The sequence below is a fragment of the Phalangium opilio genome, unplaced genomic scaffold (assembly GCF_054372755.1).
Source record: "Phalangium opilio isolate 3A_F unplaced genomic scaffold, DU_Popi_V2 ptg000039l_1, whole genome shotgun sequence".
In the NCBI taxonomy this organism is placed as follows: Eukaryota; Metazoa; Arthropoda; class Arachnida; order Opiliones; family Phalangiidae; genus Phalangium; species Phalangium opilio.
This window is the reverse complement of record NW_028324162.1, coordinates 2,975,428-3,047,516: the sequence shown is the minus strand read 5'-3', so window position 1 is coordinate 3,047,516 and position 72,089 is coordinate 2,975,428. Positions and strand designations below refer to the sequence as shown.

The window sequence follows — 72,089 nt, the reverse complement described above, 5'->3', positions numbered from 1 at the left end:
GGCTTCAATATTTTACTGTGAGGTTTACACAGCTCTTATTATAATATCCATTCATTTTCATAATTGTCCAACAACATGGTGAAATATACTGTACCTAGCATTCACGTCGGCCATTTTCCGATATGGCGACCAAATTATCGAACACAGAGCTGTAAATTTTTTCTACGATGCTCATGTGGTCCCAGTCATAATGTGTACCAATTTTCTTGATTTTTGAAGAAGAATGTGGAATGAATTGTCGCTGGCATTCCCGCCGGCCATTTTCCAAGATGGCGGCGAAAGCTCGCGCTCTACAGCAGGGGACTTTTAGTATATTTTTTGATGGGTCGAAAATAACACATGTACCAATTTTCATCTTTATGTTCAAATGTTCTAGGTCAAACCCTAAAAGTCCTGGGCTATAGCTCTTTTCCCCATTTTCACCACGTTTGTGGCCGCCATTTTTTAAGGGGAAAAAATTGAGAGTGGGTTCTTTTTCGTTGTCATTTTCATATGTTTTGAGGATTTGCTCATGGATGGATTTTAAATATATTATAAAGTAGGTTTCAAGCTTTAATATAAGCCTAATTTCATAATTTTCCTCCTTTTTATTGTCCCACAATCTATTTCTAAACTTGGCACTTTTTTTAAGGCGGTGAAATTGCGCTAAGCCTTGGATATTTTTTATTCGGATTTATCTAGCGATAGTCATCGCGAAGCGTCTCGCGAGTCGAGTTTTTATGAGTTTGAAAACTCGGGAGATAGCGACGGTAATAATGTAAGCCTTGGCGCGTCAGAGAGTGTGGTTCATGGGGTATTACCGTATCAATTTGAACCATTGGCATCATCCTCGGATGAAGATGTCAGTGGTGACTCAGGAGAACCCCCCACCCAAAATCCAAGATTAGGGAACACTGATTTGTAGCCTTTATTTCCTCTGATTTAGTCGTTTTTGCTTTCGCTGTCTATAGACTGCGGAAGCATTGCAATTACCCCTTGCGGCTGGGCGTCTTCTCCCCCCCCTTCTCCCCCAATTTTCCCCCCAATTTTTGGTGTAACCTGAGAGAATCCATCATAAATAAAGTTACTTTCAATTCAAATTTCCCGCTAGAAAATGAATTTCAGTGACATCTATACTCTATGCAACGTACTTTACTTTATTTATTTTGAAATTATTTTCCTCCTCGACCGGGTTTCGATCCCGCGCCAACGCACAGAGCTTTCACTCCACGGATTGACGCCTTTACGCTCTCGGCCGTCTAGTCTTATTACCAAACTCGAGTTATGTTGCTTAAACCTAGCATCTCTCTCACGTCGGCGGCCGGCGCGTTCCTCTCACGTCTTGCTTAGTTGGGGCAGGGAGGAGGGAAATTTGTTCAGTCTCGCGTTTCCATGGTAGCGCGCCTATACAACTATACATGCCGAGAATTGAAATCTCTTGGCGGGAAATTCGCGAATGGTAGATAGGCAGTTTAAAACGGGTAGCGCTACAATTATAAAATACGTCGCGTTTTTAGCAATAGAAGGTTTTCAAAATTATTTTAGGAATTGTACTCGTCAGAAAGTCTGAAATATAATAAAAACTAAACACATTTTTAAAGTAAGAGATATTTGATTTGTAAACCAAAAGAAATTAATACCGTAGTCTCTAGAGAGTGTATCAGGGTAACTTGTGTAACTAAGCAAGTTTATGATATTACCATCTATGTAAGTGTTTATATTTTAAGTTACTTAAATTAACTTGCAAGTGCTTCCAGATAGACACATTTTGGGGGTTGACTATACCGGTACATTTAATTTGGGAATTTGGGTGTTGGGATTAGATAAGCTAAAGCCTAAAACTTTCATTTTCTCTTTAAGCACGTTACAATTTTGGACAAACAAAAATGATAATTTGATGTTTAATTTGAAGTATGGGCATTCGCAATAAAATCTTTCTATTAAAGTTTGATTACTCAAATAATCCTAATAATAAATTTTACCAAGCACAAGCACTTTCTAAGGTTCTTTTCACATTTCAGTAACAAGTTCGGACAAAGAAAAATTGTCATTTCAAGTTTAAATTTGCCTATATACGTTAATGATATTTTATTTAATTAACTCTTAATTTTAATAAGTAATAAGAGTAATCAATTACTGATCATCACTAATCTTAAGAAAAAAGTTCAATATTATTTTTATAAATAATCCTATCTCAATATTATTTTTATAAATAATCCTATCTCAATATTATTTTTATAAATAATCCTATCTCAATAAAAATAAGCATTGGTAATATAATAATTACGCCGTTGCGTCATCTACGTACGTACACTACTATTTTAGCAATAATTTCGAAGCAATAATTATTAATTGTTAACTCTATATTAAATTATATAAAAAAGACTTGGTTTGCCCAAGCCTTAAAAACAAAACGATAAGAGTTTTTCCAGTTGTCTGAAGCGCAGATATTATTTTTTTCTATTGAATTTTAAAGACAATCCGTATTTTACTACTCTTTAGAATTTAATTCAATCACCTGATTTTACTGCTAATGGATTAGTTTCCTATAAATTAATTGAAATAAAAAATTACTTATCTCAGATTTTTCAGGAACGATTCCATTTTCGTGAAACATTTTATCGTGAATTTTTTTCTTTTCAAGGGAGAACGTACTTTAATTTTCAAATAATACTCTCATTAATAACGTATTATATGCGGTCTTTTCGAATACAAAGGGGGCTGTTATCACCTTTCTTATATTTGATGAAGGGGTTCGTTTCTTCTTTAGGCACAGTCACAATTATTGAACTGTGTATATCAGTACTTGTGGGGAAGATTTTAGAAGTTGAAAAATCTGAGATAAGTAATTTTTTATTTCAATTAATTTATAGGAAACTAATCCATTAGCAGTAAAATCAGGTGATGGAATTAAATTCTAAAGAGTAGTAAAATACGGATTGTCTTTAAAATTCAATAGAAAAAAATAATATCTGCGCTTCAGACAACTGGAAAAACTCTTATCGTTTTGTTTTTAAGGCTTGGGCAAACCAAGTCTTTTTTATATAATATCTGTTCCTTCAGCCTTAATTTGTATTAATATATTATAAAAATAATTATATGATTGTCAAACGTCACTAATTCGATGTTCCAGTAAGATGTTCATGAGCATATTGGCTCACTCCAAGTGCCTCTCATTATTTTATGGGAAAGATTAAAATTTTAAATCATTTGGCAGGGGAGTGGTAAATTAATTCACAATTGGTAGGCGGGTGGTAAATTAATTCACCATAGATAGGCGGGTGGTAACTTATTTCATATGAAAAGGCGGTTAGTGACTCAATTAAGTTTAGTTGACCTTTTTGTATAGATTTAAAAAAAAGTTATGTCTAAACCACGCGCCAGCACGCGCACATTTCATTGAAAATTTGTTACTTAAGAATTTTCCCTTATATATACTAAGATTCTTCATCAAAAATGGACAACGAGCTTTCCAAGACTCGAACCTGCAATGTTTTGCCTCGAATGCAAACGCGTTATCCATTACGCCACAAGCCCGTACTTCGTAACAAAAAATTATCTAAACATTGTATTTATAGGATTATTTCATTTAAGTTGAATAAAAGATCTGTAAAAATAAACAACGAGCTTGCCAGGACTCGAACCTGCAATCTTCTGCTTCATAGGCAGACGCGTTATCCTATGCGCCACAAACCCGATGGAGGCTGAATAAAATGCTATGCAAACAGTGTAATATATTTAACGGTTTTACCATGATTTATAAATTATTTAAAATAAAATACTTAGACTTAATTGTTCTTAATCAAACTTCAGAAGTTCAACATTTAATAGTTGCTTGATAATTCAAAAGTGTTCCGAACCTTAACTTCGCAGTAGTTTCTGAGTTATTCGATGGAGTGGACCACCAAAAATCCCATGCTTTTTCTATGGGACGCTAAGCCTAAAATCTGTGAATTATTTCTTTAACATTACGGGAGGGTGTGGGTTCTTATCTAGAAGGGCCTACCGGCCCTCTAGAATTTAGTTTTTTTAATTGTAAATTTTATGTATGAGCAAAAAGTTTATATTAACATTGCCATATGCATTGAAAATTAGGCCGAGATGATGGCGCTAAATATAGCCTAGTTCTGACGTAGACTACCCGCCTTTATTTCCGAGTATTCCACCCCCATTTTTGCTTATTACTATTCCTCCATCACCCATGTCGTTTTGAGCTCGCATACAATTGATAAACAACAAAATAAATACGCAAAAAAGAAATAAATAAGCCGGAGTCATACCAGTTCTATCCGCTGGAGGCCGCCACAAAATCATGGTTTGGCCGATAAAAATTGTTTTTATATAAAATTGACAACACCTCGGGTTTTCTTGCTAAGGCTAACGGAGATCGATCTCATTGTTAGTTACTTAAAATGTCCAAGACAAATATTTTTTGTGGAACAAAAATAATAATTTAAGCTTCAAATTTTTGTTTTTGCTTTTGCGCTTCGAGTTGCAAAAGCATTTGTCTGACCCTTGCTGGCTGGGTGCCTTTTCCCCTTTTTATTCGCGTGCGGAATCGCATTGAAATTTATAAATAGTACCTAGAACCATACCTAGGTGGCTTTGCAACCTCCACTGTATTTTAGTTATTTAAGAAACTATTAAGATTAGTGATGATTACTCTTATTATAAGTTAAAATTAAGAGGTAAACCTATTATTTTTATCGTTTTTGTCAAAAACTGTAACTGAAAATATAACCTTAAAAAGTGCTTGGTAAAATTTGTTATCATGGGTTATTTGAGTAATTAAACGAGAATAAGAAATATTTTACAACGTATACTTATAATTATCTTTTTGTTTATCCAAAATTGTAACTGAAAATAATCTTGAATAGTGTTTGGTCAAAATTATCAATACGTTTTTCAAACGGCAATAAAATATAATGCGAATATAAAAACAAATAACTGTAATTAATTAGTTTTCTTAAAACATTTGTTTTAAAAACAAAGTTATCATTAATGTTTATGTGAAAACCAAATCACACTAAATTAATTTCATTCATAATCGAAAGGATATTTAATAAATAAGAAAAGAATAACGCAAAATAAAATTTCCGGGGTCGTATCAGTATTAGCCGCTAAAGGGCGCAGTGAAAGCGTAATCTGGCCGGGGCCATCTTGTTAATTACTACTGAATTAGTTAAACATGTATGCATACAAGTTGGGAAAACCAAAATATTACCTCTCCGTGTCGAGAAGATTATATAACCTAAAGTATCCAATGAAAACGTCGACCTTTTTGCCCTCATCCTTTCCCGCGCTTTGCGCTTCCGCATTTCACCTTACTCTCAACATTATCTTCCTCCATTTTACATACAAAAATCAAATACTCACAAAAAGAAGCGGCAAAAACCTGCTGGCTCTTTACAACCACTTAATTTGACTTAATATCCAATTTCCAAAAACAATAATATACCGGTAGTTTAATTGACAACCTACTAGCATCGAAATTCTCATAAAGAATGGCTCCCGCGGATAAAAAAGGGCAATTTTCAACTAGGTGGGCGTTATCTCATTAGATTTGAAAAATATCATTTGTCTTTTTTACCAATGCCTAGCCGTTTGGATTTTTTTAAAGCAATCTTAGCACCAAAAAATATTTTTTGATACAAAATAAATGTTTTATATTCTTATTAAGAATAAAACGAGAGGATAAAAAAGGTCTGTCCTCTCGTAATTGTTTAAGCTTTTATCATGATTACTCTATACAACAGTAACAAGGAGTATAAACCCATTAGTGGAAGCAGTATTTTTTTTCCGAAACAATCTCGCTTATGTTTAACCTCTCTAGACTTCGCTAAAAACGTATTACTCCTACGTAAAATATTAATAGACAGGCAAGGATTCATAGCATTAAAGAAGGAGCGCAATATTATCCATATTTTCATTTCATATACAGAGAAATGAAATTATTATGATTCTGAGAGGAGCTTCCTATTTTTGTTGTTGTTTTGAAAAATATATCGCAATGCACGGGCCTTGATAGATATAGGAGGCAATGAAGGAAATATATCGCATGCACGGGTCTTGGTAGATATAGGAGGCAATGATAATCTCTCTCTTTGCACGAGAGGTTTATCTTTAATATTTAAATAAATACAATTATTTATAATTATTTTAATCTTCAATAATTAACATTAATAATAGTTAAATCGTTTGAAATAAAGTTATACCTATTTTCATCTCAAACTTTGCTAATATTGACGTTTAAAGTGAAGGGTACCCCTCTTGCCCGCTTTCTTCAAATTTTGGGGTATATATACGATTCGTTTCCATTATAATAGTAAGGAAAAAGCGCAATTGCGAAAACCTTTGGTGGCGATCCCACCTTAGGGAGGCTAGACGTTTCTCGTAACCCTAGCTGATCGCCGCGTATATCCTAAAACCAAACGATGATAATGGAGTAGAAGCCAATGGTACAGATTGGTGTCTATGTGGAATAGACGGAAGTAGAGTAGAGTGGATGGTGGTGTTAGAAGCCAGTGAAAGTGCAGACTGGTGTCAATGTGGGATTGACAAAGAACAGAAGATGGTGGTGATTAGAAGCCAGTATATACAGACTGGTGTCCAAGTCGAATGGACGAAGACCAGAACATGGTGGTGATTAGAAGCCAGTAAGAACAGACTGGTGTCCGTGTGGGATGGACAAAGACCAGAAGATGGCGGTGTGAGAACTCAAATAGAGGAGCCATTTCCGTGACTGTGAAAGCAGTTCGGAAATGGCGAACACGTTTGCTCCGATATGCAAACTGCGAACGCGGTCACGTGGGTGTAACAACAGACAGACAGACAGACACACAGACAGACAGACACGGCCGTTACAGAACCTCTCCTGGACTACGTCACACGGAGAGGTAATAAAAGTGTATCTGTGGATTTTGCACTGTAATGGGCACCGCTGAAGAAAGCGTTTGTTGCCAAGAGCAGGAAGCGTTAAAGGATTTTTTAATTAATGGACCATGTGTAACCCAGCATGAAGAATTTGATGAAACTTGTATAAGGCGTAACCAACTCAGATTAGCGTATCTTGAGTTTTTTAACCCTAACGGCAGTAATAGATATTAAGAGCCTCCCGAAGGCTTCATACACTAGTACGATTATGACGAAGTTGTCTTTTCTATCAAAATCTTTAGGATTTTTTTGTGTGTTAATGGTTCAGGGTTGCCATAAAATGTTCAGACTCAAATTCCCTGACTCCGTGATTTTGGGGTTTCTTCAAACATAACCTCGCTAAAACGCACACCCAGCTGTATAGTTGAATTAAATTCCCTGACTTCGTTAAAATTCTTAAATTTCCCTGACCTTTTCGATCCATTTTCAAATTCTTTAACTTTCCCAGGTTTTCCCTGACCCGTGGCAACCCTGCAGTTACCGAAGAATTCCGATCTAGGTAAACAGAAGAGCACTGAGAATTAATTTTACTTATTATTAGGACTTATAGATATGTTGCTTATCGGAGGTTTATGCGATGGCTTTACTTGTTTTTTGCCCAATACTCGCCTTCCTATACCAAGTTGTGTTATTAGCAAAATTCGAGAAGCTTACCCGTCAGATGAGTATTGTGGTTTTAAGCACATCAGTGTTAGAAATAGGAGAGGAAGACGTTATTAAATTAAAATATATTAAAGTGTGTGAGAATAAAATTCAAAATGTGTGACATGTTTAAAATATATTTATTTTTTAATAAGATAATTTTTTTTCAAATCGTTTTGTTTTCTCGTAAGAGGATACAGCATCAGCTTTTAAAGGATGCGCGTACTCTGAAGCCAAAGACTGAGGCGCTTCCCCTAATGCAATTAATGATGAATCATATTCTTTCTTAAAAGTTTTTGCACCCCTTTATATATATGAACCTAACGTTTTTTCTATGCGATATTTCTGAGCAAAATTTAACAGACTTATTAAGTGTTGCTAGGGCTACTTATTAGCGAAAATTACACGGTTCTAGCTCAAAGCACTGCCGAGTTATTAAGCATCTAAAATTAAAATTTTGTTTTCGGGGGGTCCCATTCATGGTGGTTTATAGTCATGTGGACAAGTGAAAAATTTATATATTTTAGTACCATTAGATATCTCTCAAAGAGATCTTTAAAATGAGCTCTTAAAAAAAATATGGCTTTTCTTAGTTTTGATTTGACAGAGAAAAAACTAATTTCTCGAAAATGACTCTTTTTTTAAATTTTATTTTATGAACATTGGCAAGTATTTTTATTTAAATGCTAGAGATTCGTAATATACCACGGTGAAGAGAGTTGGGATGTAAAAATGCTTCGTTGAGGGAAGAATAGCGCATTCAAAAGGCAGACTTATAATTATTGGTCGATCGTTTCCCGCTCAAAAAGGGAAAAACATATAAAGTCGCCGCTTTGTCAATAGAGGGCGTACAAAAACCACATAGTCCGTTGTTCGGCAATTTCAAAAAGTTCGGTATTATTTAAAGGTCGTCTTATTTTACGCGGAAACGTTTTACATTAGATTATCTTTATTTATTTGTCGATAATGGAATTTTCACAATGTTCAGTTGGTGAAATAGATGATGACTGTTGTCACAAACTAGTTTTTTCAAGAAAGGTTGGTTTAAATTTATATTCTGAAATTGAAAGCGAGGACCGTGTGCTTATATCTTTAAGGTCTGGAATCGATGCTGAACTTTTTAAAACTGTTTGTTTTCAACACTTTTCTGCCCTTGTGTCGAGATATTCTTCATTACAATTAAAATGCTGCAACCCATTTCAATTGCACCTGAAATGTTTACCTTCTGGTACCTCTTTGAAAAAACTTTTATCTTTAGAAGAATATGTGCTTCTTAATGAAAGAACTGGCAAAAATATTAAGCCAGGCCAGAAATTATGTTTACAATGTACTATCAAGTTAAATTCGATTCGAAATGCTGAACCAGATTAGTCACAAAGTCTATGTGAGAAAAGTGATAGTGCCCAAGAAGAAAGTCAACCTTTAACCCTAACTCAAGAGAACGAACGACAGTTAGAAACCTTTAACAGATCGTTAGTGGCTCTTGAAACATCACCAATTAAGCTACATGGTTTACACGAGTATCAACGCCCTGCTTATGCTAAACGAAAAGTTAGAGAAACCATGGAAGGAGTAAAATCTAAAGTAGTGAAACTTCTTAACATTGAAGAAAACGAATGCGACCTTAGCTCAACAAATGGCAATGATAATGTCTTCGACACCTTGATATCCCAATTAAAAGAAAAAGAGAGAAATTCTTCAAGACAAGATATATGCAAGCTTTTGATATCCTGGCCTATTTCGAAAATTTCTGAAGAGTTTCAAGTGACTCATTATTTGGCGAAAAAGGCTTGAAAATTAAAGAAAGAGTTCAGAATTTTACCAGATCTTCAACAGAGGACTGGTAATGCATTTAGACCTGAGATAGAAGCTCAAGCGCGACTGTTTTACGAAGACGATAAAGTTTCAAGGACGTGTCCGGGTAAAAAAGAATACGTTTCAATAAGAGAAAATGGTGTCAAAGTGCAAACACAAAAGAGGTTACTGCTCGCCAATCTTAGAGAGATTTATGTCCAATTCAAGACAATATTTCCACAGGCGAAGATCGGATTTTCAAACTTTTGCACACTTAGGCCAAAGTGGTGCGTAACGGTTTCTTCAAAAGGTGCCCATAGCGTGTGCGTCTGCGAAATTCACCAAAATTTAAAGTTGATGGCTCTGGCTTTGCCAACGAAGATCGACTATAAAATTATAATGCTGAAATCTGTGTGTGACGTGAATGATCGGCAATGCATGCTTCACGGCTGCGATAACTTTCCAGGTGATGAAAGTTTCGCAGCTTACCTTAAAACATTGTTTGAAGAAAGAGAATTCAATTCTGAAGATCACCTTTCGTACAAGCAGTGGGTGCATATTAATGGGCAAACAAACCTCATAGACGTTAGAGAGTCATTAAGTGATTTCATACCTAATTTTACCACATGCATGGCTCGTCTAGCGCCTCATCATTTCATAGCCAAGTCACAAGCAACTTGCCTAAGAAATTTAAAAGATAATCTGTGGGAAAATAATATAGTGACGTTGATGGACTTTGCTCAAAATTTTTCTCTCATTGTACAAGACGCTGTACAAGGGTTCCACTGGGAAAATAGCCAGGCAACACTGCATCCGTTTGTATCGTATTACAAATGCGAAAATGAATTGAAATGCCTGAGCTGCTGCATATTTTCTGACGAAATGGACCATGGTGCTTCGACATTACGTTAGTTGTTCAACATCTTCGAACTGTACTCCCAAACTTGAAACACATACACTACTTTAGCGACGGAGCCTCGTCCCAATATAAGAACTGTAAAAACTTTGTGAATCTTTGCCACCATGAAGACGACTTTGGCGTTACGGCTGAATGGAATTTCTTTGCCACCAGCCACGGCAAAAGCCCTTGCGATGGTATTGGAGGGACGGCTAAACGTCTAGTATCTCGAGCTTACCTTCAATCACCAACGAAAATCAAATACTAACTCCAGAAAAGCTCTTTGAGTGGGCAGATAAAAATATCCCTTCAATTAAGTTCTTTTATGCTCGAAAAGAAATGGTTCAATTGCATCGGAACAAAATTGAGTCAAGCCTTTCAAAAGCGACAACAATATTAGGTACTCGAAGCCACCACAAGTTTGTTCCAATCTCAAAAACCGAACTCTTTATGCACCGAATATCTGCGGACGATTAAGGTCAGAAAGTCAAAGTTGTGGTAGAAGAGTGCCACGAACATGACGAAGAACTTTCCTTTCGTGACGTGACAGCTGGTCAATATGTTGCAGCCATTTATGACCAAGACTGGTACATTGGTTTGGTATTGGAAACCTTTCCAGTAGAGAACGATTTCCTAATTTAATTCATGAAAAGAGACAAGGACTCTAATCGCCTTTCATGGCCAAAAGAGACGACAAATGCCATGTGCCTCTTAACTCCATTTTGCGTCTGATATCAGAGCCAACGGCCATTGCATCCAGAGCGAGATCATTTAATTTAAAAGATTATGATTTGGAAAACATTCGCACCCTATTTTCCATAAGAAGTTAAAATACTTGCCAATTTTCATAAAATAAAATTTGAAAAACCAGTCATTTTCGAGAAATTATTTTTTTTTCTGTCAAATCAAAACTAAGAAAAGCCATATTTCTTTTAAGAGCTCATTTTAAAGATCTCTTTGAGAGGTATCTAATGGTACTAAAATATATAAATTTTTCACTTGTCCACATGACCAAAAACCACCATGAATGGGACCCCCCGAAAACAAGATTTTAATTTTAGATGCTTAATAACTCGTCAGTGCTTTGAGCTAGAACCGTGACATTTTCAACATTAAGTAGCCCTAGCAACACTTAATAAGTATGTTAAATGTTGTTCAGAAATACCGCATAGAAAAAAAGTTAGGTTCATATATATAAAGGGGTGCTAAAATTAATTAAATCTTAATAAAAATGGAGGGTTCCGGGAATATTTAAATATTTTGAAAACTTTTCAATATTTTGAGCTAAAATCTTGCAAACCTTAGTTTCTTAATCGTATCTACTGGTGTACCAAATATGAAAAAAAATCGATTGACCCATGGTGACATCACTGGTCGAAATCGCATGGAATGCCCCAAGTTCTAAGGTAGGAGGTAGATATTTTGGTCAAATCCTTTTTCCTATTGATCCAAATGACTTGATATTTTAACGAGACGCGTATTTCGGCGTGTTCTATTATACTAAATAGGATTAAAGCTTCAAGAGTGGATAATGTTTTTATATAAAGAGTATTTTCCAAAGTCAAAATGACGGGTTCAGGCCCAAGACAGAGAATATCTTCGGATCCAATTTTCTAATTTCTTTAAACGTGCAGGGGGGCAGATGTCTCGAAAAACCCTTGGGGTTATGCCTAGCCATTCGCCATTGATATGAATATGGCTATGATATTCAGCGAATTCCGTCAAAGTCCGAAGGAATTCCGGTGCGCTTTCACCTTCAACACCACTAAATAATAAGTGAGGGGGTGGTTTTGGCCTATTTTTGGCGGCTGGTCTAGTTCCTACATTCGCTAACGTAGTAGCTAGGGTTTGAATAGTTTGTAGCCACATATTTGTCACTGCACCTTGCGGTGGCGGCGGCGGAGGTGGGATTCCTCGTGCTGCTTGTCTTTGTCCATGCGTAGGACTAGTACCGAGGCTTGCAGCGGGGTATAAGATCCCGGTAACTGCGCGTTAATCGCGGCGATTAAAGCATGCGGGTCGGCGGGATTCATGACACGACAGTTAGTTCAAGCAAAGGCACAAGTATTGTTCACAAGTACGCGTTTAAGTACAATTTGTAATGTCAGTCTTAACGAGTCCTGGCAAGCTCGTCACTTTATGTAACCGTAAATTTTAAATGTAGGAAAGGGGGCCTATTTTCATGGGTCACAAAGAATTAAAACTAGAAAAACTAAGAAGTTCCCAGGTGACCGTTTAAAGGACTTATTGTAAATGACTAGCAATATTTACCAGGTAATCCATTGTAGAAGACAACGCAGTGTGAATAGCTATAGTATTTATTCTGAACAAAAACAAAACGCGTCTCGACTGGAGCGCGAGTACAAAATGAACTACCCCGTTACAGGCTGAGGCGGGGGTTTTTATGCCCGCCGAAATAGTTTCTTAGAATGATAACAGTGGCGCTTAAGGCGCCACTTTTGTGGAAAAGTACAAACAAATTATAAATTTCTTCAAAATCCTCTAAAGCAGACGACGCGAAGGGAGCTGCGGGCGCTACGGTTACACCTTCTTAAGCGCTGGAAACTTTTCAAGAACGATTGGAATATCGTGTTCAAAGGCAAAGTTTTGCCTGAAGCTGAACGCTTTGTTCATGTATTCATTTATAATATTCTGATCTGGCTTAGTTTTTTCTAACTCCTTGTTCAATATTTCAATGTGAGAGTTGATACTGTGTCAATCTTCCCCACAGTAAAAGGAGACCTAAAATTACACACACATACGGAATAATATTTTTATATTTTCCAATATTAGTTAGTATCTTCATTAAAATTTATACTACCAGTGTTTCCCTTTGCTTGGTGACTTACTGTAGCATTTTCTCATCGACAGATTTTTTCCTGCCAGTTGATCTACCAGCTCTAAATTTTCTCTTCATTTCCATGACCTTTTTCTCGCTGGTTAAAGGCATACGTTCATGCTTGAACTTTTGCCTCAGAGAAACTACCCAACTCGCCTAAATTGAACTTCATATAAAAACCTTATATTTTTATCAACATATTTAAGAAGATCATGGGTTGAAGTGATTATGAGGTTTAGTGAAACCTTTGTATAATATATAATGATTATAATGTTACAATTATGTAGGTCATACAGTGTGTGTCAAAACCCCATATCAATACACATAATGAATAAAATAATGATCTTACACATTTTGATTGCTTTGAAAATTTATCACCCAAAAATGGGTATTTTATAACAAGTTTCATCGCAACTGTATTATATTCTTCTGAAGTTGGATACCTAAACATAATTAATAGTAACAATAACTCTTTTTGAAACGTTTTTACAAATTACGTACAGCACATGTGATCGCATATCCTCATAGATTGTCGAGAGTATTTTGCCTCTGTACTTTCTGCCAAAAAAGGGCCACATCTTTGTTCCTAATCATTTTTTCAATTTTAGCTGAGAATTTGGGAATAGAATAGTTAATTGGGAGCTCTCCAATAGAACTCTCCCTGTCAATAATGTTCGAATTATCGTTTTCAGGTTCGTCTGGTGTCAAATTTGATGCACTAGATTCTTGATCACCACTAGTTTCTTTGTTGGAATTGTCACCTGTATCCATACTGGTAATATTATGGAACAATTTCACATACAAAGCAAAGAATGTCAAAATATCAGATAAAAATAGGGCTTACCATATTATATTTCGATTTGTAGCATTTGATGAGGCCACAATAATACGTAACTTCGATTTATCGGAAGGAATGCTTCCCGATACGTCCAGATCCAGCCAGTCATTCCATGAATCGTCATACACTTGGACTAATTTAATGTCTTTCGCAAACATTTGTGACATTTGCTCAACCAAATCATTTCCGGAAATGGTTGATTTAACTTCAACTATTATTTTATTTTCGTCACAAGTTACATGGTACTTGTAAAAAGAATCCTCGTCGCTCATGCTAGAAATTCGATACATATTGTATATATTTACAAGTAGTCGGCTCGATATATTGAAATATATTTTAAACTAGTCGGCTAAACAAAGCCAGTGTTCAAGCTCAATATATTCTTCTCCCCGAGACTTGAAAGAATGGAGCGGAGGATGAGTAACGTTTGACAAAAGCACACTCGGATATAAGAGTTCCCACGTGTTTAATTCCTTTACGGAATAAGCAGCCATATTTTTACTGTAGCTTATAGTTTGATACATTCTAACACATATAACCCAGTCCTTTTGAATTTTTCAAATGTATATAACCTTGACAAAAATTGGAATGCCTTCGCCCGCTATCAGTCCGAGAATAAAGAAATAATTTGGAGCAAATCTAACGCTTCCCCTAACCAAAAAATTGGTTTTTGAAACAGTTTCATCTTCTAACCCACCAAACTGGGTGTGAATTACTTCCCTTTAATTCCCTGGTAATTCTTCAATTTGGATTTCAGTGCATTTCCCTTCATCAGACTCGTTTTCAAAACCATTTGGTCCACTTTGCAACCAACAAAGCAGCTTTTGATGACGGTTAGCTAAGGTTTTTGCAATATTTTTAAAATTTCGGGATTTTGCCGCAATGTTTTCAAAATATTGGTGTTTGGCTTCATAGCGCATACACCAATGTCGTATAAGGGGACCATATTCTTCAATTAACCGTGGATAATGTATTAAGTAATGGATCTTGGGAATAAAAGATTTAGGGAAAAGATGTTTAAGTGCTTCGCAAAAGTCTAAAATTATATATTTTAAGTAAGACAACCAATCTTTTGAAATAACTGGCGATACAATTATTTGCTTAATTTCCGTCAAGAGCAACAAAAGATCCCAATGGTTATCACCAACTGGGACAATATCGCCTAAAATAAGTGTTATAATATAAAAAAAGCATTTCTTTTGCGAGGCACTTCCACATATTTTACCATTGTCATGAAGGATTCTTTTGTTAAGTAAAACTGGCTTATTTTTACGATATAGCTCGCCAATTGGAAAAGATTCAATTTTAGAATTAAGGTAGTCTAATGAAAAGAATCCGTTCTTCACAAACTTTGTTATAACTAACTTCATTATAAGTGGTACTACGCCTTCAAATAAATCGTGCATTATATCAGGGGGAAATGACTCTGTTACACTGAAGTTTGGTATTTTGCTAAATGGGAAACTCTTATCAACGCCGTAAATTTTAGCATTGTCTTCATTTCTTTCAACTTCCGCTACATGATAGTTATGAATCTGCTCGTTTCTTAACGTAAAGTTATTTTCATCAAACTCAACAGAAATTTCATCTTTAAGAGCCATGCATACTCGACAAATACGGTTGTATGTAAAGTTTTGAGTAAAACCACCAAATGAATGAGCCGAAAGATTATCAGCAGAAATGGTTGTTATTATACCCTGAACGACCCTGTTGTGTTTCTCAATAAAAACTCCCTCGGTTTGGAAAGCTTTCAAGTCATTCGTAACTTGGTGTAAAATTTTATCATAGCCATATTTAGAGATGTGTTTGTATTTAAATACGGCAAGCAAAAATATTTGACTAAGTTTGCTTCTTCGGAAAGCCTTAATATTTCCTATGGTAAAGTAAAATAGGGTAACCTTATTTTTACCTCTTTTGCCACCCAAGGGATTACAAACCTCCACTTCGTCCAAGTATAATTGAAGCCTTAAAATTATATTATTCGACGTTGTTTTAAAAAAAGTGTTCCTTTTAAATATTTCGCCATCAGTAAAATCTGTTAATGAATTACTAACAGCCCCATTTCTTAATTCTATCATTGATTTATCTAGCAATATTTCTTGCCAAATATCATCATGACTTATTAGCACTCTTATAACTTCTCTTATTGGTACAACTAAAACTGTATCTTTAATAACTCTATTTCCTATATTTTGAACCCCTAAAATATATTCTTCTGGCTCAATCAAATTAAGGGACGTTTTACAATAAGAGTTGAGCATGTGCTCACTATTAACTAAACTGGTAATGGAAGTTAAAAGATCTGGATTATCCAAAATACTCTCTCTTGGTAGTTCTAAGACGCTTTCTAATATCCCACTAATGCCATTTGCTATATTTTGAGCAACTGCGGTTGGAAGTTGATGTTGTTCTCTTATTTTTAATAAAAACAGGGCTACGTTGTTTCGAAGTCTTTGTACATCATTTGTACCATGTGGCCTATCCTGGCTATTTTCGGTTGTATCATTATCAAAATCGTCAGGGGTTAATTCATTTTCGTTAACTTCAGGGGTTAGATTAGAAGTCTTCCCTATCTACACAATCATTTTCAATGTTCTGTCCAATGTTCAAATTAATAAGCGAGCCGTGTTTTCTAAATATATGTTTTTTTAGAGAGTGAAAGTTTTCAAAAGCACTAGCACATTTAGGAACTGGACACGACACATGAAATCTTGGTTGTGGCCAATGCAAAATTCTAATATGAGATAGAGCCTTTAATAAAATACTTCTGGTTGTCCCACATATCGAACAACGGTATTGATATGTTTGTGATTCCATTGTGTCTAATCTGTTTAAATAAACAAAAGGAAGAACTTACGCGTGCTATGAGCTAATTCTGAAGCAATATGGCAATATAAGCCATTACCTTTACTGTATAATAGGCTAAAGTCAACATGCAAGGTAAATGGAATACGTATTCTTGCATATATAATATAAGTATTAGTAAATTCAAGAAAGCCATTTAGCTTGCATCTTGACTTTAACCATAATTTTATTTATTTTTTCAATTCTTTAAACTTATTTTTTTTCTTGCCCCCAGAATGAACATTTAGAAAGTGTCACTACATTAGTATAGGCCCGGTTTTCATTACATGCTGTTTATACCCTAAACATCAGTTATTTGAGGTCAATACAGTATTTTCAGTTCTCAGTATTTTTACTTTATCTAATGGTGAAGAGTGTTTTATCCGAGTGGCATATTAGTCTCAATTAGTAGGTAACCTAAGGTAAAAAACTAAATTACAAAAGCTATTTAATTGGCTTCAAATAACTCTGCCAAACTGTATATCATATTTAAATATACTTATCTGATAATAGAACTATTATTAACAAAAAAAATCAATAGAAAAATTATTAATTGTGTTTAAAGGAAAAACACTATCCGACTACATTTAGTACTAAAATTTAATTTTTACTTACTTGTTTGGAAGTCCAAATACTCAAATAGAAAACTTGTAGCTGTTTCCTCTTTGACGATAGGATGAGAAAAATGTTCTATTCTGGCGAAAATAACCTATTCCCCGAATAATAAACGACCTCTGACGCCGCGGAGAAAACCTGACTGTTATCTGTTTCTGGACTCAATAATGACACGTGTGTGAAATGCGTGCAAATATACCTCCTTTGCGAATATAAAAAGAAAGGTTTCACAACCTTCGACTGCTGGCATTTTTTATTTTCAAGTGATCTGGCTCTCTTATCATTGAATATCAAAACCATTTTTAAAAAGCATAAAAAACTACTTGATTATATCTTAGGTTTTTTATATTTCAACGGATTTTAAAAGTATTATATGCCTAATTCTTTTTCATAGCTAAGTTTAACAAAAAAACAATAGTCGCAAAACCACGTACGCTGAATTTATTGGCTATTTACGCCAATACAATGTTTACAATCTCCACCGTTTAAATTTTCTCCCTTAAAAAAACTGCTGTGGTGCAAGCGATTATTTATATCATGTAAGCCCGTTTTCAATCAAGCCTTTCTAGTTGCTTTTTTAGGAGCTTCGCTTCACCAGTAAATCGCGATTTGTCTGACAAAAACCCGATTCAAATGTTGAAGCAAAAGCGAAACTCTTCACCCGCTTTCAAATTCACTTCTCTCGCCTCTCCACGCTCGTCAGGACCCGTGTTTATATCAGTCGTCCTCTGTTCAATCTTTAGGCCGGTTAAAAAATACTCATAAATATCCTTAAAACAATCATAAACATCCTTAAAATAGTTAAAAACACCCTTAAATTGCTTCTAAATATTCTTAAGATAATTAACACTCGATATTGTTTTTGAAAATTTGGCCTATTATCATTTTAAATCACGCGGCGCAAAAAAAATCGGTCGAGAGAAATAAAGTACCCACGTGACTACCAGGCCAAGCGCTTTCCTTTTTCGGATAAAAGCGAAAGCAATTTTCGATTATTTCACGAGAATCAGATTCAGAAGCGCCAAAAAAGCGCGTTTGAGAAGGGGTTCCGATTTCGCTTTAGCGTTTTGCTTCAGTTTTTGGAGCAAAAGCTTCTTGAAAAGCTTTATTGAAAAGCTATAGTGCTTTATTGTACATATAAAGTTTATATGCTTTATGCCGACAGTTTTAGTTAACTATGATGTATAGCGTTTTTCCAAAGCACTGTCGCACTGAAAAAACGTTCTAAATAATAAGGAAGCTATGCCTATTTCGTAAAAAATATGGTTATTGGATTCGCAGGATAATAATTAATTTGTAGTGCTGTGATTTCTAGCTCAAGATGTTTTTATAGGGGTTCACGTATTACCTAAACTCAGATTTGTTTCTTTCACCAAGATCTCAGCTGTCCAAATGTTGTTAAGAAAATGGCAGGGCGTTATGCGATTGGTTGGAGGTGCAAATCTCAAACCATATATGAAATCTCAAACTAATTAATTTAAAATTCAAACTACAATTTGAATTTTAAAATCATACGGAGGGAATTCTTGGATGTTTCAGATAGGTCGATATAAAAAACATTTAATTTTGCTTTTCACCCTCCCTTTAAGGGTTTTTAAATACTTTTCATGGCATCGAATATTAGTGCACCATTTACTTGCTAAACTATGCAACGGTCGCAGCTGTTGGTTTTAAATGCAATCACCTCATGTGATGATCTAACGATGAGGCTATTAGTTTGACCTGCCCTGTATTATTACTGTCGTAGTACCAAAGATTTCGCTCGTCATTGAAGGGCGAGTGAAAGACTGTGGTAAAAATATTTCCCGATCGTTCATTTCTTAAAGGAAGAGCTTTATGGTACTAAGGTATGTCCTACTCCCTATAAAATCTTCAAGCTCGTCAGCTTAAACGATTTCTGTCACTCAAAATTTCAATAGCACTCCTCTATTTCGAAATTTAAAAAATTAAGGGAAATTTTGAAAGCAAAAGCAATTATAAAACTACTGAGTTTATTTTTAGAATAGTCTTAATGCGTTGCTACGTGTATTTTGCCAGAAATTGAGGGGAATTTTCTAAGCAAAAGCTAGTAAATAATTATGTTAATTTAGAATGGTCTCTTAGGACGGTGTTTATAACGATCCCAGTAGTGACAAACAAATCCCCCGTTCTATGGATATAGTCATCAATCCGTTGTCCGGTTTTTGTTTTATTCCGACAGGCAGGGCTAGATATTCGAGTCCCCATTGAGTCTTGAGACTATTCACATATACCGAGGAATATAGAGTCGCCTAGTCTGTCAAACGAAAGAAGAGCCCTGAGAAATTTGTCGAAATTGGTGTCGCCACCATCGACCCCATACTCCCATAGTACTTTATCAACTTGATTTGTTTTGGCAATAGTCGTCTGTAATATAGTCTGCTATAAACAGATAGGCTTAATCGCAATAGAACCAACAAATCTTGCTATATATATTTAATATGTTTATGTTTCATGATTTTTTACGATCATCGAGTATTAAAGAATAAAAAACAAAATTAACGACAAGACACCAGTTTTATCTTTGTTGAACTAGCATTGCAATATATTTTAATGACATAAGTTAAAGTACTTGTCCATAAGTAGTTCAGCATCAAAGCGTCTTCAGTCCACGTTTTCATCACAGTCTTCGCTGTCCTCTTCCATATTAATTTTAAGAGGTTCAATTGTGGTTTCGATGTAGGGATCTTTTTCCCAATACTCCTGCATTATATTCTCGACGTGCTCTATTTCCTTACGCCAATTCTCTGGTGTCACACATTCAATGGCCTTCAATGTTGCATCTTTGACCGTCGAGAGTTTGAAACCAGAATTCTGCTTCGCAACGTCGCACTTGTGCCCATATTAGTTCAATCGGGTAAAACTGGCAGTGGTACGGTGGAATCATCCCTACCGTGTGACCTCTACTTTTAGCAACCTCGTCAATTTCGTACTTCAGGGTTCTGGACTTGTGACGCTTTATTATTTCATAAAGTTCACGTCGAGAATATAACGCATGAGTATTGAGAAAAAGTTTCCATCATCGAAACCACAATTGAACCTCTTAAAATTAATATGCAAGAAGACAGCGAAGACTCTGATGAAGACGTGGAGTGGACTGAAGACGCTTTGATGCTGAACTACATAGACTTATGGACAAGTACTTTAACTTATGTCATTAAAATATATTGCAAAGCTAGTTCAACAAAGACAAGTTGGGAAAACCAAAATATTACCTCTCCGAGTCAAGAGGTCTACTACTACAAACTTATTTACCTAGATATGGAATTATTTCTCTTTTTTGAAGTAAAATTTACGAAATATTGAAGAAGTATTCCAAGCATAGCGAATATACAGTAAAGCAGACGACATTTTACATCCAATAAGGACAAATCTTGGACACATGGAAATCAGTCAATAGGGAAAAGAACAGGAAATGAAGTCTACGCTTTAGCTGTTTACCGTTTATTCTGATAGCTACATTCACAACTGGTTTGCAGTGTAAACACTATCGTCTCGTCTCACCTCAACAATATTCTTAGTTTGCCAACATGAAAGTTTACTTTAAATAACACCAAAGCTAAATTGTAGCTAGACGCACTAATAGTCAATGCGCACCATAAAGAGAATAAAAAGTCTGTAGCTACTACCCGTTTACCATTAGCCCTTTTACTATTCTAATTGCCACCACGATCTTTTCTTCTATTATAAAATCTTAACCTGATTATTTAAGAGTGTATTTAACTTTCGGCTCACTCTGAACCGTTGATGTCTCTTCATTTCAGACACGAAAATCAAAGCCCAAAGTTTGCTTCACATCAGGCCTAAATTATTTACTCTTTGTTTCACTAAGCCTATAGCGGATAATACTTGATATACCCGACGGAGTCTAGGTCTTAGTTTTCTTCATGAAATCACTAAACCAAGGATTATTCTATATACAGTTGTAGTATAGCTTAAGTAATATATAAACTGCCATTTCAAATAATAATATTAAAAAACATCCTTGAAATATCAAAATAAAACAGAGCTTTAAAGCTACAGAAGTACTAAATGCATCGTAATTACGAAAAAGATTTCCACATATTCACTTTATATTATGGAAAAAGTGAATTTTAAGGTTCTGTAGGATTTCTTAACACATCAAAACAAAGCGAACTGCTAACTCGGCGCACTAGTGTGATAACGGACAGACACACACAGACAAAAAAATAGACTGCTTTTTAACTCTTTCCGTATTAATTTTGAATTGAGAAAGGAGATTATCTTAAATATTAAAATAAATATAATTATTTTTAATTATTTTAATCTTCAATTATTAACATTAATAATAGTTAAATCGTTTAAAATAAAGTTATACCTATTATCATCTCAAACTTTGCTAATATTGACGTTTAAAGTGAAGGGTACCCCTCTTGCCCGCTTTCCTCAAATTTTGGGGTATATATACGATTCGTTTCCATTATAATTGTAAGGAAAAAGCGCAATGGCGAAAACCATTGGTGGCGATCCCACCTTAGGGAGGCTAGACGTTTCTCGTAACCCTAGCTGATCGCCGCGTATATCCTAAAACCAAACGATGATAATGGAGTAGAAGCCAATGATACAGATTGGTTTCTATGTGGAATAGACGGAAGACCAGTGGATGGTGGTGTTAGAAGCCAATGATACAGATTGGTGTCTATGTGGAATAGACGGAAGACCAGTGGATGGTGGTGTTAGAAGCCAGTGTAAGTGCAAACTGGTGTCAATGTGGGATTGACAAAGAATAGAAGATGTGGTGGTGGAAGCCAGAAAAGTACCAAACTGGTGTTCATATGGGATGGACGAAGACCAAACATGGTGGTGTGAGAACTCAAGTATAGAGTAGCCAACGGAGAGAAATACAATTTTCCAAATTTCTGTGAACTGTCAATGCGGTCCAGAAATTGGGAACACGTTTGTTCCGATACGAAAACTGCGAACGCGGTCACGTGGGTGTAACAACGGACAGACAGACAGACAGACACACACACACAGACAGACACGGCCGTTACAGAACCTCTCCGTGACATACGTCACTCGGAGAGGTAATGACATACGTCACTCGGAGAGGTAATAAAACTGGTGTCTTTTCGTTAATTTTGTTTTATATTCTTTAATACTCGATGATCGTAAAAAACCATGAAACATAAACATATTAATTATATATTGCAAAATGTATTGGTTCTATTGCGATTAAGCCTATCTGTTTATAGCAGACTATATAACAGACGACTATTGACAAAACAAAACAAGTTGATAAAGTACTATGGGGTCGATGGTGGCGACATCAATTTGGACAAATTTTTCAGGGCACTTCTTTCGTTTGACAGACTATAGTGATTTGTGAATTATTCATTCCTTATTAATTATAACCTAATTAAGTTGCGAACGATGTGGCTACTATACTATAGCCCAGCCCTTGTTAAAAATACACTGTTCTAAGAAAACTGAACGGCTCAACTTCAACAATAGACATTTCTATATAATTTTTCAATTACAAGGACATTTTATCATTAGCCCTGAATTCTCTCTCATGAACCAGAATGTTGCTTCACTCCGCTAAATGTTCTCACAAACAACCCGCCGTTCGTTGACGAACCCAGAAGTTTCTATCAAGAACCCCGACGTTTCGTCAGGAACCCGAATGTTCTTTCACAAACCCTCAAGGATCTATCAAGAACCTGAACGTTCTTTCACGAACCGTGAAGGTTCTCGCAAGAACCGTAATGTTCTTTGAAGAACCTTTAAGAATCTAGAAAGAACCCGTATGTTCTATCACGAACCGTGAAGGCTCAGGAAAGCACCCGAATGTTCTTGCACGAACCGTGAAGGTTCTTGCAAGAACCCGTATGTTCTATCACGAACCGTGAAGGTTCAGGCAAGAACCCGAATGTTCTTGCACGAACCGTGAAGGTTCTCGCAAGAACCCGTATGTTCCATCACGAACCGTGAAGGTTCAGGAGAACCCGAATGTTCTTTCAAGAACCTTCAAGGATCTATTAAAACCCCACAAGTTATTACAAGAACCCTTTTACTAGTTTCGATCTGCTAAGAACCTTCCTGTTCTACTGTGAACCTTCATCCACGTCTGGGAACCTTTAGCGTTCCAGCAAGAACGTAAGAGTTATATTGGAAACCCTCGAAGAACCCTTTTTTTACAGTGTATAGTACAACCCCGAAATACTTCTCGGAATTCTATGCTCCAAAAAGACGCTCACTTGTTGCCATACTAGAGAAGCCTTTTCTGATCATGAGATACATGTTTTTAAAGTGAAACTATTACTGTCAGAAGTAGGGTTCGAACCCACGCCCTCATACGAGGATCAGAGCTTAAATCTGACGCCTTAGACCACTTGGCCATCCTGACACGCTTTTAAACGTTTTCCTTGAAAACGAAGCTATAGTAAAACCCCGAAATAAATCTCGGAATTCTATGCTCCATAAAGCCACTCACTTGTTGCAATACTAGAGAAGCCTTTTCAGATCATGAGATCCATGTTATTAAATTGAAACAGTTCGTTGTCAGAAGTGGGCTTCGAACCCACGCCCTCCCACGAGGATCAGAGCTTAAATCAGACGCCTTAGACCACTCGGCCATCCTGACACCCTTAAGAACGTTTTCCTTAAAAACGAAGCTATAGTACAACCCCGAAATACTCTCGGAATTCTATGCTCCAAAAAGCCACTCACTTGTTGCCATACTAGAGAAGCCTTTTCTGATCAAGAGATACATGTTATTAAAATGAGACAATTCGTTGTCAAAAGTGGGGTTCGAACCCATGCCCTCATACGAGTATGAGAGCTTAAATCTGACGCCTTAGACCACTCGGCCATCATGACACGCTTTTGAACGTTTTCCTTAAAAACGAAGCTATAGTACAACCCCGATATACCTCTCGGAATTCTATGCTTCACAAAGCCACTCACTTCTTGCCATACAAGAGAAGCCTTCTCAGATCATGAGATCCATGTTATTAAAGTGAAACTATTACGGTCAGAAGTAGGGTTCGAACCCACGCCCTCATACGAGGATCAGACCTTAAATCTGACGCCTTGGACCACTCGGCCATCCTGATACGCTTTTAAACGTTTTCCTTGAAAACGAAGCTATAGTATAACCCCGAAATACTTCTCGGAATTCTATGCTTCATGAAGCCACTCACATGTTGCCATACTAGAGAAGCCTTTTCAGATCATGAGATCCATGTTATTAAAATGAAACAATTCGTTGTCAGAAGTAGGCTTCGAACCCACGCCCTCATACGAGGATCAGAGCTTAAATTTGACGCTTTAGACCACTCGGCCATCCTGACACCCTTTTGAACGTTTTCGATGAAAACGAAGCTATAGTACAACCCCGAAATATTTCTCGGAATTCTATGCTTCATAAAGCCACTCACTTGTTGCCATACTAGGCAAGCCTTCTCAGATCATGAGATCCATGTTATTAAAATGAAACAATTCGTTGTCGGAAGCGGGCTTCGAACCCACGCCCTCATACGTGGATCAGAGCTTAAATCTGACGCCTTGGACCACTCGGCCATCCTGACACGCGTTTGAACGTTTTCCTTGAAAACGAAGCTATAGTACAACCCCGAAATACTTCGGAATTCTATGCTCCAAAAAGACACTCACTTGTTGCCATACTAGAGAAGCCTTTTCAAATCATGAGATCCATGTTATCAAAATGAAACAATTCGTTGCCAGAAGTGGGCTTCGAACCCACGCCCTCATACGAGGATCAGAGCTTAAATATGACGTCTTAGACCACTCGGCCATCCTGACACCCTTTTGAACGTTTTCCCTGAAAACGAAGCTATAGTACAACCCCGAAATATCTCTCGGAATTCTATGCTTCATAAAGCCACTCACTTGTTGCCATACTAGAGAAGCCTTCTCAGATCATGAGATCCATGTTATTAAAGTGAAACTATTTCTGTCAGAAGTAGGGTTCGAACCCACGCCCTCATACGAGGATCAGAGCTTAAATCTGACGCCTTAGACCACTCGGCCATCCTGACACGCTTTTAAACGTTTTCCTTGAAAACGAAGCTATAGTATAACCCCGAAATACCTCTAGTAATTCTATGCTTCACAAAGCCACTCACTTCTTGCCATACTAGAGAAGCCTTTTCAAATCATGAGATCCATGTTATTAAAATGAAACAATTCGTTGCCAGAAGTGGGCTTCGAACCCACGCCCTCATACGAGGATCAGAGCTTAAATCTGACGTCTTAGACCACTCGGCCATCCTGACACCCTTTTGAACGTTTTCCTTGAAAACGAAGCTATAGTACAACCCCGAAATACTTCGGAATTCTATGCTCCAAAAAGACACTCACTTGTTGCCATACTAGAGAAGCCTTTTCTGATCATGAGATACATGTTATTAAAGTGAAACTATTACTGTCAGAAGTAGGGTTCGAACCCACGCCCTCACACGAGGATCAGAGCTTAAATCTAACGCCTTAGACCACTCGGCCATCCTGACACGATTTTAAACGTTTTCCTTGAAAACGAAGCTATAGTACAACCCCGAAATACTCTCGGAATTCTATGCTCCAAAAAGTCACTCACTTGTTGCCATACTAGAGAAGCCTTTTCTGATCAGGAGATACATGTTATTAAAATGAGACAATTCGTTGTCAAAAGCGGGGTTCGAACCCATGCCCTCATACGAGGATGAGAGCTTAAATCTGACGCCTTAGACCACTCGGCTTCCTGACACCCTTTTTGAACGTTTTCCTTAAAAACGAAGCTATAGTACAACCCCAAAATACCTCTCGGAATTCTATGCTTCACAAAGCCACTCACTTCTTGCCATACAAGAGAAGAATTTTCAAATCATGAGATCCATGTTATTAAAATGAAACAATTCGTTGCCAGAAGTGGGCTTCGAACCCACGCCCTCATACGAGGATCATAGCTTAAATCTGACGTCTTAAACCACTCGGCCATCCTGACACCCTTTTGAACGTTTTCCATGAAAACGAAGCTATAGTACAACCCCGAAATACCTCTCGGAATTCTATGCTCCATAAAGCCACTCACTCGTTGCCATACTTGAGAAGCCTTTTCTGATCATGAGATACATGTTATTAAAATGAAACAATTCGTTGTCAGGAGTTGGGTTCGAACCCATGCCCTCATACGAGGATCAGAGCTTAAATCTGACGCCTTAGACCACTCGGCCATCTTGACACGCTTTTCAACGTTTTCCTTGAAAATGCAGCTATAGTACAACACCAAAATACATCTAGGAATTCTGTGTTCCACAAAGCTACTCACTTGTTGTCATACTAGAGAAGCCTTTCGTGAGCATGAGATACATGTTATGAAAATGAAACAATTCGTTGTCAGAAGTGGGGGTTCGAACCCACGTCCTCATACGAGGATCAGAGCTTAAATCTGACGCCTTAAGCCTGGTTTTCACTGGCCCAAAACGAAAGAAAAACCGCGTTCAGCGCCGTTTATTCAGAGGTAACTTGCCGCAAAATTTCGCGTTTTCTGGGCGGCAAGCACGGAATTGGTTTTCTATTTTTCCGCAAATTTTTCCGGAAAGGAAAGCGGTGGCCAATAGGAATCGACGAATGCGTGACGTCATAGGCTTGATTTTGGTCAGCTCGCGAGGTTTTTTCAACGCCATTTTTTATTTAATTGAAGGAGTTTGTGTTGTCGAGTTAAATTTATAAAAATGTATAGTTAACGATTTGTTGAAGATGATTGGCTTAATCATTATTTATACGATAAAAATGAACCTTTTTACAAAGACAATAAATTTTTGTAAAATCAATATGTTTCTATTGGTGCATTATCAATATAACTGATAAGCCTTGATCTCCACAAGCTCGCACTTTTTCATATTACAAGTTTTAGTGAGAACGTTTTGTCGCCGTATTTTTTAAGGAATTTTCCGCAAAATTTTGCGGATTTTTCTTTACTGTTCCGTGAAAATTTCGGCAGTGAAAACCAGGCTTTAGATCGCTCGGCCATCCTGACCCTCTTTGAATTGTTTTCCTTGAAAACGAAGCTATAGTACAACCCCGAAATACCTCTCGAAATTCTAGGCTACATAAATCTCCACACTTGTTGCTTTATTAGAGAAGCCTTTCCTGAGCATGAGATACATGTTATTAAAATGAAACAATTCGTTGTCAGAAGTGGGGGTTCGAACCCACGCCCTCATACGAGGATCAGAGCTTAAATCTGACGCCTTAGACCACTCGGCCATCTTGACACGCTTTTAACTGTTTTCCTTGAAAATGCAGCTATAGTACAACACCAAAATACTTCTCGCAATTCTATGCTCCACAAAGCTACTCACTTGTTGTCATACTAGAGAAGCCTTTCGTGAGCATGAGATACATGTTTGTTAAGCAAAATTAATCGTTGTCAGAAGTGGGGTTCGAACCCACGCCCTCATACGAGGATCAGAGTTTAAATCTGACGCCTTAGACCACTCGGCCATCTTGACACGCTTTTAGACGTTTACCTTAAAAATGCAGATATAGTACAACCCAAAATACCTCTCGGAATTCTATGCTCCAAAAAGCCACTCACTTGTTGCCATACTAGAGAAGCCCTTTCTGATCATGAGATACATGTTATTAAAATGAAACAATTCGTTGTCAGAAGTGGGGGTTCGAACCCTCGCCCTCATACGATGATCAGAGCTTAAATCTGACGCCTTAGACCACTCGGCCATCTTGACACGCTTTTAAACGTTTTCCTTGAAAATGCAGCTATAGTACAACACAAAATACCTCTCGGAATTCTATGGTCCACAAAGCCACTCACTTGTTGTCATACTAGAGAAGCCTTTCGTGAGCATGAGATACATGTTATTAAAATGAAACAATTCGTTGTCAGAAGTGGGGTTCGAACCCACGCCCTCATACGAGGATCATAGCTTAAATCTGACGCCTTAGACCACTCTGCCATCTTGACACGCTTTTAAACAATTTCCTTGAAAATGCAGCTATAGTACAACACCAAAATACCTCTCGGAATTCCGTGCTCCACAAAGCTACTCACTTGTTGTCATACTAGAAAAGCCTTTCGTGAGCATGAGATACATGTTATTAAAATGAAACAATTCGTTGTCAGAAGTGGGGTACGAACCCTCGCCCTCATACGATGATCAGAGCTTAAATCTGACGCCTTAGACCAATCGGCCATCCTGACACGCTTTTGAACGTTTTCCTTGAAAATGAAGCTATAGTAAAACACCAAAATACCTCTCGGAATTCTATGCTCCACAAAGCTACTCACTTGTTGTCATACTAGAGAAGCCTTTCGTGAGCATGAGATACATGTTATTAAAATGAAACAATTCGTTGTCAGAAGTGGGGTTCGAACCCACGCCCTCATACGAGGATCATAGCTTAAATCTGACGCCTTAGACCACTCTGCCGTCTTGACACGCTTTCGAACAATTTCCTTGAAAATGCAGCTATAGTACAACACCAAAATACCTCTCGGAATTCCATGCTCCACAAAGCTACTCACTTGTTGTCATACTAGAAAAGCCTTTCGTGAGCATGAGATACATGTTATTAAAATGAAACAATTCGTTGTCAGAAGTGGGGTACGAACTCTCGCCCTCATACGATGATGAGAGCTTAAATCTGACGCCTTAGACCACTCTGCCATCTTGACACGCTTTTAAACAATTTCCTTGAAAATGCAGCTATAGTACAACACCAAAATACCTCTCGGAATTCTATGCTCCACAAAGCTACTCACTTGTTGTCATACTAGAGAAGCCTTTCGTGAGCATGAGATACATGTTATTAAAATGAAACAATTCGTTGTCAGAAGTGGGGTTCGAACCCACGCCCTCATACGAGGATCATAGCTTAAATCTGACGCCTTAGACCACTCTGCCGTTTTGACACGCTTTTAAACAATTTCCTTGAAAATGCAGCTATAGTACAACACCAAAATACCTCTCGGAATTCTATGCTCCACAAAGCTACTCACTTGTTGTCATACTAGAGAAGTCTTTCGTGAGCATGAGATACATGTTAGTAAAGTAAAATTAATCATTGTCAGAAGTGGGGTTCGAACCTACGCCCAGAGCTTAAATTTGACGCCTTAGATCTCTCGGCAATCCTGACCTGCTTTGAGTTGTTTTCCTTGAAAATGAAGCTATAGTACAACCCCGAAATACCTCTCGGAATTCTATGCTCCACAAAGCTACTCACTTGTTGTCATACTATAGAAGCCTTTCGTGAGCATGAGATACATGTTATTAAAATGAAACAATTCGTTGTCAGAAGTGGGGTTCGAACCCACGCCCTCATACGAGGATCAGAGCTTAAACCTGACGCCGTAGACCACTCTGCCATCTTGACACGCTTTTACACAATTTCTTTGAAAATGCAGCTATAGTACAACACCGAAATACCTCTCGGAATTGTATGCTCCACAAAGCTACTCACTTGTTGTCATACTAGAGAAGTCTTTCCTGAGCATGAGATATATGTTAGTAAAGTAAAATTAATCATTGTCAGAAGTGGGGTTCGAACCTACGCCCTCATACGAGGATCAGAGCTTAAATCTGATGCCTTAGATCGCTCGGCAACCCTGACCCGCTTTGAATTGTTTTCCTTCTATGCTCCACAAAGCTACTCACTTGTTGTCATACTAGAAAAGCCTTTCGTGAGCATGAGATACATGTTATTAAAATGAAACAATTCGTTGTCAGAAGTGGGGTTCGAACCCACGACCTCATACGAGGATCAGAGCTTAAATCTGACGACTTAGTCCACTCGGCCATCCTGACACGCTTTTCAACGTTTTCCTTGAAAACAAAGCTATAGTACAACCCCGAAATACCTTTCGAAATTCTAGGCTACATAAATCTCCACACTTGTTGCCATATTAAGGTACGTCCGCACTAGGCGTAAAGTTTCGCTCGCCACGCTACGTACGCTACGCTCGCCACGCACGCCGAGAAAAATCACTGTCCGCACTTGGCAAATTTTCGCGCCAACCGCGCTGGGCGAAGGAAGCGTAGAGAGAAAAAATGTTCGCCAAGTTGAACTTTTTACGTCGGTCTCGCCGGCGTTGGTGGCGTACATCCAATCAGCGAGCGTCTCTGGCTCACGTGCGAATGTCGTCTGCTTGAAAAAATATATACGGTGCTTATTTGAATAGTCTATCGTCGTGAATGACTTAAATATGGCCATGTCCTTAATTACCCTCGATATTAATGACAAATAGTCAAATTGGGTTGGTGTATATCGACAGTATTCCACAAAAAGATAATCCCTGTATCTTTGGAAATTAGGTTTTTAAAATCGCCATCTATTCCCTATCCTTAAAAACTTCTCTAATCCGTATTCTTCGTTTATTTACGTTTTGTTTACGTTTCTGAATTAAAAGCAGTGAAACTATTTAATTAACTGCGTGAGCTAATCGTTCTACTTTGCTACAAACAGGCGCTATTTTAATATAGAAGGCAGACAACATTCTCACGTGAGCCAGAGACTCTCGCCGATTGGATGTACGCCACCAACGCCGGCGAGACCGACGTAAAAAGTTCAACTTGGCGAACATTTTTTCTCTCTTCGCCTCCTTCGCCCAGCGCGGTTGGCGCGAAAATTTGCCAAGTGCGGACAGTGGTTTTTCTCGGCGTGCGTGGCGAGCGTAGCGTACGTAGCGTGGCGAGCTAAAATTTACGCCTAGTGCGGACGTACCTTTAGAGAAGCCTTTCCTGAGCATGAGATACAAGTTATTAAAATGAAACAAATCGTTGTCAGAAGTGGGGTTAGAACCCACGCCCTCATACGAGGATCAGGGACCCTATTCTGTAAAAATCTAAAACATTTGGACGAAGATCCAAATCTAAACGTTTGGATCGGCTCCATTTGGATAGGGCGCTTAAAACCGTATTCTCTAACCCAAATCCAAATCGACATTTGGATCTCCCGCCAAACCTTTATCCAAACCAAATGTACGTCACTTCCTCTTTCATTACGTAATTTTACTTAGTGTTTGTTGGTCAATTCTTTTGCGGCGTTTAATATAAAAGTAACATATTTTTAAGCCTTGGATTTTTGCAAGTTAGATTGTAATAATTTTGTACAGTTAAGGAACCTTTTCGGTGATTAATGTTTTGGTGGCTTTTTGATGATTAATGTTTTGGTGGCTTTTCGGTGATTAATGTTTCGGTGGCTTTTCGGTGATTAATGTGTTGGTGTCTTTTCGGTAAATAATATTTGGGTGTCTTTTTGGTAATTAATATTTGGGTGTATTTTCGGTAAATATTGTTTGGGTGTCTTTTCGGTGATTAATATTTGGGTGTCTTTTCGGTAAATATTTTTGGGTGTCATTTCGGTAAATATTGTTTGGGTGTCTTTTTGGTAAATATTGTTTGGGTGTCTTTTCGGTAATTAATATTTGGGTGTCTTCTCGGTAAATTTTGTTTGGGTGTCTTTTCGGTAATTAATATTTGGGTGTATTTTCGGTAAATATTGTTTGGGTGTCTTTTCGGTGATTAATATTTGGGTGTCTTTTCGGTAAATATTTTTGGGTGTCATTTCGGTAAATATTGTTTGGGTGTCTTTTTGGTAAATATTGTTTGGGTGTCTTTTCGGTAATTAATATTTGGGTGTCTTCTCGGTAAATATTGTTTGGGTGTCTTTTCGGTAATTAATATTTGGGTGTCTTTTCGGTAAATATTGTTTGGGTGTCTTTTCGGTAAATATTTTTGGGTGTCATTTCGGTAAATATTGTTTGGGTGTCTTTTTGGTAAATATTGTTTGGGTGTCTTTTCGGTAATTAATATTTGGGTGTCTTTTCGGTAAATATTGTTTGGGTGTCTTTTCGGTAATTAATATTTGGGTGTCTTTTCGGTAAATATTGTTTGGGTGTCTTTTCGGTAAATATTGTTTGGGTGTCTTTTCGGTAAATATTGTTTGGGTGTCTTTTCGGTAAATATTGTTTGGGTGTCTTTTCGGTAAATATTGTTTGGGTGTCTTTTCGGTAAATATTGTTTGGGTGTCTTTTCGGTAATTAATATTCGGGTGTCTTTTAGTTAATAAATGTTTGGTTGGATTTCGTTAGGAAATGTTTTGAGTGCTCGGAGAATAAATATCGAGGCAGAACTCCAGTTTGCAGAATAGGTGACGTGTCTACCATGGCAATGTAGCGGAGAATCGGGAATGAAGATTCAACATGAAATGCATTAGAGAAGAATGATACAAGGACAAATTCTTCAAGAAGGATGCGAATGTTAATTCTCATTGTGAAATGGATGTTAATCTCCAAAGATAATGGTTGGAATTATATCATTTAAATTAAAAAGACTATTCACTTGTTCTAATGACACGAAAATAATTATATTCGAATACTTCTTCTTTTTCCTAGAAGTTAAATTTTTCCACCACTTTTGAAATTAGACAACTATCTCTTTAAATTTTAGAATGCCATATTTTTTTGTTAAATCTAAGGTTAATTATAGAACGTTGTATTTAAAAAAGTAGTCTTCAAATAATTAATGAAATGGATTTTTAATGTGTATACATGTATAAAAGACTATATAAGTAGTTCACTGGAATTTACACAGTCATCAACATCATAATAATAACAAGGCGGGAAAACCAAAATTTTACCTCTCCGTGTCGAGAAGATTATATAAACTTAAGTATCCAATGAAAACGTCGACCTTTTTGCCGCGCTTTGCGCTTCCGCATTTCATCCTTACTCTCAACATTATCTTCCTCCATTTTACATACAAAAAACAAATACTCAAAAAAAGAAGTGGCAAAAACCTGCTGGCTCTTTACAACCACTTAATTTGACTTAATATCCAATTTCCAACAACAATAATATACCGGTAGTTTAATTGCCACCCTACTAGCATCGAAATTCTCATTAAGAATGGCTCCCGCGGATAAAAAAGGGCAATTTTCAACTAGGTGGGCGTTATCTCATTAGATTTGAAAAATATCATTTGTCTTTTTTACCAATGCCTAACCGTTTGGATTTTTCTAAAGCAATCTTAGCACCAAAAATATTTTTTCATACAAAATAAATGTTTTATATTCTTATTCAGAATAAAACAAGAGGATAAAAAATATCTGTCCTCTCGTAATTTTTTAAGCTTTTATCATGATTACTCTATACAACAGTAACAAGGAGTATAAACCCATTAGTGGAAGCAGTATTTTTTTCCGAAACAATTTCGCTTATGTTTATCCTCTCTAAACTTCGCTAAAAACGTATTACTCCTACGTAAAATATTAATAGACAGGCAAAGGATTCATACCATTAAAGAAGGAGCGCAATATTATCCATATTTTCATTTCATATACAGAGAAAAGAAATTATTATGATTCTGAGAGGAGCTTCCTATTTTTGTTGTTGTTTTGAAAAATATATCGCAATGCACGGGCCTTGATAGATATAGGAGGCAATGAAGGAAATATATCGCATGCACGGGTCTTGGTAGATATAGACCTCTCTCTTTGCACGAGAGGTTTATCTTTAATATTTAAATAAATATAATTATTTTTAATTATTTTAATCTTCAATAATTAACATTAATAATAGTTAAATCGTTTAAAATAAAGTTATACCTATTATCTTCTCAAACTTTGCTAATATTAACGTTTAAAGTGAAGGGTACCCCTCTTGCCCGCTTTCTTCAAATTTGGGGTATATATACGATTCATTTCCATTATAATAGTAAGGAAAAGCGCAATTGCGAAAACCTTTGGTGGCGATCCCACCTTAGGGAGGCTAGACGTTTCTCGTAACCCTAGCTGATCGCCGCGTATATCCTAAAACCTAACGATGATAATGGAGTAGAAGCCAATGATACAGATTGGTGTCTATGTGGAATAGACGGAAGACCAGTGGATGGTGGTGTTAGAAGCCAGTGTAAGTGCAGACTGGTGTCAATGTGGGATTGACAAAGAACAGAAGATGGTAGTGATTAGAAGCCTGTAAGAACTCAACTCAGGTGGTGTGAGAACTCAAGTAGGGGAGCCATTTCCGTGACTGTGAAAGCAGTTCGGAAATGGCGAACACGTTTGCTCCGACACGCAAACTCCGAACGCGGTCACGTGGGTGTAACAACGGACAGACAGACACACACACACAGACAGAGACGGCCGTTACAGAACCTCTCCTGGACTACGTCACACGGAGAGGTAATAATAATAATAAGGGCTGCGCTTCATGAAACGAGAAAAGAATACCTTTTGTATTTTGTTTCCGAGTAGGTAGACTGCCTTGTTTTTTAAGCTTACAGCATGGGAATCACTTAATTCATCAGCCATTGATCAGACCCTATAACCCTTGACAAAGTGTATAATCACGGTAAACAAGTGCCTGCCGACATCCGGAAACGTTGGAGATGATGTTATGATTTGCGTTTATTCACTAAGAAAATATTCATGAATTTAATCATGAATGTTTGCAAAAATTTAATCATGATTATTTTTGAAAATTTAATCTTTTTTTTTGAAAATTTAATCATGAACATTTTTTAGAATCTCATCATGGATATTTTCAAGAATTTAATCAATCATGAATGCTAAGAAAAATCTATCATGAATATTTAGAAAAAAATGCTTCATGAATATTTAGAGAAAAAATGGATCTATAATATTTTGAAAAAAAAATACATCATGTATATTTTCAAATTATAACGAATGTCTTATAGATGCTAAGCCTAAAAGTGTCTGAGCTTTTCCTAGACGTCCTTAAGATTAATATTATAAACTCGAGGTCTTAGATTAGTGGTATCTTTGAAATTTGAGTTACAAATGGTATATAGAGCATACTAGAACATGGGTTCGATTTATTGGTCTTACAGTACTAATTTCTGTATTGGTATACTTACGACGGTTTATTTACTTATGCAAAAAACGCGATATAGGATTGATTGACGTATAAACAGCTGGAGTGTGTTCAAAACCTGTTCAATATCTCGATTTACATATTAGAACTGAAAAATAGCTTTTAGGTTTTATCGATTCACATGGGTATACGGACTAAACACTTCCAAGACGAAGAACCCCAGGCATAATCTCCCATTACCGAAATTGTACAAATCCCCCATCCCCAGACAAAATCCTCGATTGTTAACCCTAACTGAGAAAAGTGAAAAATCCCCCGATAATTATCCCCAACTCTAACATTCTTCTCTTATAGTCTAAATTAGTATTACTTGAAATTTTAAATGTCACTGGCTCGACTATGAAGTCGACACTCGACAGTCGAGGCATTTCAACTTTTTTCGAGGCCTACTAGAATTTCCGCCCACAAAACTAAAACTCGCGGATATTTTAAATCCGGAGAATAATTATTTTCTTCATCTCTCGTCATCACGCACAAAGCTACGTTACATTGAGACCCAGCTTTGCGTGTGCTGACAACCCAAGCTGAATCAGACTATACAGAAAAAGCTGTCGTCAGAAATAGGGGAGTTGCCTATCCTATAGCGTGAAAACAAATTTCCTCACGCGGATTTTTTTTATCCATGCTCCTATATTACCCAGTAGGATAGAAACCCTTGGAAGGAAAAACAGACTGAGATCCGCATTTTTACATAAATAGAAATTGATTTTTAAAATTTTTAACGGTAGAACTTTTGGTAAACATTATATTTTACAATATTATTACAATGTTTACATAGAAATATACGAAAAGCTTTCCTCTAAAATAGCAATAATAGCGCGTAATAAAAATTATAATATTTGAAAAATGCTAAAACCATTCGTAATTTGATATCGCACCTTTTTGAAGATCATTTCATCACCTAATTGAGAAATTATGAAAGGCAACATATAAATTCTATTATTTGGGTTGTAAAAAATGGCATTCTTTAACTTCCGTTTTAAGACTTTTACCCTACTAAACCACATTAAGCCTTTCAAGTGCTCGAGTGGATGGGCATAAATTGGTGCACATCCATCCTCTAAAAAATTACCTGGCCGTCAAGCCCGACGACGAAACGTTTATCATTGGTAAAGACTACACATTCTAACTGCTCGAGTGTCTAATTTGTGTGCTCTGTTCCAGGGTTGTTTGATTTAAATCATTTTGATTGAAATCAAGCGATTTTTTTAAAAAAATCATTTGATTAAAATCAAGAATATAATTTTATTTTTAAAAAATGTGTTCTAAGATTCCAAGAAGTAGGCTAAGAAACTCGAGAAGAAACTTAACTAGAAAATACCTATAATTAAAAACAATCATAGTGTTGTTATATTTCAGTTTAAGTTTTTCCCAGAACTTCAGTTTGTCTTGCTGGATAGGTTAAGAAATGAAATAGCGGTCAAGCTAGTCATTTTTTATCTTCGGAGACGCGATTCTAGTCGGTTGGCTGTGTCAACGCGGTCTCCGGTTTTTGTGCTTATAAGCTAGTTTCTTGTGCGTTTTACTTGCGGTTTTTTAGATTTTTCTTCGCCTAAACACCTCCGATAACGGTATTTGCTGTTTTTTCGCGGTTTTATTTACTATTATACGATTTTCGAGTGAATTCCGTCACCAGTGGTGGCGGCTAACAATTTACTGCCGGTTGTTTACGTACGGATTATCTCAGACCTTACTAAACATTTTCTATTTTGTCGTCTGCTATGCCTAAATACTAATTATGGCATCTTCGGAGAAGTGCTTTGTTTGCTCGGCCAGATTTTATAGTACTCAACAAACGGTTGGGTGCTCTCGATGCGTGAAAAGGGCCCATACTAAATGCTCTAAGGACACGAACCCGACATGTGGTCCTTGAAAGGGCCTATCTCGGCGATCATCCAGTAATTCCAGTACAGATACCTCTAATACACCATCACGCCTCACTACGGTAGAAGACTGTGATCCTTCAAAGTCGATCGCTTTGAATGATATTCATGACGCGCTCAATGAGTTTATGCAAGTCAAAAGTATAACTCGCGCTAAATACTATGTGTTGGACTTAATTCTTACAAAACTACAGTCGTCGGAGGAGCTAGTTCAAACACTTAAAGCCCAAGTTGACAGCATGGTTACCAAAGTCGATTCTCTGGAATCCAGACTTGAAGTACTCGAGCGTGAAAAATTGGAGCGTTCGTCTCGTGCACCTACCACCTTTGCGGGTACATTCACAAATCCGCTTGCCTTCTCGTCCAGCTATGTTGCCTCTCAGGCACGTCAATAACAGGCCCAATTTCCGCCGTTACGTGCTGCCAACCAGGATGGTTTCCCTTCCAAGCAGGCCCATCAGCAAACTGCTCCTCCTGCCCGACGCGCTACCAAACCAGCCCAAACGGGTTCTGGAACGACTACTAGGTTGAAGGCTGTTTCTAGAAGTCGACCACAAGCCCCGAAAGCCTTATTTGTCAGCCGTCTCGATCCATGCTTGCTGTCAAGCGAATTACAAGAAACTCTCAGATGAAGCCGGAATTACATCTATACGTTGTATTCGAATTAAACCCAAGAACCCCGAGGCAAAACATTCCTCATTTTACGTGACTTGCGACGACCCGGATGAATTCACCCAGCTTTCTGACCCCGCTACTTGGCCCGTGAATTGTATCATCACCGAATTCCATGGTGTCCCTCGTGACGAACATAAGCACAGTTCTGAACTTACCCCGGACGACACCGTTCCTGATCCTGACAATTAATGTTATCCATTATGCCAAACTCTACCATAACCCTAGCGTACCAAAACGTGCGTGGTCTTAGAACAATATCTAATGAATTTTTTAACAGTGTTGGCACTTTAGACTTCGACATTATTTTTGTAACTGAATCATGGTTAAATTGTGCACACTTTACTTGCGATATTTCCCTCAAAATTATAATGTTTACCGGGCTGATCGACCTGATCCAAATTACCGCAACGTTCGGGGAGGGGGTGCTCTCATAGCCATTAAGCGATCCTTCGTCTGCAGTCGTCGTAAGGACCTCGAGGCAACTCCTGAGAGTGTCTTCGTGGATATCAAACTTGCCTCCAACAGATCATTGATAATTGGCACTACCTACTTCGCACCCACGCTCACTGACTTAGAATATAGCCACTACTCGCATCGTTTGATATCAAACATTGACACTACTCGGGCTGACGTCTTGTTACTTGGAGATTTTAACCTTCCAAGCGTTGACTGGGATTCCTATGGCACTCAGGGCTGCTCCTCCCCTAAACGTTCTAAGGCTACGCCCATTTTCGACCTATGTTTTGCCCTTAATTTAAATCAGCTTATTCCCCAATCTTTTAGACTTGCGTTTTGCCAATATCAATGGTGTGCAATTAGCACCACTTGATTCTCCCCTCGTACCAATTGATGCCTACCATCCCCCGTTTGCGATTACCACTTCTGTCAAAAGTGTCAAATGCTCTTCGCCGCCAGGTGCAGCGTTCATTTACCCAAAGGGAGACTATTACCTACTGTACACCACACTTCGCGATTATGATTGGTCAGCCGTCTTACAGTCCAGGGATGTTGATCACTGTGTTAAGGAACTTACTAGTCGTATAACAGAAGCCATGACTCTAGCAATTCCGAAAAAAGGTCGGAAATATCACCCACGATATCCTCAATGGTATTCTAAGTCTCTGCAACTCGCTCTAAAACAGAAAAGGTATTACTTTAAGAAAAAGAACCGCACTGGTTCAGTTTCAGATGCTGATGAATTCCGACGCTTACGAGCTTCTGTTAGGCGTTTACTCGCGCGCGATCGGGCAGCTATGCTCAATAATCTCTGTCAAGATGCTCTGTCTCACCCACGGAAATTTTGGACCTTTATTAAGGGCAACCTTAATTCCAGTCCTGCCTCAATTGCATTGAAACGAGGCACTGAATTACTTTCCGCCCCTAATGAGCTCGCTGAGATATTCCGAGATCAATTTTCTCGCGTTTCCGTGGATAACACAGATCCTCTTGATACTTACATGATGGACGACTCGCAGTTTCGTGATATCCCCTACCACCACCAAATCATTACTCAATTGGACATCCACAATGCCATTAATAAACTACCGAATAAGTTCTCGACAGGGGTAGACGGCATACCCGCATTTGTAATTAAGGGCTGTGGGGATCTCCTGCTACCGCTGTTGGAACACGTATATTATCTTTCCATAACTACTAGCACTTTTCCCTCGTACTGGAAGCAGGCTGTCATAGTCCCCATATTTAAATCAGGCGCTTCAACGGATTCTAAGAATTACCGACCAATATCTTTGTTGTGCGTCCTGGCAAAACTTTTTGACATGATAATGCATTCCCACCTTCAGCGCTGGTTCAATATCTTCCCAAATGAATGCCAGCATGGTTTCCTGCCAGGGAAGAGCGTTGACACGAATCATGCGGCTTTCATGCACTTTGCGGCCCCGCCTGTAGAAAATCGAGGACAGGTTGATGTCGTTTAGTTGGACCTTGCCAAGGCTTTTGACCGTGTTCCTCATGGTTTCTTAGGAGATAAACGTCGGATATTAGGCATCAATGGCGTACTTTTAGACTGGATTAGTAGTTACTTGGCGGGGCAGAATCAATATCCTTAAATGCAATGGATCTCTTACCACTGTCAACTATCCCGTTAATTGCGGAGTCCCTCAGGGCTCGTCTTTGGGGCCTCTCCTCTTCAACATTTTTTTGTATGAATTTGTTGTGAAGCATTCTACTATGCTACAGTTTGCAGATGATAATAAGCTCTGCAAATGCATAGATTCGGATTAGGATAGAGCTCTCTTGCAATCGGATCTTGATTCAGTGGCCATATGGTGTATTAAGAACAACCTACCCATAAACGCTTCGAAATCCGTACACGTGACATACACTAGGCGGACTAGTAAACGAATAAACACTGCCTACATTATAGACACTCAATGGATACCTTCTGCGTCAAAAACCAAAGATCTTGGTGTCATATTTGATGCTCACCTACCCTTTCAACACCAAATTAGTTCCTGCGTCAACCGTTGCAGACGCACCTTGGCAGTTGTCCTTAAACTTACCAGAGAGCTAGGGTCGTTAGATCATTTTCGACTATTGTATCTGAGTCTAGTTCGGTCTCGAGCGTTGTTTGGTTGGGTTGCGTGGGGTGGCTGTAGTCTCTACCTTCTCAACAATATTGAAAAAATAAAGAAAAATTTACAGAGTATTGTCCTACTTTCTTTATCCCCAAGGCGCCTTATGACTACAGTATATTCCTTGAAATTCTAAACCTTCCAAAGCTGCAATGTCTCTTGGCACTCAACGAAATAGAATTTATTCACAAATTGCTTTACGGACGTTTATCCCTTTCCACGCTCTTACCCAGTTTACATTTTAATATTAATCAGAACCTCCGTAACCATAGAGTTTTCTATCAACCCAGTAAAAGCATTAACTCATTAATCAGAATGCCAAAAACATGCAATAAATTTCATAATCAATTTGACATTTTTTCAATAGAATTTCAAGCAATCACTCCCGCCTTACTGATATAATACTATGTTAAAATTTCACTGACTTTCATTGTTTTTATTGTGTATTAATCTTTGTACTTTTCTTTTCTTTTCTTTATTTAAGTGTATAATCCTGTTAACTCTCTGTAGTTATTTTTATACACAATAAACCCGCATTTCATTTCATTTCATTTATACAAGCATTAGAATAGGAACAATATCCAATAGCTGCTTAAATGTCATGATTATTTTGCATGGGGTTAATTTTGACTCAAGACTTTTCATGATGGTAATTTACTATCTCGTAGTTCAATAAAAATCAAAAAAATCAATTAAAATAAAAAAATCCGATTAAAATAAAAAAAAATCGATTTTTTTGTTTTATTTGAAAAAATAAAAAAATAAAAAAAAATTAACAACCCTGGGACCCTATTCTCTAACTGCATTTGGATCGTTCCTAATCCAAATGATTTGGATTTGGGGTCGATTCATCCCCAAATGACACTAATCGGTATTCTGTAACTCCAAATCCCTTTTCATTTGGTTCAAACCCTATCCAAACATTTGGCAAGCCAAATGGCCGGCCAAATCGTCATTTGGATAGCTCTTTTCGCCTTTTTCACCCCGTTTGTGGCCGCCATTTTTTTAAGGGGAAAAAATTTGAGAGTGGGTTCTTTTTCGTGGTCATTTTCATATTTTTTGAGGATTTGCTTATGGATGGATTCTAAATATAATATAAAGTAGGTTTCAAGCTTTAATATAAGCCTAATATCATAATTTTCCACCTTTTTATTGTCCCACAATCTATTTCTAAACTTGGCCCTTTTTTTAAGGCGGTGAAATTGCGCTAAGCCTTGGCTTACCGTTAATTTTTGCCATTTAAAAAAATGTTTGCCTCTCGTTGCCCGTTACTTCGCCTTCTCTTATCGTTGTATTTTTAAAGTTTAGACTTTGAAAGTAGTGCTTTGTTTTCTTAAATTTAATTTAATTGTATAAGATTTCAATATTATAATTGCGTTAAACGTCGGTGTTTACGAATTCAAGAGACGCGCCTTCCATTTGAATTTCGTTCTCTCGAAACTACCCCCTTCCTTTATGGCCGTCTGTCAGCCCCGAAAACAGCTGTAGGGAGAAATGTTGTTTACTAAAAATGTATGCGGTCAGTGTGTTGTTTTTGCATTTTAATGCTAATAATCGTGGTGCACGTCGAGGTTTACGAATCCAACGAGTGTTACGATACTATATGATCTATGCTTTAAAAGGAATTTGACGGCGAAAGTCAAGCAAAACGGTATTAGGCCTTGCCAAAAGTTGACAGCTATAGTAAGCCTTCTTCAGATAATCACATGTCAATGATATAAGAAATTGACCCTCGGATATCCTGTGAATAGGAGATGGTTATAAAGCTACTAACTCTCGATTTTGGAGGTAGATACTGTCTAGTGACACTTCAAGTAACGATTTAATCTTATAAACAGACTACCATCATAAGCCCATATCGTAAATTAACCGATGTTGATATCAAAGCTTAATAATTTTTTTTAACTCCATGAATCTTAAATATCAACATCAAAAATTATCTACTGAAAGAGATATCTACTTATATCCCATTCAAATTTCTCGCAACATTTCAAATTAACGAATAGAAATGTGCAAATGAAGTTCAAACCGATTAATTGGGAAAATTGCTATATTGGTCACCGTTACCGATCACAGATAGATTTGCGTCCTTCAGTAGTGTTTATTATGAATGTAAAACGGTAAGCGAAATCTGTGATTAAAGTTTAAAATAGACATAAGCAAAAAGGGCTTTATTCATATCAACTCGATTACCAAATATCTAAATTAGGCTAAAATTAACAAAATATTCTCTTCATGATTAAAAATCTTGTTTGAAGCAGCAAGCCATCTAATCCTTATTCACCTTATTTTGAAAAAAATAGGTTGATACCTCTTTCAGTAGATGATTGATTGATATTTCAGTTTCATTGAGTTTAAAAAAATTGATTCCACCATTGGTTAATTTACAATATTAACCAATCGACAATCACAAATTTTACTAACTAAATTACAAAAACCGGTTCAAAACTTTATTAGTTTTGAAACAATTAAATTCTAATATTAAACATATGTACTAGTTAATTCCTCGTTGGTAATTAATTTATTGCCTTAGTGAAATTAACGCTGAATTCTATATACACAAAATAAATAATAAATTAACTTCTAAAATTTAAATGTAAAATGTGTGCATTATTTCCCAATTAATAAAAGATATCCACCTATTTTTCATTCAAATTAATTTCCCACTTAATATTAATTTGGCCTAATGAGCTTAAACTATCAAATTAAGAGGTTTCTTAATTTTAAAAAATTAATACAATCTAACATGCAAAAACCCAAGGCTTAAAAACATTTTACTTTTATATTAAACGCTGCAAAAGAATTGACCAATAAACAGTAAGTAAAATTACGTAATGAAAGAGGAAGTGACGTACATTTGGTTTGGATAAAGGTTTGGCGGGAGATCCAAATATCGATTTGGATTTGGGTTAGAGAATACGGTTTTAAGCGCCCTATCCAAATGGAGCCGATCCAAACGTTTAGATTTGGATCATCGTCCAAATGATTTAGATTTTTAGAGAATAGGCTCCCTGCTCTGTTCCAAATTGAAGCCTCTTTAGACTTTTAGAGAAAAGAAACTGCACGTTTCTTAGTGCCATGCGAAGCGTTCAAAAAGACCCTGTTTCACCAAAGTTCATCTTACGGTTTTAAACTTATTTGAAGTTGCTCACAAGTATCACGCTTAAAAAACTTCTCTGTAGGTCAAATCTTTGGTCGTCCTATTCTTTGCCTACACCTCCATCGTTAAATTAAGGTTTTAAGAATGTCTATTTTCAACCAAAAACTAATTTTTACCTTCCACTCGACGATAAAATATTTTCACCTATTCAGAGTTTACTATATAAAAGAGACCGCAAACCACTCTTTAATTTTCTTATTCTCCGAACAAGTAAAATAGGTGATAGAGTATTAATTCCTCGTCAAATTGTTGAACTTCATGAGCAAGGTTTTTGTAATCGCGAAATCGCTCGGCAGTTAAATGTTTCACCTACGACAGTGGCTACTTGGATTGACCGTGACAGAAATAACGAGGAGGACGACCTAGGGCTTTAATCAATAGAAAAGTTCGACTAATTGGTAGGACAAGCAGGGCACAGCCATTTCTAACAGTGCGGCTTGTTAGAACGGAACTTGAGCTGCAGACAAGTGTGAGGACCGTACGAAGAGCCTTGGCAAGTCAAGGCCTTCATGGAAGGATCGCGTTTCCTAAAGAAAAGTTGAGCGCCATGAACCGACGAGGGAGGCTGGAAATTTCTCGTTTACATTTAAATTGGACACTAGAGCAGTGGGAAAGAGTAGTTTTCACGGACGAGAAAAGTTTCGTCGTCGGACATAATGGGCAGGTAATTTCATTTATTGAGAGGAAGCAATGAGATGAATGACAGAATAAGATCAACATAGTCTATTAATATAATTATAAGTGAAGTTGAGCATTCAAATATTTATATTTCTTTACTGTTATAAAGATATGGGTGAGGAGACCTGCCTGCACGCGCTACAATGAGCCTTACATCGCTTAGGTCCAACGCAGCGGCCGTTTCTCAATCAACGTTTCGGGCTGGCTATCGGCAACGAATTCCGGGTGTTTGGTTCATATCGAAGGACGGAACAATGCCCAACGATATGTCCAACTCCTGGAGAATGATTGCTTTCCTAGCATATTGGAAAGGTTCCCCGACGGGAACTTCATCTTTATGCACGACCGAGCTCCGATCCACACTGCCAGAGTGACCACTCAAGCTCTGGAAAGGCTTAGTGCGGTTTATGGTTTTACGGTAAATATCTTGTCACTGTAGTTAACAATGTAATTCATTAGACTAATTTAATCTCTATTTTATACGTTGCAACCGTTAATTTCTCATGAAGGTGATGAATTGGCCTTCAAAAGGTTGTGACTTGATAACAATCGAAAACCTGTGGGCAGAGATGGTTCGGAAAGTTGACCATGTCATCGTCAGGAACCCTGCTGAGTTGTTGGAAGCGGTACAAAATGCTTGGCGCGATCTCAAGTGTAACGTGGAACTATTCCAGGCGTATCATCATTCAATGCCTAGTAGAGTTCGGGAGGTTGACGAAAACCAGGGATATTGGTCACATTATTAGACCGTTAACTTCGTCATGTAAAAACTTTAATTGGTTTTGTGTAATTTTTTACATGTTTAGATCTAATATTAGATTTCATTAAAATTTTCTTAAAATCTTGTGTTAGAAATAACGTAGGCATTATTTCTAACGAATAATTATTGGTTTTAGTGGAAAGGTGTCCACACATGTAAATACTGAAATGATAACTGGCCATGCCAACTGTTTTTTCATTGATCAAGTTTTAATAAAAAAGCATTAAATATGATCGTATAGTTCTTTTAAAATTCATTACACAAGTTGTCCTGTGATCTTATTTAAAACCTAATTACTTCCAATAACCGAAATGGCGACATTGAACTGCACGCAAACCTCTATCGCGTTTTTAGAACAGTAAATAAACCGTCAAAAGTATACTACAACCGGAAAAAATACTCTAAAACCAACAAATCAAACCCGTGTCCTAAAGTGTTCTCTAAACCATTTATTACTCAAACTTGAAAGACACCACTAATCTAAGACAACAAGTTCAATTTTAAACTCGAAATTTTAATTTAAATCACAAGGACGCCTACGTAAACCTCAGTAACTTGTATGCTTAACATCTATAGTTACAATTTGACTGATATTCTACTCCTAGTCCAAACAGCTTTGTCTAGAGGTATGAAATTTTGAAGGGACGGTACTCAAAGGCAGTAGGCGGGCTCTTAGATTTTTCCAATTCCTCATCATCTTGAAAAATGGCGGCGTCTACGTGTTTAAACCGAATCTATAACATTTAAAACACTGGTTCCCAATTTCCGTAAGACTGACTTCATGTCTTTTGAAGCTCGATTTTCCACCTTCGTTAAAAATGGCGGCCTGAAATGTAATAATATATCTCGATGGGCAACGCCGGTTGTTTTTTTCTACTCTGTTAATACTAAAGATTCAAGATGGATTTTTTATTCTAAATATTCAAGTTGGAATTCTCCTAAATATTCAAGATGAATTCTTTTCTAAATATTCATGATGTAATGTATATGTAGTGAAAAGTAAAAAATAAATATTTTGAAATTGAATTGAATAATTTCAGTAAAACTTCATCTGCGAAAAAATACATAAATAAAATAAAATTTCTATCCGAACAACCTTGGAGAAGCTTCAACCTTTGACAGGGCAAGAAAATGGTATTTAACTCTATACATGGGCGCCCGTTAAATTTCTCATTTCAAGTAAAAAATCCAAGGCGTCTTAGATTATTGTGTCCGTCTATCCATATAGATTATGAAACTTAAAGTTTAAACTACATAAGAATAAAATCAAATTATTTTAGGTGAAATAGTCAAGGTTAATAATGGAAGCTGACTCTTTTTAGTTTTTTTGCCAAATTAACGATAGTATAATTGAGATATTAAATTCTCAATGTCACAAACCAAGGCGATGACCGACAAACCAAGGCGATTACCGACTTTATGATAGCAGGAAAAGTATGGGCTGTTGAGTCTGATTGTTTTCCGATGATCATTGAAACTGCTCTACTCTAAACTAAAAAATATATAGAGTAACCTTCATACGCTGAGACACGACACAATTGCAAACGCTGTGCTTTTTATCGTTTGTAGGGCCTCTCTCTTTTTTGCTCTATGTTCCAACAACAGCCATAATTTTCAAAAAACCAAATTAAAGTAAAGTTTAAAGGGATAGTTATCTCGTTTAAAATGTGCTGGGAATAAGAAAACTTGCAGAGTAAAGCCGAGAAAGCGGGAAATACTTTAAAATTATCCACGTCGTAAAATATTTTCATGTCATAAGAACTTGCGAATAATTTAACCTCTATATATATATTATTATAATTCAAACCATTCTCATCCACTTTGAATTGAACAATGTCTTCTCAACCATCCTCATGAATTTGCCGTCGAAATATTATTCCCACAATATTATTTTCAGAGCATTTCCCAACATCCAATTCTCAAGCGTCCAAACATTAATTACCGAACGTCAAATAAGTTCTGTTACACCTGTATTTTAGTCATTCCACCTATTTTGTTCAATAAACTATCTCTGTTACACCTGTATTTTAGTCATGCCACCTATTTTGCTCCTTAAACTTTCTCAAAGTATATTCTTGAAACACTGTCCATCATCCAGTACCGCGGCTCGTCCAACTTTTAATAGCGACTCAACAGATAACGCCGTCTGCCGTAAAATATCCGTCAAAAGAATTATCCCCAAATATCCACCCACTGTATTAGCAACTAGGAAATTATAAAAAATCATTAAACATATCCAAATCTTTAAATATTTAGACGTTTTCAAACCGCCACCAACAACCCTACATTTCTGAAGACTGAGTCTAATTCATAAGTTCTCATTTCTCATATGTCAGTGTGGAACTAAAAATTCTCGGGTTGGAACATCTTGTTTTTCTGATCGTAATATTTAATACGGAGCTAAGTTGATATAGATAAAATTAATAATTGTTAGGCTTATTTGCTATTGTTTTGAACGTCACGTTTTTCGTCATAACGTTTGATTTTCTGAACCGATTTACAATTTGAAAACAGTTTCGGATTCTACGTGACAAGACGCATGTAACGATAGCATTGTTGATCCATTTGAAGCATTATTTCGTAACGTCATTATCGGGGGGCTTTACTATTTCCGCTATGGCTAACGCCCTATTAGCGCCACAGTGTCATTTGTAATTTTAAAAAAATTTTGAGAAGTAAACCTATTTAGAAAGTCCTATTTTGTTACTCTAGCTCAAATAGGAACAAAATGGCAGCCAAATGAAAATGTCCAGAAACTTTTGTCCGGGACTGTACGTTCAGGCGAGACTGCGTCAGAGAGTTTTTTAAAGGGGATCTATAACGCGCGCCGTCTTGCCCCCATTTTTTGCGTTCCACTGGACCTAAGCCGTTCCACAGCGCGCCTATTTCTCTCAGATTTCGCATCCTCCCGCCATCATTCTTGATTTGGCTTTGAATTGCACTAAAATCTAGAAGTCCGGTAGACTGCACTGCGCGATAACTCTGTTGAAATTTCCGTCTCCCTTCGAATCCCTCTTAAAGCATCTATCATCTATTGCCTTACATTCGTCGCACTATTCCAAAAGCGGATTATGCTTCACTCATAAAGTACGTAAGTCCCTCTTTTCCATAGCTTTGGCCATAGATTTCATGACATTCTCGAAGTAAAACTAAACAGACGATTTAATGCCTCTTTAATGCCAGACTAATCGGCGACGGCTATTACTATTTTCTTGCATGGGACCTCGACTCGACCTCGCTGGCGACATAACCGGGAAGCTCGAAAGGCAAATTTGCGGTATCGTTCGTTAGTCGTTATATTTTATTAAACGTTTTAAAGATCAAGTTTCGAAAATTTTCGTGTGATTTAATAAGTCTTCAACTAAATATTATAAGATTTTTTTTAATTTCAACAGAAAAATAGCTCTGCGAATAAAAGTAGACTCGAAAACTACACTAAGCCTCGGCTAGGTATCCCGATTCCCGAGCCGCCAGCGGCTGGCTCGCCGTAGCTGCGAGAACAGAAAAAAATCCTCGTAAAAATCAGATACACGGCGTCTTAAATAGTCTAAGCAAAAGCTACCCAGATTGATTAGATCTTCGTGCACAGTAAAAAATAATGGTCTTAGATTAAACCCTTGAGGGTTTTTGCACTTTTGTCAGAAAACCAGTACCAAAGTGATTTGTTTGGAAACCATAAAGGGATTTTTCCTATCCAAATAACACCATTGTTCAAACCATTTTACATCTCTAATTGTTATTCATTTCTACCGTTCTTAAACCCTTACAGGTGGTATATTCGACCTTATGTGGTACATTTCTTTTCCATTAGTGGTTAGCTTCTCAACCTTTCTCAAACCACTTACGGCGTTATTCTAAACCTTTTTCGGATTTTAGAACAGCCATGTTTAAAACCGAAATGGTGGTATATTCTACCATTAAGTGTTGTTTAAAGAACCTTTTTTAAACCTAGAAAACTGTTGGAAAAAAGGGTTTCACTTGAAACCTTTTAAAGACACTTCAAAATTTCCCCGTTTGAAAACTCCGTTAAACCCCACGACTCCTTATTCAAACCCCTAGGGTTTTCATTCAAACCGCCGCCAGTTCTTATTCAAACCCCCGCGAGTTCTTATTCTAACCCCCGCGAGTTCTTATTCTAAGCCCCGCGAGTTCTTATTATAACCCCCGCGTATTCTTATTCTAACCCCCGCTTGTTCTTATTCTAACCCCCCGCTTGTTTTTATTCTAACTCCCCGCTTGTTCGTATTATAACCCCCCCGCGTGTTCATATTCTAACCCCCCACTTGTTCGTATTCTAACCCCCCACTTGTTCGTATTCTAACCCCCCGCGTGTTCTTATTCTAACCCCCCACTTGTTCGTATTCTAACCCCCCGCGTGTTCTTATTCGAACCCCCGCGTGTTCTTATTCTAAACACCGCGTGAAATTTTTCAGACCTTGCGGGTTTTTAATCAAACCACGCTCTAAATTGGACTCATATCCAGCCTTCAGTGTTAACATTCCGGCGTACTCCGAACAGATATATCATTAATGGAAGACACGCCATTAATAATACTTTCTTATTTACTTTGTACTGGAAAAATTTGGGTTTTGGATATATATAAATGTAGTATGGTTTAACTAAAATGTAAACACCCATTTCAAATATTAATATCAAAAGATGTTCTTGAAATAACGTAGTGAAACGGAGCTTTATAGCTACGAAACTAGTAAAGGCATCGCATTTCCGAAAAATATTTCCCAAATTTTCGTTTTATATTGTGAAAAAAAAGGTAATTATAATTTTGTTGTATTACTTCACACACCAACACAAGGGAAACTGCAAAAATGGTGCACTAATGTCACAACGGGCGCTTACAGACAGACGACTTTATTACTCTTTCTGTATTAAAATTGAGCTAAGAAATAAGAGTATCTTAAAATATCAAAGTAAATCTAATTAATATTATATATTTTCTTCGTTAATATTTCATCTTATTGCGCATAACATCGTTTTGAGAAAGAACAATTAAACATTCTTGAGAGACTTGACTAATATTGACGTTTGAAATGAAGCATACGCCCGTTGTTTCGCCATACGCAAATCGGTAGTATATAAAGGTTTCGAATTCCAATGATGTAAATCACAGCGCAATTGCATAAAGCTTTGGAGGAAGCACGGAGTTACAATATCCTCGGAATTTTAAGTCAATCACACAATAAAATTTGTATTTAAAAAAAATTGCGTCATCTTTTGGATAAAATTGTGCTAGCATAAACCAGAAGCTGCATATGGGCATCTTTCGCATATAACCTAATTTTGAATGCTAAGACCTTAAATTTTAATATTAAATTTTAAATTTAAAATTGGTTTCTGAATTTTTCACTTCTCCGAGTGAAGATGACGGTACGGAGAGGTATTACATAGGACTTGCCTGTCAGCGCGTTCGCACATGAGCAAACGCGTTCACAAAAAACAAATTTTGGCTTTTACTCCCATCATTTCACCAAAGATGCACGCAGTAACGACTTTTCTTATAATTTGTGATTTGTTGTGAATCAAGCGCCTTAAACACCCCAAATTTCCAAAAATTGTTAAAGAGGCATACACTTGAATTCAAACGTCAACAATAGCAATGTTTTAAATGATTTTAGGAATAAAGTTTCTTGAAACGATTTAACTAATATTAAGGTAAGTTAATTACGATTAATATAAAAATTATCAATTACATTTATTTGATTATAAGAAAAACCTGTTAATTTCGTCTCGACTTGGAGTAGTCTATTTTAGTTTATCATAAGAAAATAGCTCATAGCTCCCTCTAAGTATGAAACTCTTCATTTAAGCTATGTTAACAGCATTTTCTTCCATATTTTCCCGGCGCATCGTGCTTTTCGCGAACCCCTTAGGTTGCGGTGCTGGTTTTGTGCTCCCTATTCCCTAACTTCTCCCACAGGGTGCAAAAGTGTAAGCGCGCTAAATCTGAAAGCAAATGTTGTAGTATGAAAATATTCTACGTTTGATAATTATAGGGTGCTATATATTATTTTCTTTATTTTATTATTAGTATTTTTAATTGGATAGCTAAATTTTAAAAGTTTCGAGAACTCAAAGGTTTTTGAAATTCTAGCATTATTATCTTTCAAGGTTTATTTTTCAGAAGTAAAAGAGTTTGTATTCAGCACATACAAATATGTTTTTATAAAATCGAAAGAAGACCCTCTTGCTTCTTTTTTAACTCAAAGAGGTTTCCGCTGTTTTTTCAACCTATGTAAACCTTGTTTTGCTAACAGTGAACCCTCAATGGTTTGCAGTTTTTTGTAGGTACCACTTTTAAACCAGTAATGGTTTGCTGTTTTCTATGAACCACTTTTAAACCCATAATGGTTTGCTGTTTTTAGCATTACCATTTTTAAACCATCAAGGAGTTATCTTGAAAGGGACTACATTGAAACCAATTTTTTCACAGATCCCTGGCATTTCTTATAATAAACCAGAAACGGTTTATCAAAGTTGTTTTAAACCAGTAATGGTTTGCTGTTTTTGAAGGCGACCCTTTTAAACCATGTAGTTGGTGCTGTAAAACCCTTAGTGGTTGCTGAGAAAATCATAAACCCTATATAAACCCTTTGAACACCATTATTTTTAACTGTGCGGGCTCCACAAGTGACGAAGGAACCAAAGGAATCATAAAAAACGTACCACAAGAATATACCGAAGAGACCATAAAAGAGGCTTTACTACAGAAAGGCTACTTGATCGAGTCGGTGAAACGATTAGGCCCGAACAGCACATTCTACCTCCTCCAATTTAACCAACCGCAGCTGCCACAGGAGGTACGCTTCAATTTTAGAAATTATCCCTTGACGCCATACGAACGCAGACCCTGGCAATGTAAAAATTGCAAACGCTTTGGTCACCCAGCGAAATACTGTCGTTCAGCCTTCCGCTGCAACTCCTGTGGCGAATTCCACGACAATAAGACGGACTGTCAGACAAACACCACTTGCCCGAATTGCAAAGGTCCACATACTGCCAACACCCATTCTTGCCCCAGGCGTTTGAAAGAAATCCAAATACTAAGAATTCAACAAAGAGAATATATCCCCAAACATGAAGCCGCAAACCGAGTCCAACAACAAACCAGAACCACATCCTACGCAACAGTAACCCAACGAGCTCCACCCAAAGGAACCAACCCGGCACCCATGTCTAAGAGTCCCCGGACTACCATCGGTATCCCCACCAACACTCCTACCTCTCCCCAGAAAAGATCGCGCCGCTCTTGGCGGAACTCCTTCTGACCTTCGCCCAAAATTTCGAGTTGAACTACGACATAAGCGCTCTAATAACGCTAATGATCAACAGACTCATGCACACCTCCCTCTCACGACAGGACATAGATCCCCTCATCCCTCCCAACGTCAAATTGAGTTTTACATCCCTGTTCGAGGATGAGGAACCCAATCAGTGAACTCAAAATCTTACAGTGGAACATACGTAGCATTCAGGCCAACATTGGAGACCTCACAATGCTAATCCAACAAGAAACACCAGACATATTAGCCTTACAAGAAACCTGGTTAACATCAGAAAAAAAGCCCCCGATTTTGGACTGTACCGAGTCTTTCGACAGGATAGACCTCCCACACCAGGTACTCCCCTCCACCTCGGGGGAGGGGGGGTAGCAATCCTCGTCAGGAAAGTTATCACACCCAAGCGAAAGAACATGACGTTCCCGACTCTTATGGAGGGCATCACCATAACAATCACTTGGGACAATATACAAGTTGAGATAATCTCGGCTTACGAACCAAAAGGACGAACGAGCCTACAAGATTTCAATTCATTACATGACCAGATACAACCGCTTTTTATCCGATGTGGGGACTTTAATGGGCACCACCCGAGCTGGGGAGACTCCAACACGAATACCCAAGGTCGCACTATAGCGGCATGGTTAGACACAACGCCGAATCTGGTACTTCAAAGCACGGGCCATTACACTCGCATCTCGTCCTCGGCATCTCCTTCGGTGCTAGACCTCACCTTTACCGACGCCACGCTCGCTCCGGGAGTGAATTGGACGCCACTACACAAGGGGGGCAGTGATCACCTCCCCCTCCTAATTACAATTCCAAACTACGATTGTAGGGAAGGACACCTCCCCTACATCGACCTCCCCCACCCACTTTTACGCCACTCAACTGGGGAAAATTCGAAGCAAGGGCCTTAGAACAAGCCAAGAACACAGCTCAGGAACACTGGAGCTACACAGAGGTCACCGGAGCCCTTCGAAGTTGTGCCGGTGTCAGCACTCTGCACAGACCCAATACCAGAGGATGCAATACCCCCACGCTCCCACCATGGTGGTCCATCAAGCTATCCCAACTACACAAGAAAATGAATTGGCACAGGAACCGATACAGCAAGCAACACAATAAAAACGATCTCATTGCCTATAAGAAATTCCGTGCCCTTTTCCGAAAACAACTAAAGAAGCAAAGACGGTCGGGCTGGCAGAAGTTCTGCACCCATCTAAACGCCCAAAGCAGAGTAGCACAAGTCTGGAAGGGGTTGAAATGGGCGACGACGAATGCGGCTACACGCCAACAGACTACCCCTCACACCGACGATGCACAGGTGGCAGAAAAACTTACAGATTACTATTACACAGTATATTATAAAGAAACTCCCTTTCGTCAGCCGAGCACAGGGGGAGAGAACGAAAGTTATAATACACCGATAAACCCACAGGAGTACCGACTCGGAATACAACGCCTAAAGAACACAGCCGCAGGTGGGGACGGGGTGTCGAACAAAATGCTGGCAACCCTCCCCTGGGAATTTCATCAGAAAGTCCTAAACATGTTTAATCACCATTGGACCACACAATAATATCCGCCCCACTGGAATGACGCGGTCATTGTCCCTTTCCTGTAACCGAACAAAACGAAGGAGGACCCGTCCCATTATCGACCTATAGCGCTCATTTCAACCCTGAAAAAATTGATGGATAAAATTGTCAACAGACGCTTACAACACTTCCTGGAAGACACCCAAGCCCTCAACCCTTTTCAGACGGGTTTCAGGAAGGGGAGAACCACTACCGACAACATACTACGCCTGACGGAAGCGACCAGGGAAGCTTTGGAACAGGGACAATACATGGGCATAGTCTTTCTCGATATAAAGGATGCTTTCGGGAACGTACCACCAGGACGATTACTACAACGATTGACGGAATTAAACGGCCACGGAAACTTGTGGTCATGGATTAGCAACTTCCTCCTCGAAAGAGAAGTACAGGTTCGCCTAAATGGGACAGTTTCCTCAACTAGACGACTGAATTATGGAGTTCCCCAGGGGAGCCCCCTTAGACCCACCCTCTTCCTGATTGCGATCAACGATATTGGACGGGACTTCTCCCCAAATTGCGAATACGGCCTACATGCGGATGATATTGTGAAATGGATCTCTTCTCCCACACTGACCACGGCCACCAGGGTATTACAAGAAAACCTCAATCTCGTCGCAGCAAACCTAGAAACATGGACCTTACCGATACAGTACGAAAAATGCAAAGCTTTACTCTGCACAAGAAGAAGAGGCCCACCAGTGGAGCTCCCCATACACATAGACGGTAACCCCATCAGTGGTACAGACACATACAAATATCTCGGAATATGGATAGACAGGCGGCTCAATTGGAAAAATCACATCCAGAACGTATTACTGAAGTGCCAGAAAAGAATGAATGTCCTCAAAGCAGTGACGGGCTTACGGTGGGGAGCGACGCGGACCACAGGTAAAATGGTCTACACCCAAATGATCAGATCCACGATGGACTACGGAGCCTCGGTATACGGAGCGGCAAGTCATACCCAACTCCAGCAGCTGGATAAGATACAGAATAATGCCCTACGGATCATACTAGGTACACCCAAATATACAAGCATTTCGTCAATGGAAACCGAGCTGGGTATTCTTCCCCTATCGGAAAGACGACGAAGACTAGACTTAAACCTCTTAGCTAGGAAATTGGGGACAGAGAAGAGCCGGGAATGGCTCAACACTACCAGGCCACAGAAGTTTCTCCCACCGCCAGAAAGAAGAACCTTGAAGGAGCGCCTACAATACCTTTAACGTAGTCTTCCCAAGGACCTTATAACACCAAACCCACTATCTCAGCCGATACCTCTCAACGCCAGACCCCCTGCGCCGTGGAAAACCTTTACACCAAAAATCTACAACCTTTCTCAACCAAGCTCAAAAAAGGAACTTTCATCGGCCCAACTCTTACAACACTACCGTCAGGCACTTTCTACCGCATCTACGATCGACTCCACTTTACAGATCTACACGGACGCTTCATACCGGCCCGGGGCGAAAAAATGCGGCCTGCGGATAATACTAGAATCTTTTAACCTAACGATAAAGAAGACAATCAACGGACACCACGACATTACTCAGGGCGAATTAATGGCCTTACACCTAGCTATCTCAGAGGCAAGGGATTTTTCACATACACACGTCCTCATAGCCACGGACTCACAAGCAGCCCTCAAACTCCTGCAACAATTACTCCCGGACAACCAATTGGTACGCACGATACAGCACCAAATTCAAGCGAGATCTCAAGAGATATCGTTTATATGGAGCCCTGGGCACATAGGTATGGCAGGCAATGAAAGAGCGGATCGGGCGGCGAAGCTAGCGCTAGAAAAGGAAAACGACTACCCGGACTACTGGCTTCCCTACTCCGCCCCAACGCTCAAACGACTTTTTCGCCAACACAGGCACTCCACTCTTATAACAGAATGGAGGGGAACCCGAGAAGGAGCAATACAGAAGGAATGGCGTACCAATCCCTACAAAGACAAAATTTCAAAACTAACGCGAACACAAGAAACCTGCATATCAAGGCTACATTGTAGACGGTGGATGACGGGAGACTCCCATCAAAAAATGGGCAAACTCGCAAGCCCAAACTGCTCCACTTGTGGTGTCATAGAAGACACCGAACATATACTGTGTCACTGCCCACTTTTTGACACACACAGACAACCCTTGCGCCACTCTAACCCCAACAAACAGGTTACCGTAAAAAATTTACTAACTAGCACCATGAATGGCGAGAAAAAACTATAAGGAAGATCACGTGCCTCTGGGCAGCGTATGAGAAAACAGCCCTCCGTTGGTGACGTAACAGCACACGGCGTATATAACATAGCTGCAACCCCGACTCCAACACAAAGACGACACCTATGGCGGAACAAGGCTCCTCGGTGCCACTCCCATATCAACGGTTGTCCAACGCTGCCACAGCCCCAGAGAGCGGAAGCTCTAGCAATGGCGTCCTGACCCTTCACAGCGCAGAAACCATACAGATCGCCCCACAAACCAGAGTTGCCGTGGACACAGCGCTGGCCTTTGCAATACCGGATGGCCACGTGGGCATGTTACTAGGACTACACCATCTAATGATGCAGGGATGCCATATAGGAGGAGGAGTAATTGATGCAGACTACCGCGGCCCGGTCAAAGTGATCCTCTTCAACATAGCACAGACGGAACTTCACATAACCCAAGGGGACGCACTTGCGCACATGATAATTACACCATGCCACACAGGACCAATGGAAGAGGCCGCCACATTACCGCCAACCGACCGAGGAGAGGGGGGCTTTGGCTCCACAGGCCGCTGAAACCAGGGACAGTGCCGGTCCACTCTAAACACTACCAAATTCTACAATAAACTGGTTGAAACGAAAAAAAAATAAAAATTAAACACACTTGTACACTAACATTGTAACAAAACACACAGCCATGTAACCGACAAAAAAAATGTAGGAGAGCAATTTGTACATAAAAACCCAAGCTGTAACCTTTAAAGACGGGTCCGAGGCAGGCGTATAGCCAAGCCCACATGGCCCATATACTTAATTATATAAAAAAGGACTTGGTTTGTCCAAGCCTAAAAAACAAAACGATAAGAGTTTTTTCCAGTTGACTGAAGCGCGGATATTTTATTTTTCTATATAATTTTAAAGGCAATCTGTATTTTATTACTCTTTAATTCAATCTCCTGATTTTACTGGTAATGGATTTATTTCCTATAAATTAATTGAAATAAAATATCTTATCTCAGATTTTTCAACAACAATTCCATTTTCGTAAAAATTTTATCATGAAAAATCTGAGATAAGTAATATTTTATTTCAATTAATTTATAGGAAATAAATCCATTACCAGTAAAATCAGGAGATTGAATTAAAGAGTAGTAAAATACAGATTGCGTTTAAAATTATATAGAAAAATAAAATATCCGAGCTTCAGTCAACTGGAAAAAACTCATCTTTTTGTTTTTTAGGCTTGGGCAAACCAAGTCCTTTTTTATATCATATCTGTTCCTCAGTCTTTATTTGTATTAATCTAATCAGAGCTGTGCTAATTAGCTGACAACTAATTGAATTAGAATTAGCAATTAGGGAAATATTTATGAACTAATTAATTAGCCAATTAGCAATTAGACATAGAAACTAATTCAATTCAATTAGAAATTAGGCATTTATTTATCAAACTAATTAATTAGAATTACTAATTTCTAATTAATTACTTCTCTAATTAAGGTAAAAAAGAGACCATAAGTAAACATAAAAGTTTAAAAGTGCCCATGGATTTAGTACTTTGGTAATGCAAAGTTTAATGTTTTAATGTCATTGAAAAACGGGTACGGAAGCCATGAATTATTCTCGAAAAATGAGGCAAGCCTCGAGCCTTCCGTCATGTTAAAATTTGTCTCATTTCTTCATTTTCTTCCCACAGTTCCTATAATGGACCCCTGAGTAGTAAATACATGCGCACTGCTATAAATTCGAGTAGGTAAAACAGTCGAAATTTCGAAATGGGGCAGTTGCGAACTACGAAATTTTCTACTAGTACTAGTATTCTCTCATGTTTGAGGAGCTGAAAAATTTAGAGTAGCACTAAGGTTTCCTCATCGATATAATAAGGCTTTTTCATATTCAAATAGATGAATCAAGAGTTAATTCCTCGATTTTTTTACAACAAATTGGCGTAAAAGATTAATTGAAAATTCAATTGGCTAATTAGTTAATCCTAAATCTAATTAAATTTTAATTAGATAATTACCTTTCCGATTCATACTAATTAATTAGAATTACTCCTCAATTAGCACTAAGGTAATTAAAATACAATTACCATTTTCAATTAGTAAATTTTGCTAATTAATTAGAAATTCAATTAGCTAGCTAATTAATTAGCACAGCTCTATAATCTATTATAAAATAATATTTGCCTGAAATGCGAAATTTTTCACTTCTAGGACCAGGTTAAAAATGGTTCTACACTTCTACTAATTCTTATATGATACGGCTCACAATTCGTTTTAGAACCCGAGCTTTATAGTCAAGGTATAAAATGCCATAAAATTTCTTCAAATATACCTTATTCTTAATATACGGCGTTTATATAGATATTTCTCTTCGGATCATAAAATGGACATTATTAAGCTTCAGTTCCATTGCGCCGAATCCCAATCAACCGTACCCAATCCCATTCGACCGAAAAACCCGCACTTCGGGTTTTTCCCGATAGAGTTTAAATAAATAAAATCCCGGGAACGCAAAGATTTTATCTTTGCTGGCAAAAATTAAATTAACTGAAAACAATTTAAGGCTTACGTAAAATGAACACTAGATCCAAACATTTTCTAAATAATTACTTTAAAACTAAGGATTGTTAGAACCTAATAGTAATAAATCAGCAAAATGTGGCATAATAAAACCAATTGCTAATATATATTTATTTTTTGCTACTATATATTTGTTTTTTGCTAATATATATTTATTTATTAATGTTATATTCATCATGAAAATACTTTAAGCCAGCCGTTTTAATATACTTGAAGTGTATAACCTCTCAAAAGAGTAAGAGACGTCCTCCTAACCAAACCAAACTTTACAGTAGTTTTTTGGAAAAGGAATATTATTTGTGAAGTCAATGAAGATAAACATCAATATTTTGGAAAAGGCGTAACATTGTTAAGTGATGTATAAAATATTACTAACCATGCTTTACAAAATAGTGGCGTTTTATGTTATATTCATCATGGAAATACTTTAACCCGTTTTAATATACTTGAAGTGTATAACCTCTCAAAAGAGTAAGAGACGTCCTCCTAACCAAACCAAACTTAACAGTAATTTTTTGGAAAAGGCATATTATTTTAGAAGTCAATGAAGATAAACATCAATATTTTGGAAAAGGCGTAACATTGTTAAGTGATGTATAAAATATTACTAACCTAGCTTAACCAAATAGTGGCGTTTCCAAGTCAGTAAAAATGTATTTAAAACGCTTTCATTAAAAAACGACATTTATAGAAATTAAAACTACATAGCATTTTTGGGGTCGCATAGAGTCGTTTCAATTGTAAATACCAAACCCGCCGTTGGTCTAAATTCATTAAAACATTGGTGGGATTCGGTCTAATGGGAATTCGGTCTAATGGAATTCTGCGCAATGGGAAGATACCCATTAGCTTTAATCAGTTTTTTTTCAAATCCTTTATTTTTATAATCGTTTAATCGATTATATCGTAAATATTTTTTTAAAAATTCAATCGTATTTACGCCAAATTACTCCGCGATTCGCTAGAAAATGCGGCGTTAAAATTTATGCTAATTTTTATTGCCAAAAATGACCACATTCTGGTATTGTCCCGAACATTATATTATGAAGGGACAAGAATGCCACAAATACCATTTTGTCAATCAGGATTATTTCAATAAACCCGTCTTCGCGTTCACAGAACTCTGTCAACGTTTACGTTTCGCGGAAAATTAGTTTGTTAACCGATCGCAGACATGAACAATGGAATGAACATATAAGTTATCTTTGCGAGAACTGAAAAATCGAAAATGGAATGATCGTTTAAAAAATATATTTTTTCACGACAACAGAGAATTAGGGCTACTGGCGATATCTCTATAGCAGAAAGGAGTCTACCCATTCAACCGAATACCATTGGAACAAATCCCATTCGTCCGAAAATTTCTAGCCAGTATTTTAAAATCTAGCCCAATGGCGGTTTTCTATTAAAAGGGAATATTTTCCCATTCAATTGAATCCTGTTGGAACGAATTCCCTTCAACCGAAAGTTCCAAGATAGTGTATTAGTTTATTTGATTTCGAAGTGGTCTGCGTGCCACCGTGGTCTAGTGGTAAAGCGTCGGATCGTCACGCAGAAAATCTTCGTTCGAATCTCCATCAGGAAGGTGAGTTTACTAAAATCGAAATATTCTACCCCCAAAAGAAACCCGATTGCAACATGTTGCACCCCAGAAAACCCATTTCTCACCCCCAATTGACGTGAAACCTCATGATGGCGGACTTGGCTTGGGTTGGCGGGGGAAATTGGCGTGAAACCTCATGATGGCGTGCAATCTCAAGTCAAACACTTGAGAAAAGGTTATCTACTCCCATTGGCGTGGCCTATCGTAATTTTCGAAGGAAATATTAAATGCATGGTCTCACTGATATGGATTATGACATTTGAAATCCATGTCACGTGTGCGGGGAGTTAGGCTTAAAACTAGATGCCACAGTCTATTATAAACGAAGTAGGCGGGAAGTATGAAAGTGGGTGGTAAAAAGAGAGTGCAGTTTTCGGATACGACAGTGCACCTGATTCCTCATGAGGACAGGAGTGTAAAAAACCGAAATGTAATTGTGAAAATGTATATTAATGTATAGTACACCTTGTTAGTAATTTTTGTTATTTTGTAAATAAGTGCTTTGTTTTTAATTTAGTGTGTTATTAATTGTTTGATGTAAATTTTGTGGGTTATTGTTTGATGTAATTTTTGTTTAAATTTTTTTGTATTTGGATAAGAGATTTTCCCTAGAAGCGAAAAATAAGCCTTCTATAGAACTGTGGAAATTTACCGTGAAGAGTTTATAAAAAGAGATAGGTTGGTAGATGTTTTCGAAAAACAAATTTTTCCCGATACGTCACCAAAAACCCTTCACAAAGGAACTGGTAAAAAGGGGAAAAGGGTCCCAAACGAGGGGAACCAAACAAAATTTTGTTAAAAAAGAGACAGAATTCTCTAAGACTGGAACTGAGAAGGAGCAAAGCGCGCTCACTGCTCCAAAGTAGAAATACTTTAGAAAAGCTAGTATAAGCTTCGTGGAAATAATTAGAATAGTCCTGCTGATATAATTTAGAAAGCTAAAGGTAGCTTCAGAGGATGTTTTAGTTAACTGTGAAATAAAGTTTGTTTTTGTTTTATTATTTAAAAACTAAATCGTCATTAATTCTATTAAATCGTTCCTACTACGCGAGGAAAACGTACCTGTCCCGCTAAAACAATTGAAAAGAAACTACTGCGGTGTTTCAGTCCACCACGGTAGTATAAGTTAAAGCTTATTTGCTCTCCCAAAACTATTCCGGACCTTAAAATCTACATTATTTTGGTGCCAAGTGAAACCCGGGATTAAATCGCGATAGGACTGTAAATAGGATTAAATTAGAAACAGTGAAAATGGCGACCCTTAGACTTTTGGAAAAACAAAGATCAACGCTACGTGGTGGTGTCACGCGTGCGTGCAATATCCTGAAGGATGAATTAGAAAAGGCTACGGTAATTAACGAGCAAGCCTTAAGTGACGCTATCGCGCAACTGGACGCAAAGGAGCCAAAACTAGAAGATATGGACAATCAAATTCTGAGGCTGATCCAAGATGAGGATCAACTAGACCATGAGCTAGCAGAAAATGAAAAATACAGCGAAAGATTGGTCCATTGGCGAGCACGAGCCAAGAAATACCTCGAGGAGAAGCAAGGCCCAGCGGATAGCGGACGACTTCGGACAGTAGAAAGTTCCTCAAGTATCGAGGCAGCGTCAGGACGATCGTCGAGAAACGGCCAAGAACCAGGGACGACGTTGCGACTACCCAAGCTAGAAATAAAGAAATTCGACGGAAACGTGGACAAGTGGCAAGCTTTTTGGACACAATTCGAGGGAGCGATCCACAACAACCCACAACTAAATGCTACAGATAAGTTTAATTATTTGAAATCATATCTAAAAGGGGCCGCTGAGGCGGAAATAGATGGACTAAGCTTAAACGAACAAAATTATCTGGGAGCAATTGAAATATTAACTAACCGTTTTGGCGGGAAAGAGACTCAAGCTAGTGATAGGTTGAACGCGTTTTTAAAGATGAGCCCAATTCAAAAGTCTACGGACGTAACGGGCCTTAAAAATCTCTTAGTCACTTGCGAGATAGAAGTTAGAAACTTGAAGTCTCAAGGTCAATGGACCGATAGTTATGGCGAGTTATTCGCTCGCATTGTTGGAGGCTTGTTTCCTTTAGATCTTTTAGAAAATTACACTAGACATAAAGAAGAAAAAGATCTATGGAAAATTGATGAAGTAATTAAATTCTTAAGTACTGAGATTAAATGTCGAGAAAGAGCCTAAGCCGTTCATAGGAGCGGCCTCCAACAAAGCGTTAAAACCAATGTAAACATTGAAAAGCCCATAAGTAGAAGTGTACAACAAAATGTTAAAAATTACACTAGTAAGCCATTTTCGGCTGCGGCTTTAAATACGGGTGTGCATGATAGGGTTAGCTCTGGTTATCAAAGAAAATGTGAATTTTGTGAAAATCCGGATCACTTTTATTATGAATGTAAAGAGATTCCAATCACAGAAAGAAGGGCAATCGCTCGACAAAAGAAGCTTTGCTTTTTATGTCTAAAACCAGGCCACAACTCGTTTCAATGTAGGGGTAGGGTGCAAGGTTGTAGAAAATGCCATAAGAGGCATCACCAGAGTTTATGTGAGCAGGGAGATGATAAACAGGTTTCCAATACTAATTCCATGCCCATAAGCAACGTACAGAACAATGCTCGTTCTGATAATCAAATTGTAGGTCAAACTGAGGTCAGGGATTCGGCTACCCTAGCTACAGGCTCTGCGGAGTCTAGTGTAGTTCTTCTACAAACGGCCCGAGCTTTTATCAATGATAAGTCAGGAAACAATGTTAGTGTTAGATGCGTCTTAGACGGCGCAAGCCACAGAAGTTTCATAAAAGAGGAAATATCTCGGAAGTTACAGTTAGAAGTAGTGGGGACGGAAAGAATGACCCTTTTCCCATTTGAAAGTACAGTGCCAATACAATCTACGCGCAGAAAGGTAAAAGTAGAATTGAAAAACATCAAATCAGGTGAAATGGTCGAAATAATAGCTCTAGAAACTCCTTCTATAAACGGGGCCGTCTTCGCGGTACCCGGGGAAAAGGTTAGAGAGGAAATGAAAAACAGAAATTTAGAATTGGCAGACTTATTTAGTCAAGAAAAGGAAGGAACCCATTCCCCTATAGAGGTTTTGATAGGTGCTGATTTTTTCTGGAGAGTAGTTAATGGGGAAATGGAACGCCTATCTCCCGATTTAATGGCAATGAATACTGTTTTGGGATGGACTGTACAGGGTAGATCAGAAGGGGAAGGGGGCAATACAGGGGTCAATACTATCGCTGTGATACACGTGGCCGTCCCCTCGGAAGAAACTTTAGTGTCCGAACAATTGAAAGATTTCTGGAATTTAGAATCACTTGGTATCCATGATAGTAAACAAACAAAAGTAAATGAACACGAAGCTGTTTTAGAAACCTTTGAGAAAAACATTGAGTTTAAGGAAGGTCGATACCAAGTGACGCTACCCTGGAAACCTAATCGAGATATGATGGGAGACAATTATGAGGTGGCAAAGAGAAGGACCATTAATTTGGTTAAAAAATTGGAAATGAATCCCAAGCATTTAGAGGAATATGACAAAATAATTGAGGAACAATAGACCAATACGAATATTCCATACTATAAGCCTAACTCGCAGGGGCACCGCCATACTGAATAATAAATTAATGACACGCATCGCCAAGGATGGCGCTCGCGTTAGTTTTATAACTTCTGTCGTCAGTGTCGTCTGCTCAGTTTACTTAACGGTGGAAAATTCAATTGTTAGTGTTAGCGACGCTGGTTTTTTACGAGGATTTTTATTATTTTAACTTAAGTTTGTCGCGAAGCTAATGAATTATAACGATGGCGGATTGGTATTCCCAATTTTGGGATACCAAAAAACTATAAAGGATGTGCCCATGCTTAGCAAAGAAGAAATCAAAAGGTTTTACCAGTCCAGATGTAAAACCTTCCAACATTACCGAAGAAGTTATAAGTTTTTAATTGAAGAATATATCGTAACAGATTCGTTGATGAGCAAAGCGGAACCGTAAGTATCAAGCGTTGTTTACTCTAAAGATGTTAACATTGGTATCTAACTTTTGTTAAATTTTTAGTACAAATGACCGAGTTTTTGTAAAAGGGTTATGCTACAAAAGTCAAAAGAAAAATGATAAGCCTTACACGGTCTGTGCGGCTCTGAAAATATCTAAACCTGAAATACTAGACGAATATTGTGGATGTCCTGCCGGAATTACAGGAACCTGCAACCATGGTGTAGCTTTATTACGGTTACTAGCCCAATTGCGTGATAAAAAAATAAACTATCCCCCTCATAAACTCTCCTGTACCGACAAACCACAACAATGGAACCGTCCGAGGGGCAAAAAAGTCCACCCTTTCGCTGTAATAGATCTAAATGTTCAGGCTCCTAAAGAAGATGGTAATAAGAAACCAGTTCTATGTAAACTGTATGAAGCTAGCTCGAGTAGCCTAGAACAAACCGAGGTGGCAGAAGCTACGAAAGATTTAATTAATAATCTTAATGGTAATGGAGTTGATGGCTGGGCAAGTATTCTACCTCCATCTGAAGAGTATACCTGGGTTGAAACTAGGATGGGATATGCTCCTGAAGGTTCCCCACTAAGTTTGCAACTGTCAACCAAGGAGTATGGATATGAGGTTATCACCAACCTTGAAAGCTTTGAGACTAGCTTACCATTTGTTCATGGATATATACCTTCGGAACGATTTTCAATCCCGACACATTCCTGTGCCTGTACTCCCTGGTGTTCCAAGAATGTCATTAATAAATATGGATCTTCAGAGTTGGCCGTATTGATGGTAAATTTATTTATTTTTTAAAGATGAAATCTGATTGTAAAGAATATTTAATCTCGTTATTTTAGAAAAATGAAATCTCTATTGACCAAGCTCGACATCTCGAAATGAATACCAGGAACCAAGCTGATTCGCTACTGTGGAATGAAGCCCGAAGTACTAGATTGAGTTCTTCAAATTTCGGTGCGATTTGTAAAAGGAAAAATCAAAAATGGACACAAGTTGGAATTAACAACATAGTCAATCCTAAAGACATTGGGCACTTGAATGCTATCAAGTATGGCAAACAGAACGAAAGTATTGCCAAAAACAAATACCTGGAAACGATGCACAGTATGGGTCATAACGTAACAGTACATGACTCAGGATACATTGTTGACCCGACAAAACCCTGGCTAGGAACTTCACCTGATGGATTAGTCCATGATCCAAAGGAACCAACCTCTTTTGGGCTGTTAGAAATTAAATGTCCCTGGTCCAAACGGGATAAAAAACCCACCGAAGCACTGAGTGATGATGATGATAGAATAAAAATGGTTGATCAAAGACCTCTTTTAAATGAAAATGATAACCATTTCTACCAAATTATGGGCCAAATGGCGCTATCAGGGCTGAAATGGTGTCACTACGTAACATATTTCCCAGAAGGCTTGATAATTGTGAGAGTGCCATTCAATCAGGAAAAGTGGGACCATATGCAATCAGTTTTAAAAGCTTTTTATTTTACATATATGTTACCAAAATTAGGTAAAAATTACAAGACAAACAATGTGATAAAAATGTGATCTGGATTTAAACGTTCCTATACTCTCAAGTACCTACTACCTTCCTTATGATAATAGGCCCCATACCCACAGTGGTTTTAAAAATAAAGTCTGTTTTATTAAAGTTTCTTGTAGCTTTATTTAAAATAAAATAAAATATTAGATAGTTATAATCTTTACAAAGAAGTATCTAAATTGATAATGGGAATCTCAGTTCTACTTGAATCAGTGTCACTTGACCATCCAGCCAGTTCATCTTCAAGGGATTCGTTTTCAGGTTCTAGAATTTCTTCTTGAAAATTATCAATTTCCTCTTGAAAATCATGTTTTTCTTCTTGAAAATCATGTTTTTCTTCTTGAAAATCATCAATATCATCACTAATGTTGGTTAAATTACTGTGTTCATTTTGAGAGTCATTTTCAGTATTGCTTATTAAAGGTGTTTGGAAGTTCGACAAAAGCACAATCACTGTCCAGAGTTGATTAATCACGGGAGCTAGAGTTAAGGGAATTGGACGATCGAGGATATGAAAGCCTCTTACTCTTGCTATTCGTCGTTCCACATGGATTCGGAGGGCTGCAATTTTCTGTGACTTTTCCAGTTCCTCTTTGGTGAATTGTCCCTTCTCACCAAGGAAAGGTGGTATATTCAGTCGAACACCTTTTTTATTTAGCATCTCTTGAATCAAAAATCCCTTATCTGCCATAACACTGTCATTAGGGGAGAAATTTAATTTCAGAAAACCACTTCGCCTAGTTATTTCCTGGTCAGAGATGGATCCAGTGAACAACTGCGAGACAAATGTCACGTAACCATTGGGACTAATACCAATAAGTCCTTTGAATGTGTTTGTGGATTTATAGTTAGAATAAGATGCTGACTGTAGAACCAATGACTTTGATGTTTGGCATTTCAATTCAGTTGCGTCAATTATGACGCGAGTACTGGGATAATCTTTTTTAAATTCTTCTGGCATAGTTGCATCTATTTGCTCTCGTGTTGGCCATATATTTATTTTTCCAAGGCGAACAAACATGAAATTAATCCAGGATATACAGTAATTGGACGCTGTGCTTGGGGAAATGCTAAAGCGGTCTGCCAAGTCTTTTAGAAAGAGCCCTAATCGGAGCCGCATCAAGACTAGTAGAAATTGATCCTTAACATCTAGTTTTCGGGGGCGGCCTGCAGGCGAAGGTCTTTGCACAATCTTACCACCATTCCAAAAGTTGATATTTTCACCGTTAGGTCCTGGATTTAGACGATTATATAAAGCGACCAGTTTATAATTGTTAGGGATGCCAGTGTAGAATAATAGGTCATCATCGTTATATTTTATTCTATCTAGACTGGGTTTCATCGTGTTGCAGCGGCTCTCAGCGATAACAGCTCGCCTCTTTGCTTCAAATAATTTCTTTTTGGCAGTCTTAAGTTGGGAATCTTGAATATTTATTTTATGCTCTTGAATTGAAAGTTTACGTTTCAGTTCTGCAATCACAATTTCTAATTCTTTAATTTTGTTTGAGCATTCACAATAGCCTAGCGACTGTGTAATAGACTCCTCTGTAAAAGCAACGACCGTCACCAAATCTGTTACAGTATCTTTGATGATCGCTTCTTTATCTTCCTTTTCATCATCGTTATTGACACTTTGTTCATAAGAGTCATCTATATCAGTTTGTCTATTGAAGTTCCAATGAAACACTGAAGGCACAGCCCCCACTTTCAAAATCTTCCTGCCGCTGGCAAGACCTTGCCGATAATCGGAAGGTTTAAAATGCTTTGAACAGACAAAAATGTTTTCTGCCGGGTTGTAAATATAGTCACGGCGACGGATTCGCTTCAACCAAAGAATTCTCATCACTTTCCTGCTTTGTGATGGAACTTTATGAAGCGAGACCTGAAAACATTTTAATTATTAAGGATTTATATTTATAATTCTTTATTCGGTGAATATCGAAATTATAGTTACATTTTTGGAAGACGCTCTTTGAGTGCAATACAGAACACAACACACTTTGCCTGGGAGGCTCATATTTTTGACCGAGGCTTAACAAATAACAACTTCAATTGAAATTTAAACAGGTATTAAGGGTATTTTTTTATCTTTACATATAATATTTACCGTATATTATCAATGCATACGTTTGAAACCACAAACAAAAGAGTAAAATCGTTTTAATGTACTATATCACACGAACGCGTCGTCACTTAAATATATCACGATGGACACGGCCATATTTGTACAATCCATAAATTTTAACCAATCACAGACGGAGGAAAAATAATGACATATAGCGCCATCTATTAAAGGCTTTGAGCATGCAAATATTATCCAGTATGGAGACTACCCCTGAAATTTCCTCTTTCCCCATGGCATTTTCGAATTGGTCTATTGAGAACTGGAATAATAGAAAGGGTAGAAAACGTTGAAAGTTCTACTGAACCTAACCCTTGTTATTACATCCCTCACCGGGGGGTCATTCGTGAAAATAGAGAAACAACTAAACTAAGAATTGTCAATGACGCCTCCTCACATGCTAAAGACTCACCCTCTCTAAATGATTGTATGGATTCAGGCCCCAATTTGCTACCTGAATTGTTCAAAATTTTGGTTAGATTTAGACAACATAAGGTCGCAGTTATTGGGGACGTGGAGAAAGCTTTCCACCAAATTTCTATTGTAGAAAGTGATAGGGACGCCCTACGGTTTTTCTGGGTAAAAGGAATAAAAGGCAATGAAAGAAATGAGATGGTAGTATACAGGTTTACTAGAATCCCTTTTGGATGTAAAGCGAGTCCTTTCTTATTGGCCGCAACAATTAAACACCATGCCAAGAAATATTCAGTGTCGCACCCCCTAGCCTATGGCGTGCTGAAAAGAGATATATATGAGGATGATTTAGTCACGGGAGGTCAAAGGGCAGAAGAGGTTGATCAGCTAATCCAACAGGCGACACAAATTCTAGGTGAGGCTGGGATGAACCTTCGAAAGTTTCATAGCAATTCAAAAGAAATAAGAGCAAAATGGGGAGAGAAAAGCGAAGGGTCGGTAAAACCCAACCATACGAAAGTTCTAGGCCTAAGTTGGGATGAAGAAAAAGATACATTTAGTTATGATGTTAGTGAACTTTTGGAATTCCTATTGACACGAACGAATACAAAAAGATGGGTGTTGAAGGCAGTAGCACGGATATTTGACCCCCTTGGGCTTTTAGCTCCGTTCTTAATAGGCGCAAAACTACTGTTCCAAGAAATGTGGAGAAAAGGGATGGCCTGGGATGAACCCCTCGAAAACGAGTTAGCACAAAAATTTGAAGCATGGTGCTCTGAGCTCCCCCTCCTACCTAAGATAGAAATTCCCAGGTGTTATTTTGTGAATGCCCCCTATGAATCAGAATGTGTAGTAGAACTTCATGGATTTGTGGATGCAAGTAACAAGGCCTACGCGGCTGTTGTTTATCTAAGAAGCCTTTATCCCAATTCAGAGAGTCATACTACAATGGTAGCTTGTAAAACTCGAGTTTCTCCTATAGAAAAACTTTCTTTACCAAGGTTAGAATTAATGGGAGGTGTTTTGGGAGCAAGACTTATGAAAAACGTCATAGAAACTTTAGATATTGTCCCAAGGTCCATTCACATGTGGACCGATTCCACCATTGTCCTACACTGGATCCGAGATAATTCGTCAAGGTGGAAGCCTTTTGTATCGAACAGGGTTAAAGAAATTCAGGGATTAGTTGACCCATCTTGTTGGGGTCACGTAGCTGGGAAGGAAAATCCAGCTGATTTGCCTTCTCGCGGCACGACACTAGAGGAATTAGGAAAGTCCAAGCTTTGGCTTCAGGGACCGGTTTGGTTGTCAGAAGGTGATAAACCCGAAGTAGAATTGGAAATAGTTGATGAAGAAATTCCCGAAATAGTTGTAGAAAAGAAAGCAAAGCCCGAAGCTAATTTAGCTATTGTAATGAAAACTAGCGTACCTATTTTGTCCCTTGAAAAATATAGTTCAGCAGGTTTAGCTTTTAGAGTGACCGCATGGGTTAGAAGGTATATCCTTAATTTGAAACGAGTTTCTAAAAATGAGAAAAAAGTAATTGGTCCATTGACCACTGATGAATTAAACCTAGCGGAAAAATATTGGATACGATTAGCTCAGGAAGAAAGCTACCCTGAGGAAATAAATTGCTTGTCTTCTAGTATTGGAATTTCTAAAAACTCAAAAATTGTAACTTTAAGTCCTATAATGGACAAAGAGGGTTTGTTGCGAGTAGGCGGACGTTTAGACGCCGCAAATATATCCTATCAGGAAAAACACCCCTGGATTTTAAGTCATAAAAACAAATTAACTGAATTAATGATTGAAGATTGTCACGTAAAATTAAAACATGCTGGGATAGATGATGTGCTAATCGAATTAAGAGAAAAATTTTGGATCAATAAAATTAGGAGGTTAATTAAAAGTAAAATTCATAAATGCCCAAAATGTAAAAGATTTAGAGCTAAAGCACCAGTAGCGGTCATGGCCCCACTTCCGTCTGCAAGGATTAATCCTTCACCACCCTTCACAGTCACTGGCATAGATTTCGCTGGCCCTTTGTTTACAAAAAATGGCAATAAATGTTATATAGCGCTTTACACGTGCGCTGTTACTCGTGCATTGCACTTGGAATTGGTCTCGGACCTTAGCACAGATAAATTTTTGTTGTCATTTAGGAGATTTATTGCCAGACGCGGTATAGTCCACGTTATTTACAGCGATAACGCTAAGACTTTTAAAAAGGCAGAAGTGGATTTAAATGAATTAGTTAAAAATGTAAGACATTCAGATGTTTTGGAATATTTTGGGTCTCTAAGAATTGAATGGCGCTACATTGCTGATAGGGCCAGTTGGTGGGGAGGATTCTGGGAAAGAATGGTCAAAAGTGTCAAATCCTCCCTACGCAAAACTCTTGGCAAAGCCAGGCTTTCGTTTGAGGAACTAGAGACTTTGTTAATCGAAATAGAGGCTACAATTAATTCAAGGCCTATCAGCTATGTATACGATGGTCCAGGAGAGCCAACGCCTCTAAGTCCGGCGCATTTTTTGATTGGCCGACGCTTAACGTCATTGCCATCTCGAACCTTTTCTAGTAACGAAAACATGACCGCTACTAAAGAAGAGTTAACCAAAAGAATAAAATATCGCCAAACCCTCTTAGATCGATTTTGGTTTCAATGGAAACATAATTATTTATTAGAACTACGCTCTGCCCACCATAGACCGGCTTGTACTCCTAATGACAGCCTAAAAATAGATGACGTAGTTCTCATTGAGGACAGTAAGCTTCCCCGTTTAATGTGGAAGTTAGCCGTAGTGGAAGAAACTATGGTTGGAAGAGATGGGGTTGTACGTTCCTGTATGGTTCGTCTACCTAATGGAAATCGGATAAGGCGTCCGATTCAATTGTTGTACCCCCTTGAAATATAAAAAAAATTTGTTGAACCCTGTTCAAGGTGGGGAGAGTGTAAAAAACCGAAATGTAATTGTGAAAATGTATATTAATGTATAGTACACCTTGTTAGTAATTTTTGTTATTTTGTAAATAAGTGCTTTGTTTTTAATTTAGTGTGTTATTAATTGTTTGATGTAAATTTTGTGGGTTATTGTTTGATGTAATTTTTGTTTAAATTTTTTTGTATTTGGATAAGAGATTTTCCCTAGAAGCGAAAAATAAGCCTTCTATAGAACTGTGGAAATTTACCGTGAAGAGTTTATAAAAAGAGATAGGTTGGTAGATGTTTTCGGAAAACAAATTTTTCCCGATACGTCACCAAAAACCCTTCACAAAGGAACTGGTAAAAAGGGGGAAAAGGGTCCCAAACGAGGGGAACCAAACAAAATTTTGTTAAAAAAGAGACAGAATTCTCTAAGACTTGAACTGAGAAGGAGCAAAGCGCGCTCACTGCTCCAAAGTAGAAATACTTTAGAAAAGCTAGTATAAGCTTCGTGGAAATAATTAGAATAGTCCTGCTGATATAATTTAGAAAGCTAAAGGTAGCTTCAGAGGATGTTTTAGTTAACTGTGAAATAAAGTTTGTTTTTGTTTTATTTTTTAAAAACTAAATCGTCATTAATTCTATTAAATCGTTCCTACTACGCGAGGAAAACGTACCTGTCCCGCTAAAACAATTGAAAAGAAACTACTGCGGTGTTTCAGTCCGCCA

At 37.8% G+C, this 72,089-nt stretch overlaps 5 protein-coding genes, 3 non-coding genes and 1 pseudogene across 8 annotated transcripts; 4 read left to right on the top strand and 5 right to left on the bottom strand.

The window, feature by feature from the left end:
• Window positions 1-25,340: 25,340 nt before the first annotated feature.
• TRNAL-UAA (transfer RNA leucine (anticodon UAA)) lies at window positions 25,341-25,424 on the bottom strand. Its single transcript has one exon. It is a non-coding gene; the product is annotated as a tRNA-Leu (tRNA).
• Window positions 25,425-25,811: 387 nt separating this feature from the next.
• TRNAL-UAA (transfer RNA leucine (anticodon UAA)) lies at window positions 25,812-25,895 on the bottom strand. The gene has a single exon. It is a non-coding gene; the product is annotated as a tRNA-Leu (tRNA).
• Window positions 25,896-27,794: 1,899 nt separating this feature from the next.
• On the bottom strand, window positions 27,795-27,878 carry TRNAL-UAA (transfer RNA leucine (anticodon UAA)). Its single transcript has one exon. It is a non-coding gene; the product is annotated as a tRNA-Leu (tRNA).
• Window positions 27,879-52,736: 24,858 nt separating this feature from the next.
• Window positions 52,737-56,158, top strand: LOC149681269 (uncharacterized). The gene is made up of 4 exons (XM_089834506.1): window positions 52,737-53,084; window positions 53,162-53,683; window positions 53,966-55,098; window positions 55,159-56,158. Exons 1-4 carry the CDS (start codon window positions 52,737-52,739, stop codon window positions 56,156-56,158), a joined length of 3,003 nt encoding a protein of 1,000 aa, XP_089690632.1.
• A 116-nt stretch (window positions 56,159-56,274) lies between these two features.
• Window positions 56,275-56,715, top strand: LOC149681268 (deoxyuridine 5'-triphosphate nucleotidohydrolase pseudogene; annotated as a pseudogene).
• A 4,863-nt stretch (window positions 56,716-61,578) lies between these two features.
• LOC149681267 (uncharacterized) lies at window positions 61,579-63,897 on the top strand. The gene is made up of 2 exons (XM_089834505.1): window positions 61,579-62,472; window positions 62,578-63,897. The coding sequence occupies exons 1-2, from the start codon at window positions 61,579-61,581 to the stop codon at window positions 63,895-63,897; spliced, it is 2,214 nt and encodes a 737-aa protein (XP_089690631.1).
• Window positions 63,898-65,947: 2,050 nt separating this feature from the next.
• On the bottom strand, window positions 65,948-67,238 carry LOC149681266 (uncharacterized). The gene has a single exon (XM_089834455.1). The coding sequence runs from the start codon at window positions 67,018-67,020 to the stop codon at window positions 66,061-66,063; it is 960 nt and encodes a 319-aa protein (XP_089690581.1). The 5' UTR covers window positions 67,021-67,238; the 3' UTR covers window positions 65,948-66,060.
• On the bottom strand, window positions 67,020-68,263 carry LOC149681265 (uncharacterized). The gene is made up of 4 exons (XM_089834504.1): window positions 68,008-68,263; window positions 67,855-67,931; window positions 67,090-67,782; window positions 67,020-67,025 (listed from the first exon to the last, which is right to left on the bottom strand). Exons 2-4 carry the CDS (start codon window positions 67,915-67,917, stop codon window positions 67,020-67,022), a joined length of 762 nt encoding a protein of 253 aa, XP_089690630.1. The 5' UTR covers window positions 67,918-67,931; window positions 68,008-68,263.
• Window positions 68,264-68,451: 188 nt separating this feature from the next.
• On the top strand, window positions 68,452-71,352 carry LOC149681264 (uncharacterized). Its single transcript, XM_089834503.1, has one exon. It carries the CDS (start codon window positions 68,452-68,454, stop codon window positions 71,350-71,352), a length of 2,901 nt encoding a protein of 966 aa, XP_089690629.1.
• Window positions 71,353-72,089: the final 737 nt, after the last annotated feature.

What these genes read in the sequence shown, in the direction of transcription:
- LOC149681269 (XM_089834506.1), top strand. Translation starts at nt 52,737, where the DNA reads ATGACGTTCCCGACTCTTATGGAGGGCATCACCATAACAATCACTTGG. An exon ending in TTACAGATTACTATTACACA is followed by an intron (nt 53,684 to 53,965) that starts GTATATTATAAA and finishes AACAAAACGAAG; the next exon opens with GAGGACCCGTCCCATTATCG. An exon ending in AACACTACCAGGCCACAGAA is followed by an intron (nt 55,099 to 55,158) that starts GTTTCTCCCACC and finishes CCTTTAACGTAG; the next exon opens with TCTTCCCAAGGACCTTATAA.
- LOC149681267 (XM_089834505.1), top strand. Translation starts at nt 61,579, where the DNA reads ATGGCGACCCTTAGACTTTTGGAAAAACAAAGATCAACGCTACGTGGT. An exon ending in ATCTATGGAAAATTGATGAA is followed by an intron (nt 62,473 to 62,577) that starts GTAATTAAATTC and finishes AACATTGAAAAG; the next exon opens with CCCATAAGTAGAAGTGTACA.
- LOC149681266 (XM_089834455.1), bottom strand. Translation starts at nt 67,020, where the DNA reads ATGCGGCTCCGATTAGGGCTCTTTCTAAAAGACTTGGCAGACCGCTTT.
- LOC149681265 (XM_089834504.1), bottom strand. Translation starts at nt 67,917, where the DNA reads ATGAGCCTCCCAGGCAAAGTGTGTTGTGTTCTGTATTGCACTCAAAGA. An exon ending in AAAGAGCGTCTTCCAAAAAT is followed by an intron (nt 67,783 to 67,854) that starts GTAACTATAATT and finishes AAATGTTTTCAG; the next exon opens with GTCTCGCTTCATAAAGTTCC.
- LOC149681264 (XM_089834503.1), top strand. Translation starts at nt 68,452, where the DNA reads ATGGATTCAGGCCCCAATTTGCTACCTGAATTGTTCAAAATTTTGGTT.